General features: G+C 42.5%; 2 pseudogenes; both read left to right on the top strand.

Annotated features, from left to right (window-relative positions):
• Obox4-ps5 (oocyte specific homeobox 4, pseudogene 5) lies at positions 53,910-54,306 on the top strand (annotated as a pseudogene).
• Positions 56,724-67,780, top strand: Obox3-ps2 (oocyte specific homeobox 3, pseudogene 2; annotated as a pseudogene).

Below are 72,089 nucleotides of genomic sequence, written 5' to 3'. Positions count from 1 at the left end.
CAGAGGAATACCTGATTGCCCCTAACGGGACCACAGGTTGAAGCCTTTAGATGGGAAGTGTTTTTATAGCCATAGAAACTGCATGAGGCAGAAACAGAGAAATCTGAGGCTCTAAATCCCAAAGAGATCGCAGTAAGGTAGGATGTATATGATTTGGCACCAAAATCTGGGGAAGATTCAGGTAGTGTGTCCTGTGTCTTAGTAGAAGCCGTGGTGTATGGGTCTCTAAGACCCTGCAGGAAAATAATCTTGACCCAAAATGATCAAGGCAAAGCGCTTCTGTCCTTTCTTTCATTTTTTTGAGAACGTGTTTCTCTGTGCATGCTTAGCTCACATAGAAATCACTCTGAAGAACATGCTTGTCTCAGGCTCACAGAGATAGAACTGCCTCTTCCTCTCAGGTGCTAGGAATAAAGTACTCATCCTCCCCTAGCCAGTCCAGATTCTTTGGTTTCTACAAAGACACTGGTCCTACAACTGATCTTGTTATAAGCCAGAGCATTTATATTGTAAAAGACTTGATCAGTGTACTTTCTATTGAGAAAAAAAAATTCTTACCAATACTTTTAATTTATGTCATGCCTTTTATATCTTAAATGGGCCCCAAAATTGCTGGATAGTTGATGATAACCCTGAGAAACTGGGATGATAGCATGTCCCACCACGCAGTATATAGGCTAGTAAAGATTGTGCTATTTTACACATAGAGTTCCAACACAATACTTTTTTTTGATTTGTTGAGGGACCAAGGTGGAGAGATAAGGACATTAACCAACCGATGGATTTTTTTTACGCAAAATTCATGATGTCCTTGTTTTTTTCATAGCTGAATAGTACTCCATTTTGTAAATGAACCTGTATTCATTCTTAAATTAAGGGACATTTGGGTCGATACTAGCTCCTGGCTATTACAAATAAGACTGCTATAAAAATAGTGGAATACCTGTCTTTTTGGTATAGTAGAGCATCTTTTAGGTATATGACTAGGAGTGACATGACTAGGTCTTCAGGTTTCTCTTTCATCACATCCTAGACAGCATGGGCTGGGACTTGAGTCTTTGATCTTAGACATGCTGGTTGCTGTAATGTGGAATCTTTTTTTTTTCTTTCCATTTTTATTAGGTATTTAGCTCATTTACCTTTCCAATGCTATACCAAAGTCCCCCATACCCACCCACCCCTACTCCCCTACCCACCCACTCCCCCTTTTTGGCCCTGGCGTTCCCCTGTTCTGGGGCATATAAAGTTTGTGTGTCCAATGGGCCTCTCTTTCCAGTGATGGCCGACTAGGCCATCCTTTGATACATATGCAGCTAGAGTCAAGAGCTCCGGGGTACTGGTTAGTTCATAAGACATAGTACTACCGGAGGATCCAGCAATACCTCTCCTGGGCATATATCCAGAAGATGCCCCAACTGGTAAGAAGGACACATGCTCCACTATGTTCATAGCAACTTTATTTATAATAGCCAGAAGCTGGAAAGAACCCAGATGCCCCTCAACAGAGGAATGGATACAGAAAATGTGGTACATCTACACAATGGAGTACTACTCAGCTATTAAAAAGAATGAATTTATGAAATTCCTAGCCAAATGGATGGACCTGGAGGGCATCATCCTGAGTGAGGTAACACATTCACAAAGGAACTCACACAATATGTACTCACTGATAAGTGGATATTAGCCCAAAACCTAGGATACCCAAGATATAAGATACAATTTCCTAAACTCATGAAACTCAAGAAAAATGAAGACTGAAGTGTGGACACTATACCCCTCCTTATAAGTGGGATCAAAACACCCTTGGAAGGAGTTACAGAGACAAAGTTTGGAGCTGAGATGAAAGGATGGACCATGTAGATGTAGAAAGGATGGACCTGCCTTATCCAGGGATCCACCCCATAATCAGCATCCAAGATGGCGACCGCTGCTCCTGAGGCTGAGGCCGCCTCCCAAGCCAGGCGGACACCTGTCCTCTGGTCCGGATGGTGGCCGGCTGTCTGCGGCCCGCCAAGGGTGCTGCCTCAGCGGCTCTGTGCTTCCGCCCGTCCCAGAAGCTGTCCGGTTCTCTGGCGCACCCTCTAACCTGTTCAGACTCTGTAATGTGGAATCTTAAGGTTATTTTAATTTTCATTTCCCTGATGACTAAGGATGTTAAACATTTCTTAAAGTGCTCTCTGCCATTTGATATTACTCTGTTGAGAATTCTGTTTTCCTTTGTTTCCAATTTTTACAACAATTTTATTTATTCATATCCCAGCTATTGGGAGAAGACAGGAAGGCCAGAAGAATCAATGGAAGTATGCAGCCTCTGGATTTAGAATGTACAGGGACCCTCTGGAAAATACCATAGAGGAGGTGAGAGACTCTCGGGACCCATTGGCAGTGACCTTAGCCAAAATGCCCAACACTGGGAAGAGGGAACTCCAAGAGTCCACCTCCAGTAGATAGTAAGGACCTCAAGTGGAAGGATAGTGTTACCAACTTCACAGTCAAAATTTCTTGACCCCAAATTGATCCTGTCTAAAAGAACTGTAGGGACAAAAATAGGAAAGTAACTGAAGAAAAGGAAGTCCAATCGTCGGTCCAAATTGGGATCCATCTCATGTGCTGCTACCAATGCCTGACACTCATACTGATGCTATGATGTGCTGACAAGAACCTAGCATGGCCATCCTCTGAAAGGCCCTACAAGCAGCTTGCTGAGGCAGATGCAAATACTTTTCCCAACCATTGGACATTAAGTCTGGAATCGGTAAGGTTGAATTAGGAGGATTGAAAAAGCTGAAGGGGATGGCAACCACATAGGAAAGAAAGCAGTCTCAAATAACCTGGATGCCTAAGAGTTCCCAGAGACTGAGCCACCAATCATGTAGCAGACATGGGATGGTTTGAGGCCCCCAGCACATAAGAAGTAGAGGACTGCCTGGACTGGCATCGCTGGATGAAAATTAGTCTGATCCTTGAGAGACTTGAGGCCTCAGTGAAGAAGCATGCATTATTTAGCTTTTTGAAATTTAACTTCTTGAATTCTTTATATATTTTGGATATTGGCCCTCTAACAGATGTAGGGTTAGTGAAGATGTCCTATTGGCAGTGTCCTTTACCTTACAGAAGCTTTTAAATTTCATAAGATTCCACCTGTCGTTTTTGATATTAGAGTCTGAGCCATTGGTGTTCTTTTCAGGAAATTTTCCCCTGTGTTTCTGAGTTCAAGGCTATTTTCCATTTTCTATTCTATTGGATTCAGTGTTTCTGGTTTTATGTTGAAGTCCCTGATCCATTTGGACTTGTGGTTTGTATAAGATGATAAATAAGGTAAGATGTACAAATATGGATCAGTTTGCATTCAGGTACAGGCAGAACTCCAATTAGGCAAGCACCACTTGTTGAAGATGCTTCCTATTTTCCCACTGTATGTCTTTGGGTTCTTTGTCAAAGATCAAGTATGTACAGCAGTGTAGGTATATTTCAAGACCTTCAATATGTGATTTATCAACAGGTCTGTGTCTATGCCAATACCATGAGGTTTTATCACTACTGATCTGTAGTACAGTGATGTCGGGGATGATGCTTTCCCCAGAACTTCTTTTATAGTTGAGATAACGTTTGGTTACCTTAAGTGTTTTGATTTGCCATATTGAGTTGAAAATTGTTCTTTTCATGTTTGTTAAGAATTTTGCTGGAATTTTGATATGGATTACTTTGAATCTGTAGATTGCTGTTGGTTGTGTTCACCACGTTAATCCTCCCTATCCATGAGCCCAGTAGATCTTTCCATCTTCTGAGAATGTCTTCAGTTTCTTTCTTCAGGGACATGTAGTTCTTGTCATATAGATCTTTCACTTGCATGGTTAGAGTTACATCAAGATATTTTATATTACTTGTGGCTATTCTGGAGGGATGTAGATTTCCTAAGTTCTTTCTAAGCACATTTATTATTTGTATAAAGGAACACTACTGATTTGTTTGAGTTAATTTTATAATGATCCACATTTCTGGAATTATTTTTCATCTGTAGGTGTTCTTTGTAGAACTTTAGGGGTTGATTTGCATCTTATTATGTCATATCATCTGCAAATAATGATATTTTGCCTTATCCCTTTCCAATATGTGTCCCCTTTACACCTTATTGTTCTCTAACTTCTCTAGCAAGAACTGTGGATGCTATATCGAATAGTTATACAGATTTTGGGTATCCTTGATTGTCGCTGATTTTAGTGGGATTGCTTCATTTGTCTATTTAATTTAATTAATTAATTTATTTATTTTTATTTTTTCTTTGATATTTTTATATTAAATATTTTTATAATGTTTACTTTTTACAGTCCAATCTTTAACCCCTTCCTGGTTTGCTCTCCCACAGTTCCTCATGCCAGTCCTCCTCCCCTTATCTGTAAGAGGATGTTCCCCAAAAACCTTGCAAGGCCTCCCATCTCCCTAGAGCCTCAAGTCTCTCAAGGTTTAGGCTCATCTTCTCCCACTGAGGCCATGTTAAGATGATGGCCATTTTTTTTAATTAGGTATTTTCCTCGTTTACATTTCCAGTGCTATCCCAAAAGTCCCCCATACCCACCCCCCCAATCCCATACCCACCCACTCCCCCTTTTTGACCCTGGCATTCCCCTGTACTGGGGCATATAAAGTTTGCAAATCCAAAGGGCCTTTCTTTCCACTGATGGCTGACTAGGCCATCTTTTAATACAGATGCAGCTAGAGACAAGAGCTCCAGGGTACTGGTTAGTTCACGTTGTTGTTTCACATATAGGGTTGCAGTTCCCTTTAGCTCCTTGGGTACATTCTCTAGCTCCTCCATTGGAGGCTGTGACACATCCAATAGCTGACTGTGAGCATCCACTTCTGTGTTTGCTAGGCCCCGGCATAGTCTCACAAGAGACAGCTATATCTGGGTCCTTTCAGCAAAATCTTGCTAGTGTATGCAATGTTGTCAGCGTTTGGAAGCTGATTATGGGATGGATCCCTGGATATGGCAATCACTAGATGGTCCATCCTTTAGTCATAGCTCCAAATTTTGTCTCTGTAACTCCCATGGGTGTTTTGTTCCCATTTCTAGGAAGGGGCAAAGTGTCCACCCTTTGGTCTTCATTCTTAATGAGATTCATGTGTTAAGCAAATTGTATCTTATATCTTGGGTATCCTATGTTTCTGGACTAATATCTACTTATCAGTGGGTACATATTGTGCGAGTTCCTTTGTGATTGGGTTACCTCACTCTGGATGATGCCCTACAGGTCCATCCATTTGCCTAGGAATTTCATAAATTCATTCTTTTTAATAGCTGAGTAGTACCCGATTGTGTAAATGTACCACATTTTTTGTATCCATTCCTCTCTTGAGGTGCGTCTGGGTTCTTTCCAGCTTCTGACTATTATAAGTAAGGCTGCTATGAACATAGTGGAGCATATGTCCTTCTTACTGGTTGAGACATCTTCTGGATATATGCCCAGGAGAGGTCTTGCTGGATCCTCCAGTAGTACTATGTCCAATTTTCTGAGGAACCGCCAGACTGATTTCCAGAGTGGTTGTACAAGCTTGTAATCCCACCAACAATTGAGGAGTGTTCCTCTTTCTCCACATCCTCGCCAGCATCTGCTGTCACCTGAATTTTTGATCTTAGCCATTCTGACTGGTGTGAGGTAGAATCTCAGGGTTGTTTTATTTTGCATTTCCCTGATGATTAAGGATTTTGAACATTTTCTCAGGTGCTTCTCTGACATTCGATATTTCTCAGGTGAGAATTCTTTGTTCAGCTCTGATCCCCACTTTTTAATGGGGATATTTAATTTTATGCTGGCTGTTGGTTTCCATATAATTGCAATGTGTGTGCAATGAATTCCTAATATCTGTATGACTTATAACAGGAAAAGGTGTTGCATATTTTCAAAGGGTTTTAAGGCATCTAAAAATATGAGCATATAATTTTTTGGAGTTAATTTATATAGTAGATTGTGTTGATGGATTTTTGTATACTGAACCACCCCTTCCTTCCTGGGATGAGGCCTACTTGATCACAGTGAATGACATTTTTTAATGCGTTCTTTAATTTGTTCTGAGAGAATTTTATTGAGTAGTTTTGTATTGCTATTCCTAAGCAAATTTGGTCTGAAGTTTTCTAGTTTGTTGGATCTTTGTATCATTTAAGTATCAGAGTAACTGTGGCTTCATGCAATGAATTAGGTAGTGGTCTTTCTGTTTCTGTTTTGTGGAAGAGTTTGATGAGCATTGGTATTAGTTCTTTTTTGAAGGTCTGGTAGAATTCTGCCATAAAACCATCTGGTCCTGGGATTTCTTTAGATGACAGGCTTTGAATTTCTTCTTCTGTTTCCTCAGGTGTTATGGAACTCTTTAGATATTTTATCTCATGTTGATTAACACTGGTAGGTTGTGTCAGTCTAGAAAATGATCCCATTTCATTTTGATTTTCCAGTAAGCTGCACATAGGCTTTAGAAGCAAGATCTCATGATTCATTGAATTTTCTCAGTTTCTGTAATGGCTCCTTTTTACATTTTTCTTAACTTTGATACTGTCTCTGTGCTCTTTAGTCAGTTTTGTCAAAAGGTGTACTTATCTGTGAATTTTCTCCCAGAACCATGTCCCAGTTTTGTTGATTCTTTGTATCATTCTCTTACTTTCTTTTTTTTTTATTACGAATTTTCCTCAATGACATTTCCAATGCTATCCCAAAAGTCCCCTATACCCTCCCGCCCACTTCCCTACCCACACATTCTCATTTTTTTTGGCCCTGGCGTTCCCTGTACTGGTTTTCTTACATTCTTATTGTTTGATTCCAGCCCTGAGGTTGGCCATTTTCTTCCCTTTACTGCTCTTAGTTGTGTTTGCTTTTTTCATAAATATAGGTAAATAGAGAATTAAATAAACCATACTCTGAAACATACAAAGACAAACATACACAGGAATTGAGAGCGAAGACGACAGACAAACAGATGACAGACAGAGACAGAGGCTGAGAATCTGAAATTGTGTCCATTAAGCCAACAGTTAATGACCTAACCATGGTGCTTACACAACAGGATGTTTCTTATATTCAGTGTTGAACAATCTTTAAATAACCCATTAGGTGGAACAACAATATGAACTAACCAGTACCCCCAGAGCTAGTGTCTCTAGCTGCATTTGTAGCAGAAGATGGCCTAGTCGGCCATCTTTGGGAAGACAGGCCCCTTGGTCTTGCATACTTTATATGCCCCAATACAGGGGATTGCTAGGACCAAGAAGTGGAAGTGGGTGGGTAGGGAAACAGGGCATGGGGACTGTATAGGGGACTTTCAGGATAGCATTTGAAATGTAAATAAAGAAAATATCTAATAAAAATTTTAAAAAAATAAAAAATTCTCAATAAAATCCTCACAAACCAAATCCAAGAACACATCAAAATGATGATGCATCGTGATCAAGTAGGCTTCATCCCAGGGATACAGGGATGGTTTTATATAAAGAAATCCATCAATAAAATCCACTATCTAAACAAACTCAAGGACAAAAACCACATGAACATCTTGATAGATGCTGAGAAAGCATTTGACAAAATCCAACACCCATCCATGATAAAAGTCTTGGAAAGTTCAGGAATTCAAGGCCCATAACTAAAAATAATTAAAGCAATATACAGCAAACCAGTAGTCAACATAAAACTAAATGGATTGAAACTTGAAGCAATCCCACTAAAATCAGGGAATAGACTAGGCTGCCCACTTCCTTCCTACCTATTCATTATAGTAGTGAAAGACCTAATCAGAGCAATTAGACAACAGAAGGGCATCAAAGTGATACATATTGAAAAGAAGAAGTCAAAATATCACTATGGCAGATGACATGATACTATATATTAGTGACCCTAAATATTCCACCAGAGAACCCCTTAACCTGATAAACAGCTTCAGTGCAGTAGCTGGATATAAAATTAATTCAAACAAATCAATGGCCTTTCTCTACACAAAGGATAACCAGGCTGAGAAAGAAATTTTGGAAACAACACCCTTCACAATAGTCACAAATAATATAAAATACCTTGGTGTGACTCTAAATAAGGAAGTGAAATATCTGTATGATAAGAACTTCAAGTCTTAATAGAAAGAGATCATAGAAGATCTCAGAACATCACAAGATCTCCCTTGCTCAGGGATTAGAGTAATTAATATAGTAAAAATGGCTAGCTTGCCAAAAGCAATCTACAGATTCAATGCAATCCCCATCAAAATCCCAACTCATTTCTTCACAGAGTTAGAAAGGGCAACTTTCAAATTCATCTGGAATAACAAAAAACCTAGGATAAAAAAATATTCTCAAAAATAAAATAACCTCTGGTGGAATCACCATGCCTGGCCCCAAGCTGTCCTCCGGAGCAACTATGGTAAAAACTTCATGGTACTGGTAGAGCAACAGACAGGTAGATCAGTGGAAATGAACTGAAAACCCAGAAATGGACCCACACACCTATGGTCACTTGATCTTTGTCAAAGAAGCTAAAACCATCCAATGGAAAAAGACAGTATTTTCAATGAATGTTGCTGGATTAACTGATTGTTATCATGTAGCAGAATGTGAATTGAGCCATTCTTACCTCCTTGCACAAAGCTCAAGTCTAAGTGGATCAAGGAACTCCCCCTAAAACCAGAGACAGAAAAACTTAAAGAGGACAAAATGGGAGGAAAACCTTGAAGATATGGGCGCAGGGGAAAAAAATTCCTGAACAGAAGAAAGCATATGCCTGGGCAGTAAGATGGAAAATTGACAAATGAGATCTCATGAAAGTGCAAAGCTTCTATAAGGGAAAAGGCACTGTTAATAAGACAAAAAGGCCACCATCAGATTGGGATAGGATTTTTACCAACCCTAAGCCCGATAGGATTATCCAATATCCAATATATACAAAGAACTGAAGAAGCTGAACTCCAGAAAAATCAAATAACCCCATTTAAATATGGGGCAGAGAGCTGAACAAAGAATTCTCTACTGAGGAATACTGATTGCCTGAGAAGCACCTGAAAAAATGTTCAACATCCTTAATCATCAGGGAAATGCAAAGCAAACCCTGAGATTCTACCTCACACCAATCAGAATGGCTAATATCAAAAATTCAGGTGACAGCAGATGTTGGCAAGAATGTGGAGAAAGAGGAACACTCCTCCATTGCTGGTGGGATTGTAAGTTTGTACAACCAATCTGGAAATCAGTCTGCTGGTTCCTCAGAAAATTGGATATAGTACTACCTGAAGATCCAGCAATACCTCTTCTGGGCATGTACCCAGATGATTTTCCAACTGGTCATAAGGACACATGCTCCACTTGTTCCTAGCAGCCTTATTTATAATAGCCAGGAGCTGGAACCAATCCAGATGTCCCTCAACAGAGGAATGGATACAGAAAATGTGGTACATTTACAAGTGGAGTACTACTCAGCTATTAAAAACAACGAATTTAGGAAATTCTTTAGCAAATGGATGGGTCCGGAGGATATCATCCTGTGTGAGGTAACCCAATCACAGAAGAACTCACATAATATGCACTCACTGTTAAGTGGATATTAGCCTAGAAACTTAGACCACCCAAGATACAATTCGCAAAACACATGAAACTCAAGAAGAAGGAAGAATAAATTGTGGATACTTCGTTCCTTCTTAGGATGGGGAACAAAATACAAATGGAAGGAGTTACATAGACAAAGTTCAGAGCTGAGATGAAAGGAAGGACCATGCAGAGGCTGCCCTGGCCCGGGGATCCATCTGATAAACAACCACAAAACCTAGTCACTATTGCATATTCCAGCAAGATTTTGCTGACAGGACCCTGATATAGAGGTCTCTTGTGATGCTATGCCAGTGCCTGGAAAATACAGAAGTGGATGCTCACAGTCATCTATTGGAACACAGGGCCCCCAATGAAGGAGCTAGAGAAATTACCCAAGGAGCTAAAGGGTCTGCAAAGCTATAGGCCGAACAACAATATGAACTCAGCAGTAGCCCCCAGAGCTTGTGTCTCTAGTTGGGTATGTAGCAGAAGATGGCCTAATCGACCATCAATCGGAGAATAGGCCCTTGGTATTGAGAAGATTATATGTCCCAGGACATGGGGGGGGGTTCCAGGACCAGGAAGTGGTAGTGGATAAGTTGGGGAGCAGGGTGGGGGTAGGGTATAGGGGACTTTAGGGATGGCATTTGAAACGTAAATTAAGAAAATTTCTAATAAAAGAGGCTCCTGGCTCTTCAGAGACAAGCAGGTCTCCAAAGAGTGGATTTGAAGGCTTAGTCACCAAAAAGGATGGAGAGTGGAAGTGTGCTGTTTATTTTGTACAAAATGAGTTCTCTTTCAATATATGTGTGGCTTTTGAAGCCTCCAAGCCAACTCATAAGCCACATGAAGTTCCTTCAGCTTTCACAGAGGGCTCAAAGTCACAGTCAAGTGAATCTCCAGGAAGTCAAGTGGGAACAGAATTCAAAACTAACTTTCCAGAAAAGAATTTTAAAGTTGTCCTTTCAGAGCAGAAAATTAATTTTGGGCTTGTGAGTCCAGAAAAAAACACCTTCCTTTGCCTTTCAGGGTGGCTCTAATACAGAATTTAAGTCAATCAAGGATTGATATATTGGAGAGATCAGGAAATCAAGGCCCATTCCTAAACATCCTTGAATCAAATTACTGCAAACAAACATCCAATATCAGATTAAATGTAGTGATACTTGAAGCAATCACTTAAATCAGGGACAAGACAATGATGCACACTCTCCCCATATATATTCAATATAATACTCAAAGTTCTAACTAGAGCATTAAGACAATAAAAAGGTATCAAGGGGATGGCAAGGAAGAATTAAAGTTATCACTGATTGCAGATGATATGAGTGTCCATGAGTGACCCCAAAAATACTACCAGAGAACTTCTACATCTGATAAACAGCAAAGTGACTGAATGTGAAATTAACTCAAATAAATCATTAGCTTTCTTTATACAAGTGATAAACAGGCTGAGAAAGACATTGGGAAACAACATCCTTCACACTAGTCACAAATAATATAAAATCTTACGGTAACTCTAACCAAACAAATTAAAGATCTATATGACAATGACATCAAGTCTCTCAAGAAAGAAATCAAGAAAGATATCAGATTATGGAGAGATTTCCCATGCTCATGCACTGGCAGAATTAATATAGTAAAACTGGCCATCCTACTAAAAGTAATCTGCAGATTCAATGCAATCCCCCAAAAAATCCTGACACAATTCTTCAAAAACATGTAAAGAGAAATTCTCAAATTCATCTGGAAAGACAAAAAACTAAGAATAGCAAAAATAATTCTTTTTGTTTTTTTGTTTGTTTGTTTGTTTGTTTTTTCAAGACAGGGTTTATCTGTGTAGCAGTGGCTGTCCTGGAACTCACTCTGTAGACCAGGCTGGCTGCAAACTTAGAAATCTGCCTGCCTCTGCCTCTGAAGTGCTGATATTAAAAGCGTTTGCCACCACGTCCGGCTACAAACACAATTCTTAGAAATTAAAGAAAGCCTGGCATGGTGGCACACGCCTTTAATCCCAGCAATCTGGAGGCAGACGCAGGCTAATTTCTGAATTCGAGGTCAGCCTGGTCTACAAAGTGAGTTCCAGGATAGCCAAACATAGAGAGATACCCAGTCTCAGAAAACAAACAAACAAACAAACAAACAAACAGAAATTAAAGAACTTCTGGGGGAATCTACACCCTTGACCTCAAGCTAGACTACACTGAAATAATGATAAAAACAACTGTATGGTGTTGGGACAGAGATAGGCATGTTGAAAATGAACTAGAATTGAAGATGTAGAAATAAAACCACACACTTATGGACACTTGATTTTTGCGAAAGGAACAAAAATATACAATGGAAAAAGAAAGCACCTTTTAAAAATCGTCCTGGTGTAACTGGCATTCTGTACACTTAAAAATGTATATGGAGACAATTTATACACAGTATACAACGCTCAAGTCCAAGTAGATGAAGGACCTAAACATAAACCCAGACACACGAAATCTAATAGAAAAGAAAGTGAGAAAGAGCCTTGAACTCATTGAAACAGGAGGATATTGACACAGGCATGCAGGGTCAGAGGATCCAAAGACAGGGAAGACCTTTGAGAGTCATTCGTGGACAATATATGTAAGCCCTGGTATCAAGGAATTTTAATCCAACAATATGGGGGCTCTCTCTGAGCAGATTCAAAGACCTTCTATGTCCGTGTGATTTGTCTGGAACATAGACTTGCCACACACATTAATCATTCTGGCTGGAACTCTTGAGTTTTGTTCAGGTTTTCACTTCTTTCTTTGGAGTATCCTGGTTCGGCAGCACACCAAGCAGGGAGGATGAAACACAGGTGATTTTAACACCATGCTTCTTTCCTTGGGATATGTGGAAGCTGATGCACAGCAGGTGGGAAAGTATGATACAAAGTTCAGAATGGGTGGGTCAGCATGACTATGTGGCATTCCTAAATTTAAAGATTGGCTGTTGGGCTCCTGAGATAAGATGGAGAAGATGAAGCATTGAAAAGAAGAAAGACTCCTCTGTTTCCTGCTAAGGTTAGTAAAGCTGTCTGGTCATAGTAGGCCACAACTTTCCTAAGGTGGGAAGTACAACACTTTAGCACAGACATTTAATTACAAACAATGACATTAAATTGAGGGGCAGAGAAAGTGATGAATTAGAGAAAATTCAAACAGAATGAGTCAGAGATAGGATGCATCAAACACTCAGGAGAACAACTACTTGAGAACATAGGAGAGAGAGGCAGTTGAGTGAGTTGAGTTAATTGAGAGTCAGTGCTCTGAGTGCAAGTCAGGTCAGTGGAGTTGAGTTTTTTCTGTGAGTTCATTCAGTGCATGTCAGCACAGGCACTTGAAGCCAGAGAATAAGAAAGAGGCAGAAGACTAACACTAATTTAAAGAGTTTTTTTGGGGCTAAGCAGAGAAATTCAATGAGAAGCTGACAGAAGGTAAATTAAATATGTCAGATTGCAAAGAAAATTGAACCAAACATTCGAATTGAACCAGCAAGACAGGGTTCAGAAAGTGCTTTTTTTTCTTCTTTTAAAATTACATATTTTCCTCAATTACATTTCCAATGCTATCCCAAAAGTCACCCCCCCCCACCCCCCTACCCACCTGTTCCCATTTTTTGGCCCTGGCGTTCCCCTGTACTGGGGCATATAAAGTTTGCAAGTCCAGTGGGCATCTCTTTCCAGTGGTGGACAACTAGGCCATCTTTTGATACATATGCAGCTAGAGTCAAGAGCTCCGTGGTACTGGTTAGTTCATATTTTTGCACGTACAGGGTTGCAGATCTCTTTAGCTCCTTGGATACTTTCTCTAGCTCCTCCATGGGGCCCTGTGATCCATCCAATAGTTGACTGTGAGCATCCACTTCTGTGTTTGCTAGGCCCCGGCCTAGTCTCAGAAGAGACAGCTACAAGTGATGGTCCTTGCAACAAATGCTTGCTAGTGTATGCAATGTTGTCATCGTGTGGAGGCTAATTATGGGATGGATCCCTGGATATGGCAGTCTCTAGATGGTCCATTTTTTTGTCTCAGCTCCAAACTTTGTCTCTGTAACTCCTTCCATGGGTGATTGTTTCCAATTTTAAGAAGGGGCAAAGTGTCCACACTTTGGTCTTCATTCTTCTTCAGTTTCATGTGTTTTGCAAATTGCACCTTATATCTCGCTATACTAAGTTTCCGGGCTAATATCCACTTATCAGAGAGTACATATAATTTGAGTTCTTTTGTGATTGTGTTACCTCATTCAGGATGAAGCCCCCCAGGTCCAACCATTTGCAAAGGAATTTTTACAAATTCATTCTTTTAAATAGCTGAGTAGTACTCCATTGTGTAAATGTACACATTTTGTGTATCAATTCCTCTGTTGAGGGACATCTGGGTTCTTTCCAGCTACTGGCTATTATAAATAAGGCTGCTATGAACATAGAGGAGCATGTGTCCTTCTTACCGTTTGGGACATTTTCTGGATATATGCCCAGGAGAGGTATTGCTGGATCCTCCAGTAGTACTATGTCCAATTTTCTGAGGAACCTCCAGACTGATTTCCAGAGTGGTTGTCCAAGCTTGAAATCCCACCAACAATGGAGGAGTGTTCCTCTTTCTCCACATCCTCGCCAGCATCTGCTGTCACCTGAATTTTTAATCATCGCCATTCTGACTGGTGTGAGGTGGAATCTCAGGGTTTTGCTTTGCATTTCCCTGATGATTAAGGATGTTGAACATTTTTTCAAGTGCTTTTCAGCCATTCAGCATTCCACGGGTGAGAATTCTTTGTTTAGCTCTGAGCCCCATCTTTTAAGGGGGTTATTTGATTTTGTGGAGTCCACCCTCTTGAGTTCTTTATATATATATTAGTCCCCTATCTGATTTAAGATAGGTAAAGATCCTTTCCCAATCTGTTTGTGGCCTTTTTGTCTTATTGAAGGTGTCTTTTGCCTTGCAGAAGCTTTGCAGTTTCATGAGGTCCCATTTGTCAATCCTCGTTCTTACAGCACAAGCCATTGCTGTTGTATTCAGGAATTTTTCCCCTGTGCCCATATCTTCGAGGCTTTTATGTGAGTTATTCAGCAGAAAGACTCCAAGATGACAGTTACATCAAAGGAAATAAGAGATACATTTATATCCTGGTCATTGTCGTAGTGGTCAAACACAGAGAGGGTTGATTCAAGCAAGGCATAATAACTTCCTGGTTATCTGGTGAGTTTGTCTTGTGAATAATGTTTGTGTATGATGTGTAGGATTGGAGGGGTTACATTCATGAAAGAGAGAAGGCCCTTGTGGAGGAGATCCTTTGGTAGCATTCAGGAGATGGTTTGTGTGTGTTTGGAGGTAGAGGTTTGTCAAAGGCCCAGCTTGATGGGTGTAGGGCCTTGAGAAAATACAGGAGAAGTTTGCAAGTTTTCAACATACAAAGATCCATAGGTGTTCAAGAATCATAGAGGACATGGGAAAAATGCTGCTCAGAGATCAGGGTGCTGGTTCAGTTACTACTATGCTTTGTGGACTTTTCATCAGTTCAACATGAGGCATTAGCCTCATATTATATAAGTAGTCTAGAGGAATTGATGTGGAGGCCTGAGTATAGAAACTAGGGACTGTGGGGTCTTCTCTTATCTATTTCTATTTCCATGTTCTCCTATGCATACTGGTCTCCCAATGGGAATTAATTTCCATGCAATGCTAAATCTGAAGTTCTCTCAGGCTTCCCTTTGCCACCTGATCCACAAATAATCAGATCACACTCTATAACTCCAAGTAACAAATCATTTAGGTCTCCAGGGAACCCAGACTGTGAAGCTTCTCAGGTTGCTTCAGGTCTACCAAGCCAACAACTTCTCCTGTCTTCCCAAGTGTCTCTGGTTTCACAAGTTTCTTCCGAAGATTCAAGGAGGCAGAGGAGAGACCTCACTGTATGCATTAGGAAAAATGGTAGTCCTGGAAGAATATTTTGATATGCTCAAGTATCCATGCAAGGAACAACCAACGTCACTGGCTCAAAGCTTGGATTGATTGACCACATGATCAAGTTATGGCCTGTCTTATCTCACCCTCCTTTAGTGAGGTAGACATTCCCCATCATTTCCTTTGCTGAGGTCTTGCAATGCAGAAATCTGGTACAATTGGGATGCATAGACACTGGTTCCACAAAGTGTCTGGGAGGCATAGACATCAGGGCACACCTCCAAATTTCTGACTATTACAAGACACATTCTTGCACTGTGGCTTTCATGTCCAGGTCGTTCTGCTTCCTTGTTTCTTGGGTTCAGGAGCCTTCGTGTTATGCAATGTGTTTTGTAAGGTTAAGTACAGTTTCCAAAGACTGAACTACCTGTTTCCTCTGCCAGTGAAGTTTCTGCACACCCAACGCATTTGGAAGTCATCTATTCTCTGATAATCTGTCCACTGATTACCTCTTCAAACTAGGAATCAAACGTTCCCCATTGATCAAATCTTGAGAAAGTACTGCTTCAGGAAGAGCCATTTAGGGGGCAATCACACAGGCAGAAGGGTAGGGAACTGTCTGCAATGCAAGACCAACTATCTAGTGGCAGTTCTGCATTTCCCAAATATTGTGTCCCCCTTTCTGTGTCAGCCAGTTCAGTTTTGATGTTTGAGAGACCACTGGGGTATCAGCACTCCTCCTCGGCTCAGTTATTCAACTCTTGCCCCAAACTCAGAATCCACCTTCTCCATGTGTCAGAAACCAGCAACTGTGAGCCCTCTTTCTGATCTCAGCACTTATAGTAATTCCTCAGACCAGGAATTCATCTTCTCCAACACTGGTCAAGACTGTATGGAGCTCTATCCAAAGAATATAAGATGTAGGGCACAGAGGCAGCAGAAAAATGAATTGGTTCAGTTTTATTTTACCTGCATATCTACTGAAGCATGGTCATATTCTTCATGAACTGCTCCTTAAATATAACAGGGTCGTGTCCCTCCATCATCCTGTCAGGAAATTGTCAAATGTGGAGAGATACACTTTAGTATCCCACCACATTTAAGAGTTGTTTACCTGTTGACTTCCTGCCTAGTTTGTTAGATTTTAGGGATGGATTGTGTTGACATGTAGTTATTGGTTGTCAGAGAATATTTCGCTGTCATTCTCTCTCAACTGTAAGGATGGAGATACCATTATCACAGCAATAATATCCTTGCTCCTCTTCATAGTCAGTGGGAACATATGTCATTGGCATCCACATGGTTCCTTGGGAAAACAAAGAACAGGAACATGGCCCCCAGCAGGAGGAGAATGATGGAACCAGACAAGGCTCATAGAGCCAGGCAGGACCATTGACATGGACTTAGGTGAAAGTACAGGCCACTCACATAAATATGGTCTTTCAGTAACAGCAGGCCTGCTGACCACAGCATGGCTTAAGAATACAGCATTGACTACTTATATTTATTAGTTATGGCACTTCTTCTTGGAGACCAGCATGGCCTTAACATTCTGTCTTTCTTCTTTCTTTTACTGGGTATGTTGATTCCTAGTGTGTACTAACACACTAGTTTTACTAACACCTATAGTCAATTAATAAGTTGAAGTAATCTTCTATTGTGTTCTTTATACTTTTTCCTTAAATCAATAATGCGATTTCTTTTGGGTTTTTTTGTTTGTTTATTTGTTTTTGTTTCTGTTTTTTTTTGTTTTTGTTTTTGTTTCTTTGGACACAGGGTTTCTCTGTGTAGCTCTGGCTGTTCTGGAACTCACTTTGTAGACCAGGCTGGCCTCGAACTCCTAAATCTGCCTGCCTATGCCTCCTGAGTGGTGGGATTAAAGGTGTGTGCAACCACACCTGGCATTTTTTTAACACAATAATACAGGTCTCTCATACTTTACACTGTGCCACAACATCAAGAAAATTAAAATCTTGGGTACCAGTTCAGAGAAACCAGTTCAGTTCCCAATATTTCTGTTCTTTGTCTCTCCACTTTCAGGGCGTCCAGTGCAGCCTCTTCCACACTCTTCTAGACTTATGTGTTCATACATTCACAAATACACATACTGCTTTCATACACTCAGTTGATAAGACAGAATGCTGAAGCAGACATTTGTTCAGTACAAAGAGTGGAGAAAGTTGGTTGTGTTTTACCACACCTTTAATCTCAGCATTCAGGAGACAAAGGCAGGATCTGGATGTGAGAGGATAAGTGGAGGGCAAAAGTGAATCATGATCTGCTGTAGGCAGTGGTTTGGGGGAGAGAGGAGAAAAGCCCTGAGGGCCAGCAGAATGAATGGAAATATGCAACCTCTGTGGGTGGGAGGTGGGGTACCTTGTAGAAAGTACAAAAGACCTTGGAGGTAAGAGACTCTCAGGACTCAAAGGGAGGGATCTTAGTAAAATCCTCACCAGTGGAGAGAGGAAAGTCATAGAGTCCACCTCCAGTAGAAATACAGGTCATCTAGTGGAGGGATGGTATTGTTATCCCACAGTCAAATACTCTAACCCAGAATTGTTTCTGTCTTAAACACAAACAAACAAACACAAAAACAAAAAAACAAAAAAACAAAAAAACAAAAAAACAAAAACTGCAGGGACAAAGGTGGAGAAGGGACTGCGTAAGTGGAGTTCCAGTGACTGGAGCATCTTTGGATCCATGTCAAGAGGAGGCTCCAAGGCCTGACACTATTATTGATGCTATGGAGTGCTTACAGACAGCAGCCTACCTTGGCTGTCTTCTGAGCGGCCCAACAAGCAGTTGACTGAGACTGATGTAGGTACTTACACCCAGGGATTGGACAGATGCCATGAACCTCTGTGGTTAAATTAGGGATATGTTAAATAATCAGAGGAAGAGGCCAACCCCATAGGATGAGAAGCAGTCTCACCTAACCCAGACCCTGATTTCTCTCAGACACTGAACCACTAATCAGGGAGCATACATGAGCAGGTCCTATGCCCCTGACACTTATACAGCAGAGGACCTCTTAGTGTAGCCTCAGTGGGAGAAGAGAAACCTAACCCAGGAAAGACCCAGGGTGTGGGGAGGCCTGGTATGGAGGGCATCCTCTTGGAGATGTAGGGTGAGGATTGAGGTGAAGAATTGCGGGAGGGGGGACTTGGAAGAAAGCAGTGTTTGGACTGTGAAATAATAAAAGTAATGAAATATAAAATATAAAGAAAGAAAGTATTACAAAGGAAAAAAAGGCATGAGCTTTACCACCAGAGGAGCATCAAAGGGTGTGTGAGAATCAAGGATTTGAATATTGCAAGTAGGTGGAGCCAACGTGAGGGAGGAGCATTGAATTCCAAGTTTGGAGAGATATATAAGGGCAGGTCTTCTGAGTAGAATTAAAACAGACAGAGGATTTAGCAAGTTACAGCAACCGTCCGTATTCCTGGTGAGTTGGTGCAGTGAATGAAATATTTCAGGTTGCTGTGTGAAGGGGATTTCATGGTGGAGCCTTGGTAACTTTTTGTAGTTTGTATGGGTTTTTCTTTGGTGGCATCTAAAATTTGCCCTGTGCATAGGCAGAAGATTTTTAAAATTAGTAGATTTTTCAAGTCTATCTCATACATATGAACACTAAGGACCAGCAAAATGCCCGGATTGGGCAATCTATGAATGAACTTTTAAGAGACCTCTAAGTGCTCTATTCTTCATTTTAGGCACAGGTCTAAGTCCTGGGTTGTATAGAAAGCCCGACATCAACCGATGGAGTGGCCTGCTTATAGGATGAAGGGACTGTAGGCATTCTCCAATTCATTTTCCTTTAAACATATATACAGGACTAGAAAAAACTCACAGTAGGATATTGAGAGACCTTGAGATCAAAGTAGGCTCCAGATTGGCTAGATCAGGCATAGTGGTGGTATGCACGCTCAAAAGTTTAACAGTCAGGATGGTTTTTGCCTGAGCAGGCCCTTCTTCATCTACAACGTGTAACCATATTGGTTTGTGGACCACACCTTTAATCCCAGGATTTAGGAACCAATGGCATGTGGGTTTTTGTGATCATGAGGCCTCACTTGTCTGTATAGTGAAATCCAGGAAGTCAGGAACATGTACATGGACCTTACTCCAGTCTAAAAATAGAAAGAGTGGAGAAATGAAGTGGTGACTGAAATGAGCAGAAATGTGCGTGTCCTCTGGGCAGCAGCATGAGAACAGACCCTTTTCTTGAGATGGTGATAGAGAGTAAGGACAAAGTTTTTCTGGATGGAGCCCAAGAGGGGAGTAAATCCCAAAGGATGGGACAGTTGTTTGTTACACACCTTTAATCATAGCCCTGTGTGGGAAGGAACAGGCAGGTGAGTCCCTATGAGTCCTAGCTCAGACTTGTCTTCATTTTGACTTACACAGAGCACAGTTCATACAGAGAAACTCTGTCTCAGAAGAAAAGAGGAGAAGAGAAAAAAAGAAAGAAAAACAAATTATTTATTCTGAGCTTTTGTCCCCACTGGCAAGAACACACTCAGGACAACTGGAATCTTCTGCGGCAAAGCTTTATTGGTTACTTCTCAGGAAGACCCCGAACTGGGAAAATGGCTCTGCTTATATAGCCTGCAGCATGACGTTTCAGCACCTGATGTGGTGTGACAGCTCCTGATTCATTGCTCGCCCATCACCCCATTACTATGCCGCGAGGCAGGCAGTGACTAGGCATGAGTTCACTCTTGCACTTGCGCATAAGGCTTATTTAAGAGTTAGGCGCAGTGGAAGCCAGCACCATCTTACAATGGCGATTGCTCATGGCACGCACACGATTGCTCACAGCACAGCTCTCCAATATTATTGTCTTTAACCTGGCCAGCTTTCCATTTGGTGTTAAGGTGTGGCTACAGATTCGGTGTGGCCACAAGGAGTAAATGTCTGCTGGCTGTGAGAAGATGCAAAGTGGAGCTTGTAGGAGGGTCCTGTATAGGGAGATTCATTAAAGGCTATTTTTCTTTATTGAAGTTCAATAATAGGGTGCATCTGGGTTAGGTGTAAGAGTCTTCTGATGTCCAGGGTAATTAAATCATCAATGAGCTTGGATGGATGAGGGTGGAATGGGGTCTATTGGATCTTGCCTGAATCTCTGCCATTTGGTATTCCTCATGTGAGAATTCTTTGTTCAGTTCTGAGCCCCATTTTTTAAGGGGTTTATTTGATTTTCTGGAGTCCATCCTCTTGAGTTCTTTATATATATTGGATATTAGTCCCCTATCTGATTTAGGATAGGTAAAGATACTTTCCCAATCTGTTGGTGGCCTTTTTGTCTTTTTGACGGTGTCTTTTGCCTTGCAGAAGCTATGCAGTTTCATGAGGTCCCATTTGTCAATTCTCGATCTTACAGCACAAGCCATTGCTGTTCTATTCAGGAATTGTCCCCCTGTCCCCATATCTTCAAGGCTTTTCCCCACTTTCTCCTCTATAAGTTTCAGTGTGTCTGGTTTTATGTGAAGTTCCTTGATCCACTTAGATTTGACCTTAGTACAAGGAGAGAGGAATGGGTCGATTCACATTCTTCTACATGATAACAACCAAGTGTGCCAGCACCATTTGTTGAAAATGCTGTCTTTCTTCCACTGGATGGTTTTAGCTCCCTTGTTGAAGATCAAGTGACCATAGGTGTGTGGGTTCATTTCTGGGTCTTCAATTCTATTCCATTGGTCTACTTGTCTGTCACTATACCAGTACCATGCAGTTTTTATCACAATTACTCTGTAGTAAAGCTTTAGGTCAGGCATGGTGATTCCACCAGAGGTTCTTTTGTCCTTGAGAAGAGTTTATGCTATCCTAGATTTTTTGTTATTCCAGATGAATTTGCAGATTGCTCTTTCTAATTCGTTGAAGAATTGAGTTGGAATTTTTATGGGGATTGCATTGAATCTGTAGATTGCTTTTGGCAAGATAGCCATTTTTACAAGGTTGATCCTGCCAATCCATGAGCATGGGAGATCTTTCCATCTTCTGAGATCTTCTGTAATTTCTTTCTTCAGAGACTTGAAGATTTTATCATACAGATTTTCACTTCCTTAGTTAGAGTCATGCCAAGATATTTTATATTATTTGTGACTATTGAGAAGGGTTTTGTTTCCCTAATTTCTTTCTCAGCCTGTATATTCTTTGTGTAGAGAAAGGCCATTGACTTGTTTGAGTAAATTTTATATCCATCTACTTTACCAAAGCTGTTTATCAGGTTTAGGAGTACTCTGATGAAATTTTTAGGGTCACTTTTATATACTATCATACCATCTGCAAAAAGTGATATTTTGACTTCATCTTTTCCAATTTGTATCCCCTTGATCTCCTTTTGTTGTCGAATTGCTCTGGCTAGGACTTCAAATACAATGTTGCGTATGTATGGAGAGAATAGACAGCCGTGTTTAGTCCCTGATTTTAGTGGGATTGCTTCCAGCTTCTCACCATTTACTTTGATGTTGGCTACTGGTTTGCTGTAGATTCCTTTTTAGCATGGTTAGGTATGGGGCTTGAATTCCTGATCTTTCTAAGACTTTTATGAATGAGTGTTGGATCTTGTTGAATGATTTTTCCACATCTAACGAGATGATCATGTGGTTTTTGTCACTGAGTTTGTTTATATACTGGATTACATTGATGGATTTGTGTATATTAAACGAACCCTGCATCTCTGGAATAAAACCTACTTGGTCAAGATGGATGATTGCTTTAATGTGTTCTTGGATTCAGTTAGCAAGAATTTTATTGAGGATTTTTGCATCTATATTCATAAGGGAAATTGGTCTGAACTTCTCTCTTTGTTGGATCTTTCTGTGGTTTAGGTATCAGAGTAATTGTGGCTTCATAGAATGAGTTGGGTAGAGTTCCTTCTACTTCTATTTTGTGGAACAGTTTGTGCAGAACTGGGATTAAATCTTCTTTGAAGGTCTGGTAAATCTCTGCACTAAACCCGTCTGGTCATGGGCTTTTTTTGGTTGGGAGACTATTAATGACTGCTTCTATTTCTTTAGGGGATATGGGACTGTTTAGATCATTAACTTGATCCTGATTTAACTTTGGTACCTGGTATCTTTCTAGAAATTTGTCCATTTCGTCCAGGTTTTTTAGTTTCATTGAGTATAGCCTTTTGTAGAAGGATCTGATGGTGTTTTGGATTTCTTCAGGATCTGTTGTTTTGTCTCCTTTTTCATTTCTGATTTGGTTAATTAGGATATTGTCCCTGTGCCCTCTAGTGTGTCTAGCTAAGGGTTTATCTCTCTTGTTGATTTTCTCAAAGAACCAACTCTGCATTTGGTTAATTCTTTGAATAATTCTTCTTGTTTCCACTTGGTTGATTCACCCCTTAGTTTGATTATTTCCTGCTGCTACTCCTCTTGGGTGAATTTTCTTCCTTATTTTCTAGAGCTTTTATATGTGTTGTCAAGTTGCTAGTGTGTGGTCTTTCCAGTTTCTTTTTGGAGGCACTCAGAGCTATGAGTTTCCCTCTTAGAAATGCTTTCATTGTGTCCCATATGTTTGGGGATGTTGTGTCTTCATTTTCATTAAACTCTAAAAAGTCTTTAATTTCTTTCTTTATTCCTTCCTTGACCAAGATATCATTGAGAAGAGTGTTGTTCAGTTTCCACGTGAATGTTGGCTTTCCATTATTTATGTTTTTACTGAAGATCAGCCTTAGTCCATGGTGGTCTGATAGGATACATGGGATAATTTCAATATTTTTGTATCTGTTGAGGCCTGTTTTGTGACCAATTATATAGTCAATTTTGGAGAAGTTCCCATAAGTTGCTGAGAAGAAGGTATATCCTTTTGTTTTAGGATAAAATGTTCTGTAGATATCTGTTAAGTTCATTTGTTGCATAACTTCTGTTAGTTTCACTGTGTCCCTGTTTAGTTTCTCTTTCCACGATCTGTCCATTGATGAAAGTGGTGTGTTGAAGTCCCCCACTATTATTGTGTGAGGTGCAGTGTGTGCTTTGAGCTTTACTAAAGTGTCTTTAATGAATGTGGCTGCCCTTGCATTTGGAGCATAGATATTCAGAATTGAGAGTTCCTCTTGGAGGATTTTACCTTTGATGAGTATGGTGTCCCTCTTTGTCTTTTTTGATATCTTTGGGTTGGAAGTTGATTTTATTCGATATTAGAATGGCTACTCCAGCTTGTTTCTTCAGACCATTTACTTGGAAAATTGTTTTCCAGCCTTTCACTCTGAGGTAGTGTCTGTCTTTTTCCCTGAGATGGGTTTCCTGTAAGCAGCAGAAGGTTGGGTCCTGTTTGTGTAGCCAGTCTGTTAGTCTATGTCTTTTTATTGGGGAATTGAGTCCATTGATATTAAGAGATATTAAGGAAAAGTAATGTTGCTTCCTTTTATTTTTGTTGTTAGAGTTGGCATTCTGTTCTTATGGCTGTCTTCTTTTTGGTTTGTTGAGGGATTACTTTCTTGCTTTTTCTAGGGCGTGATTCCCGTCCTTGTATTGGTTTTTTTTTCTGTTATTATCCTTTGAAGGGCTGGATTCATGGAAAGATAATGTGTGAATTTGGTTTTGTCGTGGAATACTTTGGTTTCTCCATCTATGGTTATTGAGAGTTTGGCCAGGTATAGTAGCCTGTGCTGGCATTTGTGTTCTGTTAGTTTCTGTATAATATCTCTTCAGGCTCTTCATAGTCTCTGGTGAAAAGTCTTGTGTAATTCTGATAAGCCTTCCTTTATATGTTACTTGACCTTTCTCCCTTACTGCTTTTAATATTCTCCCTTTATTTTGCGCATTTGTTGTTCTGATTATTATGTGTCGGGAGGAATTTCTTTTCTGGTCCAGTCTATTTGGAGTTCTGTAGGCTTCTTGTATGTTCATGGGCATGTCATTCTTCAGGTTTGGGAAGTTTTCTTCTATAATTTTGTTGAAGATATTTGCTGGCCATTTAAGTTGAAAATCTTCATTCTCATCAACTCCTATTATCCATAGGTTTGGTCTTCTCATTGTGTCCTGTATTTCCTGGATATTTTGAGTTAGGATCTTTTTGCGTTTTGTATTTTCTTTGATTGTTTTTGCCAATGTTCTCTATGGAATCTTCTGCACCTGAGATTCTCTCTTCCATCTCTTGTATTCTGTTGCTGATGCTCGCATCTATGGTTACAGATTTCTTTCCTAGGTTTTCTACCTCCAGCGTTGCCACCCTTTGGGCTTTCTTTATTGTGTCTATTTCCCTTTTTAGGTCTAGTATGGTTTTGTTCATTTCCATCACCTGTTTGGATGTGTTTCCCTGTTTTTCTTTAAGGACTTCTACCTGTTTGGTTGTGTTTTACTGTTTTTTTAAGGACTTTTAACTCTTTAGCAGTGTTCTCCTGTATTTTTTAAGTGAGTTATTAAAGTCCTTCTTGATGTCCTCTACCATCATCATGAGATATGCTTTTATATCCGGGTTTAGCTTTTTGGTTGGGTTGGGGTGCCCAGGACTAGGTGGGGTGGGAGTGCTGCGTTCTGATGATGGTGAGTGGTCTTGATTTCTGTTAGTAGGATTCTTACGTTTGCCTTTTGCCATCTGGTAATCTCTGGAGCTAGTTGTTATAGTTGTCTCTGGTTAGAGCTTGTTCCTCAGGTGATTCTGTTAGCCTCTATCAGCAGACCTGGGAGACTAGCTCTCTCCTCTGAGATTCAGTGGTCAGAGCACTCTCTGTAGGCATGCTCTCCTCTTACAGGAAATGTGCACAGATATCTGGCCTCAGGACCTCCCTCCTGTCTGAAGACGAAGGCCCAAAACAGGACCTGTCTGGAAGCTGAGTTGCTTTGGCCTTTCCTGAAGCTTTTAGCTTCTGTATTCCTTACTCTCACCTGTGCAGAATACACTAGGCGGGGTCCCAGAACCAAGATGTCTGCTGCTGATGCTCAGGCAAAGCGCTCCCACATCTGGCAGATCCCTTTCCTCTGGCTGGGAAAGTGGCCGGATGTCTGGGGCCTATGTAGAATACTCTTGGCTGGGTCCCGGAACCAAGATGTCTGCTGCTGATGCTCAGGCAAATAGCTCCCACGCCAGGGAGGGGGGTCCCTAACCTCTGCCCGGGTAAGTGGTCAGCTGTCTGGAGTTTGAAAAGGGGGCTTCCTTAGAAGCTCTGTGGCTCCCGCCTGTCCCAGAAGCTTTTAGCTTCTGTATTCCATACTCTCACCTGTACAGAATACTCTTGGCTGGGTCCTGGAACCAAGATGTCTGCTGCTGATGCTCAGGCAAAGCGCTCCCGCGCCGGGAGGACCCCTTTCCTCTGGTCAAGAAAGTGGCCGGATCTATCTTTTAGTTTTTATAGATACCTTTTTCAGGATGGGTGGAGGCCTATCCAACAAAAAAAGAAACTGCCAATGTTGAGGTTAAGGAAATCCTAGAAGAAACTTTTCCACTGTTTGGAATACCTAAGGTAATAGGATCTGACAATGGACTCGCCTTTGTTGCCCAGGTAAATCAGGGACTGGCCATCCAACTGGGGATTGATTGGAAATTACATTGTGCTTATAGACCCCAGAGTTCAGGACAGGTAGAAAGGATGAATAGAACTCTAAAAGAAACCTTGTCTAATTTGACCTGAGAGACCGGCTAAAATTACTGGACAGCCCTCCTTCCTTTTGTCTTGTTCTGCATTAAGAAAACACTGGGAAAATTTAAGCTCACTCCATATGAAATTCTGTATGGGGAGGGGCTCCCCCGCTCACTGAAGTAGAGAGAGTGTTAGATCCTTTAAAATTTAACTCTGGTCCTTCATTGTTTACATGCATGAATGCCCCAGAAATGGTCAAAAATACCGCCTGTGAGCAGCTCAAAGAGGCCTATGAACCAGGAGACTTGATGATACCAGACCAGTTCCATGTGGGAGATGCAGTTCTCATCTGACGACATTGAGCTGAGAATCTAAAACCTTGTTTGAAAGGGCCTTGCATTGTGCTGCTGACCACCACCACTGCTGTCAAAGTAGAAGGCATCTCTGCTTAGATTCATGCCTCTCACATAAAGCGAGCTCCTGAAGAATAAATCCCCTTGGTTGACCACCCTCATTTCTACTCTGATAGACCCTCTAATAATTTTGCTCTTACTGCTGACATGTGGTCCAATAATTCTTAAAAATTGGTGACCTTTATTAGAGAGAAGATTGGTGTCGTCCAGCTGTTAGTACTAAGACAACAAACCAGTCTCTGCAGAACCTTAAAGAAGAGATTGAAGTTTAGTTCTAAGATTAGAACTAGTAACTAGAAGAAGTGGGGAATGAAAGATCCTGACAGAATGTAAAAGGTCACAGAAGCCCTGAAATTGGCAAGATAGATGTCACTGTTAGCAGAACTAGCTTCACTGATTTAGAAAAATAGGGGTGCACAATGCTCTGGCCACTCCTTTAATCTGTGTGTCTGCCAATGTTTTGACCGTTCCTTGAACCCATGTGTGTATCTACTGATGAAGCCCATTGCCAGGTATTTGTGATACTGGTGGCTGAGAAAGTGTCAGAAAATCTCCCCAGCAACCACAGCCTGGCCAATCCTGAGTTGCTACACCTGCACCAGTATTTCTTTGTACCCCTGCCATACCCATTTCTTGAGAATAGACATTGTTTAGATCTGGAAATTCCCTACTAACCCTTCTCCTTTCTCTCCTGAGGGTCTATAAAAACTGGCACCTCTTAACCCTCAAGGTTGACTCCTCTACTCCTGTGTGGGATATGAGTCATCCCTAGCGATGGCTTTCCCCGAATAAAGCCTCATGTGGTTTGCATCAAGCTTGGTCTATTGTGAGTTCTTGGGTGTCCGCTATTGTCCTGAGGACTGAGTGAGGGGCTCCTCTCAGAGACTTTTAGATCCTCTGGTGGTAAAGCCTATGCCTTTTTTCCTAGATAGAGCTGTCTTATGTGAGACTATGCCGGGGCCTAGCAAACACAGAAGTGGATGCTCACAGTCAGCTAGTGGATGGATCAGAGGGCCCCCAGTGGAGGAGCTAGAGAAAGTACCAAGGAGCTAAAGGGATCTGCAACCCTATTGGTGGAACAACATTATGAACTAACTAGTACCCTGGAGCTCTTGACTCTAGCTGCATATGTATCAAAAGATGGCCTAGTTGGCAATCACTTTAAAGAGAGGCCCATTGGACTTGCAAACTTTATATGCCCCAGTACAGGGGAACGCTGGGGCCAAAAAGTGGGAGTGGGTTGGTAGGTGATTGGGGGGGGGGGGAAGGTATGGGGGAATTTTGGGATACCATTGGAAATGTAAATGAGGAAAATACTTAATAAAAATATTAAATAAAAGAAAATAACTAATTAAAAAATAAGAAATTCAGATATAATAGAATAAATATGGACTCCAAGGCCAACTGAAAAGCATTTATGCACAAATGAAATCTATGTGTCCCTTGTCTGGTCCTAAGGTTAGGAGAAATGGGAATACTTTTTTATTTTTTACATCTACTGAAATATCTCCATCCTGGCCTACCACAGGCAGTACATGTCCTTGTATGCTGTCCCCAGCAGACACGTAGGCTATTTCTAATTACTGGCTATTACGAATAGAGAAGCAATGTACACTGTTGATCAAGTAACCTTGTAGTAGGGATAAGCACCCCTTTGATATATGTCCAGGAGTGGTACAGCTAAAACAACAGAAATATCCAACCCCATATTCTGACGAACCTCTCCACTGAATTCCAGTGATGGAGGAGTTTCCCCTTGCTCAATAACAGCATAAGACATTAATGGTGTTATTGACCTTCGCTATCATAATAGGTCTATTATGGAATCTCAAAGTAGTTTTGATTTGTATTTCGCTGACAGTTAATGAAGTTGAATATTTCTTTGTTTCTCAGACATTTGATGTTACACTATTAAGAATTCTCTGCTTGGATCTATACCCATTTTAACTGGATTATTGGGGTTTTAATGTCTAGTTTCCTGTGTTCATTCTACAATATTTATATTAGGCTTCTATCAGATGTGTAGTTAGCAAAGATCTTTTCCCATTTTGTAGGCTTCTGCTTTGTCTGAATGACAGTGTCCTTTGTCTTACAATAGATTTCCAGTTTCATGAGATCCTGCTTATTGATTGTTGATCTTACTGGCTGCACTATCAGGGTTCTCTTCAGAAAGTCTTTCCTTCTACCAATGACTTCAAGTCTGTTGGAGTCCAGGAGTCTCCTAGAAACCACAATAACACTGATCTCAGTCAAACAGGGATGGTCTATTGAACATACATCCTAAGACTGATCAATCAGAGCTGTAGCTCAGAATTCAAGGGCTGAGGCTACAACTGTGAACAATTTTCTGTGCCCTTTTATAAAGGCTAAAACCAAACCAACTACAATGAGCTCACATGCAAGTTCTGGAAGCACTGCTTTGTGGTTCAAGCCATGTTAGACATAGTAGTTCATATAGACTTTTAAAAATTAATTTTATTTGTAATTCATTTTTTACACTCCATATTCCATTCCCCATTCTGCCCCATCCATCCTCTGAGGACGTTCAGGTCTGTGTTCATTTATATAGACATTGAATACAATGGTGCTAAATGAAGTCTATATTTGTGGAATTTCTTAAGTTTAACAAACCTCTTAACATAAGAAGATAGCAGGGTATGTGGTCAGCATGACCCTGATCTGAGTCTTTTTTTTTTTTGTCTTTTAAAATGACTGTCAGTCATTTTATAGCAACAATATGAAGTAGCTGGAAGCATGGGACAAAATGTGTACAGCTATTCTTAGGGGGCAGGACTGAACAAATGTTATTCCCCATTTTCTCTTATATCTGGCTTAGTGTATCTTGTAGAGATAATGTTCAGATCTATAATTAACTTGGATTGGAGTTTTGTACAGGGTGATAAATGTGGGTCTATTTTTATTCTTCTACATGTAGGTATCTAGTTTGACCAGCAGTAGATGATGACTTATTTTTAATGTGAATTTTTGGCTTCTTTATCAAAAAATAAGGTGTCCATATATGTGTGAATTTATGCCTCGGTTTTAAGTTTAATCTAATTGATAAATGTGTCTCTTTTTTTTCTTTCTTTCTTTTTTTTTTTTTTTTTTACAATGCCCACTATGCAGTCCAGGCAAGAAGATCTCAATGTCAATAGGAAAAGAAAACGGAAAGAATCTGTTCCACCCTCTTCCATAGCCCAGAGTCAGAGTTGCTCTAAAACTCCACGTGATGTTTCTGGTCTTTGGGATGTCAAGTTGGTGAAGAAAGCCAAGACTATGATGAAGAAAGCTCAGAAGAAGATGAATCACTTGGGGAAAAAAGGGGAAGCAGATAGGCATGTGTTTGATATGAAGGCCAAGCACTTGTTTGGGAAGAGGAAAGCTGGTAAACAGGACATTGGATAATGCCCTCTTCCGTTGTTACAGTTTAACTAGACTCTTGATTATTTTGGGGTGTGGTATGGTGTGTTTATAGAATTTGGAATCACCATTTGTTAAACAAAAGAAACAAGAGTAATGACATTTATTTATTTATTTATTTATTTATTTATTTATTTATTTAGGAATGGCTTTTAAATGCTTGTTGCTTTGCTGAAAACTGGTAAAGCTGACTAAGCGTGCAGCACTGTGGTCACTGTGCAGTTCGGATGTTTCCGTACAGAGTGTTCTGTACTTGATGAGTTTCTTTCAACATTTTACAGAAAGACATATTGGTGTAAGGAGGCTGCTTGGGTGGGGGAAAAACTGTAGTGGGATTCTTGTCACCCAAAGTACCTATTTTTGTTAAGAAAGTATCCCTGCTGGGAAGTCTAAGCAGAAGGCTCTCCTCCTTACATTTAGGGTGTAGCAGAGCTTAAACTACTCTCTTAAATTATTTTCTAAACCTGTAGTACAATGTATTATTGTAACTCCAACCATTTTATCCAAAGTAAACATCCAGCAAAAACATAGTTTGATTACTTAACATTTTGTTTGATTGAATTGCAAGACACTTGAGGGCCAAAAGAAGGTGGGGCAGGGGATAGGACTTTGTTTTTTTGTTCTTAGAGCAGAAATACTTTTTTTTTAAAAAAGGAAATAAGTGGCTAGGGTATGGGTACAAAACAACAACAAAAAAAGACTTCTTTCATAAACAATGCAGAATTAAGATTGATGTCCCAGAAAGTACAGAACGATCTATGAGAGGGACCCTGGTCTACTTGGAGCTACAGCCTGTCCACAGATTAGAAGATTCTCTTCAAACTGTCAGTGCTTCCTCTTAGAGTTACAGCTTCTGACTTTTATCAAAATCCAACAACTTACCAATGTATTACATACTCTATCCTAAAATTATATGGACTCAATTGAGAATTCCTTTTTTTTAGCTTAAAATTTAATTTATTATGAAAGGTGATTACAAAGTTTAGCTTTTTAAAATCTCAAATTCATGAGGCTTAATACTTTTTAAAGTATGAGTATAGAACAATAGTAGTATAACCTTTGGTATTCAGTTCTTGATCACAAATATTGAAATATTAATCTGTAATATATATATATATATATACATATATATATATATGGTAATTATTTCATTTACATTTCCAATGCAATCCCAAAAGTCCCCCACCCACTCCCCCACCCACCCACTCCCACTTCTTGGCCCTTCTTTTTTTAAATTGGTTTTTAATGTGTTTTAGTTCTGTAATGAAATTTATGTCTTGATCTATTTTTTAAATGTCTAGATGAATAAAATCTATAATCATTAAAAATGAGTCTCTTTTATGATAACACTGTGTTGTTATTGTCATTACTCAGTGAGTAGTACAACTTGCTAGAGGTGAGATCTTCCACAGTTCTTTTATTGTTCAGGAGAGTTTTACATATTCTGGGGGTTTTATCTTTCCATAACTAAGTGGAAATTGTCCTCTCAAGATCTTTGTCTTGGCATTATATTGGGATCGCATTGAATCAGTAGAATCAATATGGAGGTGGATGCTCACAGTCAACCAACCATTGGACTGAGCACAGGGTCCCCAGTGGAGGAGTTAGAGAAAGGACTGAAGGAGCTGAAGGGTCTTGAAACACAAGGGAAGAAAAACAGTATCAACCAAACAGACTCCCCCAGTGTTCCCAGGGACTAAACTACCAACCAAAGAGTATACATGGAGAAACCCATAGCTCCATCCCCAATGTAGCAGAGGATGGCTTGTTGAGCATTAATGGAAAGAGAGGTCCTTGGACCTGTGAAGGCTCGATGCCTCAGTGTAGGGGAACGTGAGGACAGGGAGGCAAGAGTTGGTGGATGGGTAGGGGCACATTCTCATAGAAGCAGGGAGAGGGGTGATGGGATAGGGGATTTCCAGCGGGGAGGGGGACCAGGAAAGGGGATAACATTTGAAATCTTACTTAGTTAGAGTTACTGTAAGATATTTCATATTATTTGGGGGCAATGTTAAAAGATGTTTTTCCCTAGTTTCTTTCTTAGTCAAATTCTTGTTTGTATATAGTTAGGAAGGGTACTGATTTTTCTGAGTTAACTTTGCAATACACCTAGTCAGTTGAAAGTGTTTATCAATCATAGGCATTCACCAGTGCAATTTCAGTTCAACTACTGAACACTATTATATCAGATGCAAAGAAAGATACTTTGACTTATTCCTTTCCCATACGTATCCCCTATAGATCAAGTAATGTATTGAATAGAAATGGAGAGAGTGGCAGTATTGACTTTTTCCTTATTTTAGCAGAATGGTGTAAAAGGTAAAACTTGTTCTTCCTCCAAGCCCCATTCTTCCAGAAATAAGACTCAGACTCAAAATAACTTAAAAGATACCTTGACTATATTGCTAGGCTCTTCTTTGATTAGATAATAAATTACATAACTCAATTATTTTAACCTATATTCTTCCATTTGGGTGGTAACCTGTGCTCAGCTACTATGCATCTGTCCCATCATCTTCCTTGGCAAATGTTCCCATTTTGTTCACTCCCAGAATGTTCTCTAACTACAAGATGTTTCCCCTTCCATTTCGTGCCTATGTCATAGACCACAGACTTTTTAAGTCATGAGTGAAGCATCCAAACATTACACAAGGCACTCACTACAGAATTACTTTGATTTCTGCTCCATTTAAGTTGATGTTGTCAATGGGCTTTTTGTAATCTGACCTTATTATGTTTAGGTATGTCCCTATAATCCCTTAGATCTCCAGAACATTTCTCATGAACAGGAATTGAATTATGTCAAACACCTTTCTTCCATCTATTGAGAAGAGTATTACACAGCTATTAAAAACAATGAATTATGAAATTCTTAGAAAAATGGATGGATCTGAAGGATATCATCCTAAGTGAGGTAGCCGAATCCTAAAAGTACACACCTGGGCTGGAAAGATGGCTCAGTGGTTAAGAGCGCCAACTGCTCTTCTGAAGGTCATGAGCTCAAATCCTAGCAACCATATGATGGCTCACAACCATCCTTAATGAGATCTGATACCCTCTTCTGGGCTGTCTGAAGACAGCTACAGTGTACTTACATATAATAAATAAATAAATAAATAAATAAATAAATAAATAAATAAATAAATAAATAAATAATTTTTTTTAAAAAAAGAATCCACATGATATGCACACACTGATAAGTGGATATTAGCCCAGAATTTCAGAATACCCAAGATACAATTTGCAAAGTACATGAATCCCAAGAAGAAGGAAAACTAAACTGTGGATATTTCGATCCTTCTTAGAAGAGGGAACAAAGGTGCTGGCACAACTGGTTGTTATCGTGTAGAAGAATGTGAATCGATCCATACTTATCTCCTTGTACTAAGGTCAAATCTAAGTGGATCAAGGAACTTCACATAAAACCAGAGACACTGAAAATTATAGAGGAGAAAGTGGGGAAAGCCTTGAAGATATGGGCACAGGGGAAAAATTCCTGAACAGAACAGCAATGGCTTGTGCTGTAAGATCGAGAATTGACAAATGGGACCTAATGAAACTCCAAAGTTTCTGCAAGGAAAAAGACACCGTCAATAAGACAAAAAGACAACCAACAGATTGGGAAAGGATCTTTACCTATCCTAAATCAGATAGGGGACTAATATCCAACATATAAAAAGAACTCAAGAAGGTGGACTTCAGAAAATCAAATAACCCCATTAAAAAATGGGGCTCAGAACTGAACAAAGAATTCTCACCTGAGGAATACCGAATGGCAGAAAAGCACCTGAAAAAATGTTCAACATCCTTAATCATCAGGGAAATGCAAATCAAAACAACCCTGAGATTCCACCTCACATCAGTCAGAATGGCTAAGATCAAAAATTCAGGTGACAGCAGATGCTGGCGTGGATGTGGAGAAAGAGGAACACTCCTCCATTGTTGGTGGGATTGCAGGCTTGTACAACCAATCTGGAAATCAGTCTGGCGGTTCCTCAGAAAATTGGACATAGTACTACCGGAGGATCCCGCAATACCTCTCCTGGGCATATATCCAGAAGATGCCCCAACTGGTAAGAAGGACACATGCTCCACTATGTTCATAGCAGCCTTATTTATAATAGCCAGAAGCTGGAAAGAACCCAGATGCCCCTCAACAGAGGAATGGATACAGAAAATGTGGTACATCTACACAATGGAGTACTACTCAGCTATTAAAAAGAATGAATTTATGAAATTCCTAGCCAAATGGATGGACCTGGAGGGCATCATCCTGAGTGAGGTAACACATTCACAAAGAAACTCACACAATATGTACTCACTGATAAGTGGATATTAGCCCCAAACCTAGGATACCCAAGATATAAGATATAATTTGCTAAACACATGAAACTCAAAAAGAGGAAGACTGAAGTGTGGACACTATGCCCCTCCTTAGATTCGGCAACAAAACACCCATGTAAGGAGTTACAGAGACAAAGTTTGGAGCTGAGATGAAAGGATGGACCATGTAGAGACTGCCATATCCAGGGATCCACCCCATAATCAGCATCCAAACGCTGACACCATTGCATACACTAGCAAGATTTTATTGAAAGGACCCAGATGTAGCTGTCTCTTGTGAGACTATGCCGGGGCCTAGCAAACACAGAAGTGGATGCTCACAGTCAGCTAATGGATGGATCATAGGGCTCCCAATGGAGGAGCTAGAGAAAGTAGCCAAGGAGCTAAAGGGATCTGCAACCCTATAGGTGGAACAACATTATGAACTAACCAGTACCCCGGAGCTCTTGACTCTAGCTGCATATATATCAAAAGATGGCCTAGTCGGCCATCACTGGAAAGAGAGGCCCATTGGACTTGCAAATTTTATATGCCCCAGTACAGGGGAACACCAGAGCCAAAAAGGGGGAGTGGGTGGGCAGGGGAGTGGGGGTGGGTGGATATGGGGGACTTTTGCTATAGCATTGGATGTAAATGAGCTAAATACCTAATAAAAAATGGAAAAAAAAATAAAAAAAAGAAGAGGGAACAAAATAGACACGGAAGAAGTTACAGAGACAAAGTTTGGAGCAGAGATTGAAGGAATGAAAATCCAGAGACACTATTGCATATGCCAACAAGATTTTGCTGACAGGAGCCTGATATAGCTGTCTCCTGAGAGGCTCTGCCAGTGCCTGACAAATACAGAAGTGCATGCTCACAGCCATCTATTAAATGAAGCTCAAAGTCCCCAATGAAGGAGCTAGAGAAAGTACCCAAAGAGCTGAATGGGTTTGCAGCCCCTTAGGAGGAACAACACTATGAACTAACCGGAACCCGCAGAGCTTCCTGGGACTAAACCACTAATCAAAGAAAATACATGTGGAACTTGTGGCTCTAACTGTTTATGTAGAAGAGGATGGCCTAGTTGGTCATCAATAGGAGGAGAGGCCCTTGGTCCTGTGAAGGATCTATGCCCCAGTATAGGGGAATGCCAGAGCCAGGTAGTAGGAGTGGGTGGGTTGGGGAGCAGGGGGAGTGGGGAGGGGATAGGAGATTTTCAGAGGAGAAACTAGGAAAGGTGATAATATTTGAAATGTAAATAAAGAAATATCTAATTAAAAAAAGAGGAGATCATGCACTTCCTTTCTTTCTGGTTGTTTGTTGATGATGAATCACATTTATGAATATTTTTTTCAAGACAGGGTTTCTATGTTTAGCCCTGGCTGTCCCGAAACTCACTCTGTAGACCAGGCTGGGCTGGAACTCAAAAATCCTCCTGCCTCTGCCTCCCAAGTGCTGGGATTAAAGGTGTGCCTAGTCTTTTTTTTTTTTTTTAATTTATTTATTTATTAAGTACACATTATTCTGCTTGCATTTATGCCTGCAAGCCAGGAGAGGGCACTAGTCCTCATTCCATATGTTTGTGAGCCACCATGTGGTTGATGGGAGTTGAACTTATGACCTCTGGAAGAGCAGACAGTGCTCTTAACCTCTGAGCCATCTCTCCAACCATGAATTTTCTCATATTGAAACATCCATGAATCTCTAAAGTGAAAAGCCTACTTGATCATGGTCCATGATCTTTTGGATGTGTTCTCCTAAAAGGTCTGTTTATTTCTTTGACTAGGTTTGCACCCCCCCCCCCCATGTTTGAGTTCTTGGCCCATAAGGAGTGTCACTATTAGGAGGTGTGTCCTTATTGAAGGAAGTTGTGACGCAAGGGGAACATGTCTCCACTTCTGGTAAAAGTACAAACATGTACATACACTCTGGAAATCAAGGGTTCCATTGATGGGCATTGGGCTATACAAAGACAGTCTGGTTTCCAGTTGACCTCAGGTGTGGAACCCCGGGACCCAGTGGTGATAATTCACCTACATGGGATGGAAGGAGTTCCCTCATTGCTCATAGAAACCTGGCTCCTGTTGAAGTTACAGCCCCAGTAGCCCCCACAGGAGAAGTGTGGCTAATAGTCATGTAGACAATGTCCCAAGCTTCTGACCTTCAGGCTAAACTCCTCTCCAGTTACCTAGCATCTGTAAAGATAACAACATACCATAAGAAGGGCTGCTTGTCTCCTCCTCACACTCTTGCTCTCTTGCTCATACTCTCCTTATTCTCCTCTAACTTTCTCACTCTTTCACTCTCTCTCTCTCTCAATCTCAATCTCTCTCTCTCTCTCAATCTCTTTCTCTCTCTCAATCTCTCTCTCTCTCTCTCTCTCTCTCTCTCTCTCTCTCTCTCTCTCTCTCTCCCTCTCTCTCCTTGTCCTCTCCTCTCCTCTCCTCTCCACTCCTCTCCTCTCCTCTCACTTTCTCCCTCTTACTGTCTAGCCTTTTTTTCTCTATCCTTTTACCCCTTCTCTCCTCTTGATCATGCCTGCTCTCTCTCTCCTCCTCCTCCCTCCCTCTCTCAGTCTCTCCTTCTCCCTTCTCTCCTTTCTCCCTGCTTTTCTACAATAAAGGTCTAAAACCACAGACTGTCTCTGTTCATCAAGGCCTGCTGTGCTTACTCTCCCCTGCAGGGGAACCTCTCTTCCATAACCCTGGGGCTACAGGGTGTTGCCCCGGGGCCCTGGTCAGGAGCTGCCTCTTGTCCACCCCCACCCCCACTACCCCACCACCGTCGAGTGTACTCAGTGGCTTAGATGCCTACCCAGGGCTGAGAAGAAAACATCTAGCATCCCCCCTGCCTCGCATCTGCCTGCTCAGAGCATAGGAGGAACTCTGGCTGGGTGTGGGCTATCCTCCCTAAGATAGCCTAAGAAGCAATTACTTAGACAATGGAATACTATTAAGCCATTAAAAACAAGTATATCATTTCCAGTTTCCACTTCTGCCGGAGCTGACCCTGTGCAACAGCTCTCCATACCCAAATACTGCCGGGAGAGAGTGCTGACATACCTGTGAGCACTCATTAAAAACAATGAATTCATGAAATTCTTACACAAATGGATGAATCTGGAGGATATCATCCTAAGTAAGGTAACTCAGTCACAAAAGAACACACATGATATGCACTCACTGATAAGTGGATATTAGCCCAGAAGCTCAGAATACCCAGTATAAAATTTGCAAAACATGAAACTCAAGAAGAAAGAATATCAAAGTGTAGTACTTCGATCCTTCTTAGAAGGGGTAACAAAACACACATGGAAGGAGTTACAGAGACAAAGTTCAGAGCATAGATGGAAGGAATGACCATACAGAGACTGCCCCACCTGGGGATCCATCCCATAACCAACCATCAAAGCCAGATACTATTACATATGTCAGCAAGATTTTGCTGACAAGAGCCTGATATAGCTATCTCCTGAGATGCTCTGTTAGTGCCTGACAAATACAAAAGTGGATGCTCACAGCCATCATTGGATAAGCTCAAGGCTCGAAATGAAGGAGCTAGAGAAAGTACCCAAGGAGCTGAATGGGTTTGCAACACCTTTAGGAGGAAAAACAATATGAACTAACCAATACCCCCAGAGCTCCTTGGGACTAAACCAGCAATCAAAGAAAACATATGGTGTGACTTGTGACTCTAGCTTCATATGTAGCAGAGAATAGTCTAGTCGGTCATCAGTTGGAGGAGAGGCCCTCAGTTCTGTGAAGGTTCTATGCCCCAGTACAGGGGAATGCCTGGGCCAGCAGGCTGGAATTGGTGGGTTGGGGAGCAGGGGGACGGGGTAGGGAATAGGCGATTTTCGGAGGGGAAACTAGAAAAGGGGATAACATTTGTAATGGAAATAAAGAAAATATCTGATTAAAAAAAAGCAGAAATGTAAATGCCACATATGTTGAAACTAAAGTATATGCTGTATTTAAGGGATTGTCAAAGATATGAAAAAAAGAAAAAGAGAAGAGAGCAGCATCATTGAGGTGAAATCTTCTGGGAAGTGTTTTCTGAGAGCACAGAGGCTGAGTTACAGAGGTAGCCATAGTTGTAACTTTTGCAGTGGCTGGACTTTGTAAGGCTTAAGAGTCACCCAGGTGGTACTCGTTTTGAAAGCATGAAGTGGTCATGAAGAGCAGCTGAGGCTCAGTACTGTGAGAGTCCATGGAATGCCATTGATGAAGGTTCAGCCTCAATTACAATTGATGGCCCAGGACTTGAAGGGGTTATGCAAAGGAGTTAAGGCTTGGCACCAAGAAGAGAGCCTATGAAAGGCTACTGGAGAAGCCTAGTTGCAGTGAAAGACAGCTGTGTATCAGATATGCCTGTACCATGAGATGACTACGAAGAACAGCAGCAGAGGTGGAGTACAGGCATCTGGAGCATAGAAGACAAGGTATGTACTACAAAGTGCAGGGCTGGAGAAGTGACCCAAGCCCTTGGAGGAGCCTAGAAGAAAGAGAGTGAATCCCAGACCTTGAATAGTTTTGGAGTTTGATTTTGCATTTGATTGTGACTGTGCCCTAATACTTTATTTTTCCTCTGGAAGAAATTGTTTTAATGGAGCCCACGGATAAGAGACTTTTAACTGTAAAAAGACTTTGAAATTTAAAAGAGATTGATTATTTTAAAGAAATTGAAATTTTAAGAATTTGCAAAGACTGTGGACCTTTTAAAGTTATTTAGATCTTTGGGATGAATAAGAAAGTAAGGGTTGAGGCTTAATAAATAATGTTGTGTTTGTGTGTCAAGTTGACAAGAGTTCAATTGTACTGATTGGGTTTATGTCAACTTGACAGAAGCTGGAGTTATCACAGAGAAAGGAGCTTTAGTTGAGGAAGTGCCTCCATGAGATCCAGTTGTAAGGATCCTTGTGTGTGGTACCATCTCTGGGCTGGTAGTCTTGGGTCCTATAAGAAAGCAAGCTGATCAAGCTAGGGGAAGCAATTCAGTAAAAAACATCTCTTCATTGCCTCTGCATCAGCTCATGCTTCCTGTCCTGCTGACTTCTTTTAGTCATGAACAGCAATGTAGAAATGTAAGCCGAGTAAACCCTTTCCTTCACAATTTGCTTCTTTGTGAAAATTGTGTTTGTGCAGGAATAGAAAATATGACCAAGACAGCCATCAACCTTGGTTCTATGTAAAGCCTCAGTTTCTTTAGGATTCAGCCCCAGGAGAGCAAGAATGATGTTCTTTTACTCACCATCTTCCTCATAATCCTGCTCAGTAGGTGTTGTGTAAAAGAATGACTAAACTTTGGGTGATTCTAGTTACCCACACCTTTAATGCTAGCACTGTAGTAAGGTAAGGTAAATTAATGTGAGTGAGTGTAAGGCCTGGCTGCTCCACACAGTACATTTTAGTATACCTTGGTTTACAGTAAGAGACCTTGAGTCAAAATCAAACAAGAGAAAAGAAAGCAATTATGATTCAATCAATAAAATTAGGACTCTCTTGGGTGGGGCAGAAATGTGAGTGGCTTCTGTTTGTACATCTAAAAGATTTGTGGGCAAGCTGGGCATGGTGGCTCACGCCTTTAATCCCAGCACTGGAGAGGCAGAGGCAGGTGGATTTCTGAGTTCGAGGCCAGCCTGGTCTACAAAGTGAGTTCCAGCAGGACAGCCGGGGCTATACAGAGAAACCCTGTCTCGAAAAAGCCAAAAAAGGAAAAAAAAAAAAGATTTGTGGGCCTGCAAGGTCAGAGGATCTAAAGACTGGGCAGACCTTTGGGATTCTTTCGTGGACAATATATGTAAGCCCGGGTGTCAAGGAATTTTAATCCAAAAATATGGCGGCTCTGAGCAGATTCAAACACAATCTATGTCCCTGTGATTTGTCTGGAACACAGATTGCCACACACGTTAATCATTCTGGCTGGAACTCTTGAGTTTTGTTCAGTTGTTCACTCCTTTCTTTGGAGTATCCTGGTTCTGCAGCACATCAGGCAGGGAAGATGAAACACAGGTGATTTTTCACACCGTGCTTCTTTCCTTGGGATATGTGGAAGCTGATGCACAGCAGGTGGGAAAGTATGATACAAAGTTCAGAGTGGGTGGGTCAGCATGACTACGTGGCATTCCTAAAGTTAAAGATTGGTGTTGGGCTCCTGAGATCAGATGGAGAAGATGAAGCATTGAAAAGAAGAAAGACTCCTCTGTTTCGTGCTGAGGTTAGTAAGGCTGTATGGACGTAGTAGACCACAACTTTCCTAAGGTAGGAAGTACAACACTTTAGCACCTACATTTAATTGCAAACAATGACATTAAATTAAGGGGCAGAGAAAGTGATGAATTAGAGAAAAATTTGACAGAATGAGTCAGAGATAGGATGCATCAAACACTCAGGAGTACAGCCTCTTGAGAATATAGCAGAGAGAGGCAGTTGAGTGAGTTGAGTTAATTGAGAGTCAGTGCCCTGAGTGCAGGTCAGGTCAGTGGAGTTGAGTTTTTCTGTCTGTGAGTTCATTCAGTGCATATCAGCACAGGCACTTGAAGCCAGAGAATAAGAAAGAGGCAGAAGACTAGCACTAATTGACAGTTAGTTTGGGGACAAGCAGAGAAATTCAATGAGAACCTGACAGAAGGTAGATTAAATAAGTCAGATTGCAAAGAAGGTTGAACCAAAACTGTTGAATCAAACCAGCAAGACAGGGTTCAGAAAGATCTTTAAAATGTGAGTTATTCAGCAAAAAGACTCCAAGATGGCAGTTACATCCATGGAAACAAAAGTTACATTTATATCCTGGCCATTGTCGTCAGGGTCAAACAAAGAGAGGCATAATAACTTCCTGGTTATCTGGTGAGTTTGTCTTGTGAATAAAGTTTGTGTATGATGTGTAGGATTGGAGGGGTTACATTCATGAAAGAGAGAAGGCCCTTGTGGAGGAGATCCTTTGGTAGCATTCAGGAGATGGTTTGTGTGTGTTTGGAGATAGTGGTTTGTCAAAGGCCCAGCTTGATGGGTGTAGGGCCTTGAGAAAATACAGGAGAAGTTTGCAAGTTTTCAACATACAGAGATCCATAGGTGTTCAATAATCATTGAGGACGTGGGAAAAATGCTGCTCAGACATCAGGGTGCTCGTTCAGTTACTACTATGCTTTGTGGACTGTTCATCAGTTCAACATGAGGCATTAGCCTCATATTATATAAGAAGTCTCGAAGAATTGATGTGGAGGCCTGAGTATAGAAGCTAGGGACTGTGGGGTCTTCTCTTATCTATTTTTATTTCTATGTTGTCCTGAGCATACTGTTCTTCCAATAGGAATTAATTTCCATGCAATGCTAAATCTGAAGTTCTCTCAGGCTTCCCTTTGCCACCTGATCCACAAATAATCAGAGGACACTCTATAACTCCAAGTAACAAATCCTTTAGGTCTCCAGTAAATCCAGACTGTGAAGCTTCTCAGGTTGCTTCAGTTCTACCAAAGTCAACAACTTCTCCTGACATCCCAAGTGTCTCTGGTGTCACAAGTTTCTTCCAAAGATTCAAGGAGGCAGAAGATAGACCTCACTGTATTCATTTTTAAAAAAGGTAGTCCTGGAAGAATATTTTAATATGCTCCAGTATTCATGCAAGGCACAACCAATGTCACTGGCTCAGATGTTGGATTGATTGACCACAAGATCAAGTTATGGTCTTTGAAGAATAAAGATAAAAAATTACTGAACTCTTCCTCACCCCAGAGCCCAACCCCTCCCATCTAGAGATTGTTCCCAGGACACTCCTGAACTCTTCACCCCAGAATGCATTCCTGAACTCCTCACCCTAGAGTTCGAACCTTCCCAACTAAAGACTGTTCCAAGAACATTTTTGAGATAAGGGCCTCCTGGAACAACCTCAGAATGAACCGGGTACATTGCCAAATAATAGGACATGACCCCTTAGTTACGTAGAATTCCCTTGGCAGAACCCCTTGTCCCTTGGCAGAACCCCTTAGTTATGCAAACTTGTACTTTCCCTGCCCCGCTCTCCCCCCTTGTCTTACCCGCGTTCTCGCGACCGGCCAGGAAGAACGCAGCAAACCGGAATCTTCTGCGGCAAAACTTTATTGCTTACATCTTCAGGAGCAAGAGTGCAAGAGCTCTATTGCTTACATCTTTAGGAGCCAGAGCGCAAGAGCGCAAGAGTGCAAGAGCAAAAGCAAGAGAGAGAATGGCGAAACCCCGTCCCTTTTTAAGGAGAATTATTCTCCGCCTAGGACGTATTACTCCCTGATTGGCTGCAGCCCATCGGCCGAGTTGTCGTCACGGGTAAGGCAGATCACATGGGGTGGAAAACTACCCTTGGCACATGCGCAGATTATTTGTTTACCACTTAGAACACAGGATGTCAGCGCCATCTTGCAACGGCGAATGTGAGGGCGGCTCCCCACAGATCCCCCTTTTCTTTTAATAAGAGCAATAGGCCACCCATATTAATGAGAGTGGAGATAGAGGTCAAATCCCCAGTGTGCAGGTAAAGGAGCCGTACACAAAACCTCCTCCCAGGCTTATCACCCAGAGGGGTCCTGGTCTGGTCCCGTGTCGTTTTACCTGGGGAGAAGGACACTTGGACACTCAACCTTCTTGAAAGATGACATGTCTCCCTAGAATAGGCTCATATGTGCCGCAGAGCCCTTCTACTGCAGTGCTTAGCCGTGCAACTCTCTCGGGCTGCTGAAGCACACTCACTCTATCCCGTGCAATGAGACTAGCCTTGTGGGGTGCAAGAGCTGAATGGCCAGCGACCTATTGCTTAAGCATAGATAACCATATATCAGGGGAAGCACCATGTTCTAGAGCTGCAAGTGCCTGGGCAATAACCACCTTGTCTCTCCTAGTTTTGGACTTAAGCTTACAGACCAAACAAAGAAGCAACACTAATCCACAGCAAAGTGTATCTCCAAATAATCTCGATCCCACCCATACCCATTCTTTAAAGAAGGAAAATGCTGAGGAGATCCAATTGGGTAATCCTTTGGTCAGGGACAGGTCCAAGCGCATGGAGTTGACCTGAATAATGGCAATTCTCAATTCCCGAAGGGTCTGTTCAAATTCAGCCATCCAATTCTGTAACATATACTGAGAAAGACTTTTTGACAAATTAGCTGCCCTAGTAAATTTCTCATACTGAATGGAAGTAACGGACAATCCCGGAAACTTTTGTTCACATCCCAGCTGAGCTATTTGCCATAATACATCTAGTTGTTCCTGGACAAGATCTATGCGTTGATTAGTTTCTGCCCATGGAGCATTTTTGGGATTGGAGGATGGCGGCCGCTAAGCCTGCATTGATGAGAGGTCCCCCAAGCTCCCAACAAACCCTGAGCCAGTCTTGTAAGCCTTTGTTCTTTCTTGGGGCTATGGCCGCTCGGCACTCCTGTGTGGCTTGCTCATATATGAGCTGTTCTACCAGAGGTGCGGCTTGCTCCGAATCTCCAAAAATACGCTCTGCTGCCTCTGTCATTCTGGCCACAAAATCTGAGAAGGACTCCTGAGGTCCCTGGACAATCTTTGTTAGTTGTCCAGTGGCTTCACCTGCTCGGGAGAGCGCCTTCCAGGCCCTAATAGCCTTTTCATCTGATTCAGAACTACTAAGAACTGGCTCCTTGAGCTCATCTAGTGATGAGTATAGGCTCCTTCTCCTAGAGACCTCCGCTAATTGATCTTTTTTCTTTTCTTTTTTCTTTTCCTTCCTTCTAATCTCTCCCCAGGTATTCTTACCTGACCTAAACTTTTTCTTGGGTTCAAGACCCGTGGAAAGGCCTGTATACTTATTTTGTGTACCATATTTCCTCTTTGCTCCTACTCTCTCTCCCCGCTTTACTTCTGATAGATTGCCCTGAATTTCATCCAGAATTTTCAGCCCTGCCTTAACCGTTTGATAACATGTGAAAAGGAACAAAAAGGCTCCTAACACTAGAGAAAGTTCAAGGCCAAACATACCTTGTAAAGCTATTTCCCACTTTACTTCTGACAGACTGTCTTGAATTTCGTTAGAAAGTTCAAGGCCAGGCGTACCTTGTAAAGCTATTTCCCACTTTACTTCTGATAGACTGTCTTGAATTTCGTTAGAAAGTTCAAGACCAGACTTACCTTGTAAAGCTATACTTACGGGTACCCTGTTCCCCAGCTGAAGAGTTCTGAATTCACGCAGTTGAATCCTTCTCAACAGTCTGTTTTACGGGAACACTTCATTACCACCGTTCCCCAGCTGAGGAGTTCTGAATCCAGGCTGGATCCTTCTCAACAGTCTGTTTTACGGGAACACTTCATTACCATGACCCACAGTTCTGGTTCCGGAATGAGGGATCTTCCTTGTGCCGGTGATGGTAACCGTCCCGGGTTTTCTCATCCCAGGATTTCTCGTCCCGGGTTTTCTCGTCTCGGGTTTTCTCGTCTCGGGTTTCAGCACCAACTCTTACCCGCGTTCTCGCGACCGGCCAGGAAGAACGCAGCAAACCGGAATCTTCTGCGGCAAAACTTTATTGCTTACATCTTCAGGAGCAAGAGTGCAAGAGTGCAAGAGCTCTATTGCTTACATCTTTAGGAGCCAGAGCGCAAGAGCGCAAGAGTGCAAGAGCAAAAGCAAGAGAGAGAATGGCGGAACCCCGTCCCTTTTTAAGGAGAATTATTCTCCGCCTAGGACGTATTACTCCCTGATTGGCTGCAGCCCATCGGCCGAGTTGTCGTCACGGGGAAGGCAGAGCACATGGGGTGGAAAACTACCCTTGGCACATGCGCAGATTATTTGTTTACCACTTAGAACACAGGATGTCAGCGCCATCTTGCAACGGCGAATGTGAGGGCGGCTCCCCACACCCTTGAGTTTTTCCTATATAAGCCTGTGAAAAATTTGGCTTGAGGTCGATTCTCCTCTACACCATACTTGGTGCATGAGTTTCGACCCCAGAGCTCTGGTCTATGTGCTTTCTTGCTGTTGCTTTATTAAATCTTGCCTTCAACATTTTGAGTTCGGTCTCAGTGTCTTCTTGGGTCCGCGGCTGTCCCGAGGCTTGAGTGAGGGTCTCCCTTCGGGGGTCTTTCATTTGGGGGCTCGTCCGGGATCAGCGCGACCACCCAGAGGTCCTAGACCCACTTAAAGGTAAGATTCTTTGTTCTGTCTTGGTCTGGTGTCTGTGTTCTGTTTCTAAGTTTGGTGCGATCGCAGTTTCGGTTTTGCGGACGCTCAGTGAGACCGCGCTCCGAGAGGGAACGCGGGGTGGATAAGGATAGACGTGTCCAGGTGTCCACCGTCCGTTCGCCCTGGGAGACGTCCCAGGAGGAACAGGGGAGGACCAGGGATGCCTGGTGGACCCCTTTGGAGGCCAAGAGACCATCTGGGGTTGCGAGATCGTGGGTTCGAGTCCCACCTCGTGCCTTGATGCGAGATCGTGGGTTTGAGTCCCACCTCGTGTTTTGCTATGGGATCGTGGGTTCGAGTCCCACCTCGTGCAGAGGGTCTCAATCGGCTGGCCTTAGAAAGGCCATCTGATTCTTTGAGTTGCTTGTGGTCGACGCGAAGTCGCCACTGCTTTTGGTTTCTTTTTTGTCTTAGTCTCGTGTTCGCTCTTGTTGTGTCTACTATTATACTGGAAATGGGACAATCTGTGTCCACTCCCCTTTCTCTAACTCTGGAGCATTGGAAAGAGGTGCAGGTCAGAGCCCACAACCAGTCGGTGGAGGTCAGAAAGGGTCCGTGGCAGACCTTTTGCGCCTCCGAGTGGCTGACGCTTGGAGTGGGCTGGCCACCAGAAGGTGCTTTTGACTTGTCACTAATCGCCGCCGTCAGGTGAATTGTTTTTCAGGAGGAAGGGGGTCACCCTGATCAGATCCCCTACATTGTGACCTGGCAGAATCTTGTCCAATTCCCACCTCCGTGGGTCAAGCCTTGGACCCCAAATTCTTCGAAACTGACGGTCGCGGTTGCCCAGTCTGATGCAGCCGGAAAGTCCGGCCCGTCAGCACCCCCCAAGATTTATCCAGAGATTGACGACCTCCTCTGGATGGACTCCCAACCTCCCCCTTACCCCCTGCCCCAGCAGCCACCTGCAGCCGCCCCACTACAGGGACCAATGGCGAGAGGGGCTCAGGGACCGGCGGGGGGGGGGACTCGGAGCCGCCGAGGCCCAAGCCCCGGGGAGGAAGGGGGGCCGGATTCAACAGTTGCCTTGCCACTTAGAGCACATGTGGGAGGGCCAGCGCCAGGACCTAATGATCTCATTCCTTTACAATACTGGCCTTTTTCCTCTTCTGATTTATATAATTGGAAAACTAACCACCCTCCCTTCTCAGAGAACCCCTCTGGGCTTACTGGGCTCCTTGAGTCACTTATGTTCTCCCATCAACCCACTTGGGATGATTGTCAGCAGCTTTTGCAGGTTCTTTTCACCACAGAAGAAAGAGAAAGAATCCTGATGGAGGCGAGAAAAAATGTTCTAGGAGAGGACGGCACACCCACTGCCCTCCCTAACCTCGTGGATGAGGCTTTCCCCTTGAACCGCCCCAACTGGGACTACAACACCGCAGAAGGTAGGGGATGCCTCCTTGTCTATCGCCGGACTCTAGTGGCAGGTCTCAGAGGAGCCGCTAGACAGCCCACCAATTTGGCTAAGGTAAGAGAGGTCTTGCAGGGGCAGACTGAACCACCCTCAGGCTTCCTTGAGCGTCTCATGGAGGCATATAGGAGGTACACCCCTTTGATCCCTCGTCAGAGGGGCAGAAAGCCGCTGTAGCCATGGCCTTCATTGGTCAGTCCACTCCCGACATTAAGAAAAAGCTGCAAAGGCTGGAGGGGCTCCAAGATCATACGCTCCAAGATTTAGTAAAAGAAGCAGAGAAAGTCTATCATAAGAGGGAAACAGAAGAAGAGAGGCAGGAGAGAGAGAAGAAAGAAATGGAGGAGAGGGAAAATAGACGGGATCGCCGTCAGGAGAGAAATTTGAGTAAAATTTTGGCCGCGGTTGTAAATGATAGACAGTCAGGAAAAGGTAAAACAGGGCTCCTGGGCAACAGGGCAGTGAAACTGCCAGGTGGCAGAAAGATACCACTGGAAAAAGACCAATGCGCCTATTGCAAAGAGAAAGGACACTGGGCTAGAGATTGCCCTAAAAACCGGGAGCGATCCAAGGTCCTGACCCTAGAAGATGATTAGGGAAGTCGGGGCTCAGACCCCCTCCCTGAGCCTAGGGTAACTTTGTCCGTGGAGGGGACCCCCGTCAACTTCCTGATAGACACCGGAGCAGAGCATTCAGTACTCACTAGCCCCCTAGGCAAGCTAGGCTCTAAAAAGACCATGGTGGTTGGAGCCACTGATAGTAAATTTTACCCTTGGACGACCGAACGAGCCCTACAGATAAACAAGAACAAAGTGACCCACTCCTTCCTGGTGATACCTGAGTGTCCTGCTCCCCTCTTGGGGCGCGATCTGCTAACCAAGCTAAAGGCTCAAGTCCAATTTACTTCAGAAGGCCCACAAGTAAGCTGGGGAAAAGCCCCCGTTGCCTGCCTTGTCCTCAACACAGAGGAAGAGTACCGGTTGCATGAAGAGCAACCCAAAAATGCAGTCTCTTCAGGCTGGCTAACTGTGTTCTCCAATGTCTGGGCAGAACAAGCAGGAATGGGGTTGGCTAAACAAGTGCCTCCGGTTGTGGTAGAACTTAAAGCTGATGCCACCCCCATCTCGGTAAGACAATACCCCATGAGCAAGGAAGCTAGGGAGGGCATCCGGCCTCGTATCCAGAGGTTGCTAGAGCAAGGAGTTTTAGTGGCCTGTCAGTCCCCCTGGAATACAGCACTTCTGCCAGTTCGAAAACCAAGGACCAATGACTATCGCCCGGTGCAAGACCTCCGGGAAGTTAACAAAAGGGTCCTGGACATTCACCCCACAGTCCCGAACCCGTACAATTTATTAAGCTCTCTCCCACCCGAGAGAACATGGTATACAGTCATGGACTTAAAAGATGCCTTCTTTTGCCTGCGTTTGCACCCTAAGAGTCAGCTCATGTTTGCCTTTGAATGGAGGGACCCAGAGGGCGGACAGACTGGTCAACTAACCTGGACTAGGCTACCACAGGGGTTCAAAAATTCCCCCACCCTGTTTGACGAGGCCCTCCATCGGGATCTCGCGCCTTTTCGCGCTCGAAACCCTCAGCTTACCCTACTACAGTATGTAGATGATCTCTTGGTCACTGCGGCCTCGAAGGAGCTGTATCACTAGGGAACTGAGAGGCTCCTCACAGAACTGAGTGACTTGGGATATCGAGTTTCGGCTAAAAAGGCACAAATTTGTCAAACTGAGGTAACCTACCTGGGGTATACCCTCCGAGGGGGTAAAAGATGGCTCACAGAAGCCCGGAAGAAGACTGTTATGATGATCCCATCGCCAACCACCCCACGGCAGGTACGTGAGTTTCTGGGGACTGCTGGCTTTTGTAGACTCTGGATTCCAGGCTTTGCAACCCTAGCGGCACCTCTATATCCTTTGACTAAGGAAGGGGTTCCTTTTGAGTGGAAAGAAGAGCACCAAAGAGCTTTTGAGGCTATCAAGTCGTCTCTAATGACTGCCCCCGCGCTAGCATTACCAGACTTGACTAAGCCTTTCGTCCTATATGTGGACGAGAGAGCGGGTGTAGCCAGGGGAGTGTTGACACAAGCACTGGGACCCTGGAAGAGACCTGTAGCCTATCTGTCAAAAAAATTAGATCCCGTTGCTAGTGGATGGCCCACATGTCTGAAAGCTATTGCGGCAGTAGCCCTGCTGATCAAAGATGCTGACAAATTGACAATGGGACAGCAGGTGACTGTTGTAGCCCCTCATGCCTTGGAAAGTATCGTGCGGCAGCCACCTGACAGATGGATGACAAATGCCCGAATGACACACTATCAGAGCCTGCTGCTAAATGAGCGTGTAACCTTTGCGCCCCCTGCCATCCTCAACCCAGCTACCCTTCTCCCTCTAACAAATGATTCTGTCCCAGTACATCAATGTACAGACATCCTCGCTGAAGAAACTGGGACCAGAAGGGACCTGACTGACCAACCCTGGCCTGGAGCTCCCAGTTGGTATACGGACGGCAGCAGTTTCCTGATAGAGGGGAAGCGAAAGGCTGGAGCTGCGGTGGTGGACGGGAAAAAGGTAATTTGGGCAAGTGCTTTGCCTGAAGGAACATTGGCACAAAAGGCTGAAATTATAGCGCTTATACAAGCCCTCCGAGAGGCTAAAGGTAAGATCGTTAACATCTACACTGACAGCCGCTATGCTTTTGCTACCGCACACATCCATGGGGCCATCTACAGGCAGCGAGGGCTATTGACTTCGGCTGGTAAAGACATTAAAAAGAAAGAAGAAATTCTGGCCCTGTTGGAAGCCATACATGCACCTAAGAAGGTAGCCATCATCCACTGCCCCGGCCACCAAAGAGGAGAAGACTTGGTGGCCAAGGGCAACCGAATGGCAGACTCAGTGGCAAAACAAGTTGCTCAAGGGGCCATGATCTTAACTGAAAAAGGTGATCCGCCCAAAAGCCCTGAGGATGAAAGGTATAACATAAAAGAGCTATTGTGGACCAGTGATCCCCTCCCATACTTTTTTGAAGGGAAAATAGAATTGACTCCCGAAGAAGGAATAAAATTTGTAAAAGGAGTACACCAATTCACCCACCTGGGAGTTGAAAAAATGATGAGACTAATTAAAAATTCCTGATACCAAGTCCCCAACCTGAAGTCAGTGGCTCAAAAGACTATAGACTCCTGCAAACCATGTGCATTCACTAATGCGACTAGAGCCTACAAAGAACCTGGAAAGAGACAACGGGGAGACCGTCCTGGAGTGTATTGGGAGGTAGATTTTACTGAAGTTAAACCTGGAATGTATGGTAACAAGTATCTGTTAGTATTTGTAGACACCTTTTCAGGATGGGTTGAGGCGTTTCCCACTAAAACTGAGACTGCCCAGATTGTGGCCAAGAAGATCCTTGAAGAAATCCTGCCAAGATTTGGAATCCCTAAGGTAATCGGGTCCGACAATGGACCAGCCTTTGTTGCCCAGGTAAGTCAGGGCTTGGCCACTCAGTTGGGCATCGATTGGAAATTACACTGTGCTTACCGCCCTCAAAGCTCAGGACAGGTAGAGAGGATGAATAGGACCTTAAAAGAGACCTTGACTAAATTAGCCATTGAGACCGGCGGGAAAGACTGGGTGGCTCTCCTCCCTCTTGCGCTCTTCCGAGCCCGAAACACCCCTGGACGTTTCGGGCTCACTCCTTTTGAAGTTCTGTATGGAGGACCTCCCCCCTTAATGGAAGCTGGTGGAACATTGGTTTCCGACTCTGACCCTGTCTTACCCTCCTCTTTGCTTATTCATTTAAAGGCCCTAGAAGTGATTAGGACCCAAATTTGGGACCAACTGAAGGCAGCCTATACCCCAGGGACCACCACAGTACCCCACGGGTTCCGAGTTGGAGACAAAGTCTTGGTCAGACGGCATCGAACCGGCAGCCTCGAGCCACGGTGGAAGGGACCCTATTTGGTGTTACTGACAACCCCTACTGCGGTAAAAGTTGACGGGATTGCCTCCTGGATCCACGCCTCCCACGTCAAGAGGGCCGCCAGTCAAGATGAAGAAAACCACAAAGACAATTGGACAGTGGCAGCCACTGACAATCCTCTTAAGCTTCGTTTGCGCCGCAGGCGCCACCCTGAGCCTAGGGAACCACAACCCTCATGCTCCAATTCAACAGTCTTGGGAAGTGCTTAATGAGTAGGGAAACATTGTATGGGCAACCACTGCAGTCCATCCCCTCTGGACTTGGTGGCCTGATCTCACACCTGACATCTGTAAGTTAGCGGCAGGATCCCCCAATTGGGACCTCCCCGACCATACTGATCTTAGCAACCCACCCTCTGAACAGCGGTGTGTCCCGGGCGGGATAGGGAACTCGTATGGATGTTCGGGGCAGTTCTACCGAGCTAATCTTAGAGCTGCACAATTTTATGTTTGCCCTGGTCAGGGTCGGAGCAAAAGGCTTCAACAAGAATGTGGAGGGGCATCAGATTACTTTTGTGGTAAATGGACATGTGAAACGACAGGGGAAGCTTACTGGAAGCCCTCCTCTGACTGGGACCTAATCACGGTAAAACGAGGTAGTGGCTATGATAAGTCAAATCAAGGAGAAAGAAACCCCTATAAATATCCAGAGAATGGGTGCGCTTTTAAAAACAGCCCCCCAGGATCATGCAAAGGTAAATACTGCAACCCCCTACTTATAAAGTTCACTGAGAAAGGGAAACAACACCGTCTGAGTTGGCTTAAAGGAAATAGGTGGGGTTGGCGAGTATACATTCCACTAAGAGACCCTGGGTTCATTTTCACGATCAGGCTGACAGTGAGAGACCCGGCGGTGACACTCGTTGGGCCCAACAAGGTCCTTATAGAACAGGGCCCCCCTGTCGTACCGGCTCCCCCAAAGGTCCCGGCCGTACCAGCTCCACCAACTCCACAGCCCAACACGGTGGTACCCTCCCTAGGGACTAATACTCCCCTCATAAAGCCTACCTTGGCTTCCCCACCGCCCCTAGATACAGAGAGCCGTCTGGTCAGTCTAGTCCAGGGAGCTTTTTTAGCTTTAAATAGGACTAACCCTAATATGACTCAATCATGCTGGTTATGCTATGCCTCTAGCCCCCCTTATTATGAAGGAATAGCTCAGATCAGGACTTATAATATTACTTCAGATCATTCTCAATGCCTTTGGGGAGAAAACAGAAAGTTGACTCTAGCAGCAGTTTCAGGAAGAGGGCTTTGTCTGGGCCGGGTACCTCAGGATAAAGGGCACCTCTGTAATCAGACCCAGAACATCCAGTCTAGCAAAAGTGGTCAGTATCTAGTGCCCCCCCTAGACACAGTGTGGGCTTGCAATACCGGTCTCTCTCCTTGTGTGTCTATGTCTGTTTTTAATAGTTCCAAAGATTTCTGCATTTTGGTTCAGCTTATTCCTAGACTCCTGTATCATGATGATAGCTCCTTTTTAGACAAATTTGAGCATCGGGTCCGCTGGAGAAGAGAACCCGTTACCTTAACTTTGGCAGTTCTATTAGGATTGGGAGTAGCGGCTGGAGTAGGTACAGGAACCGCTGCCTTAATTAAGACCCCCCAATACTATGAAGAACTACGTGCAGCTATGGATGTTGATCTTAGAACTATAGAACAGTCTATAACCAAATTAGAAGAATCTTTAACTTCCCTGTCCGAAGTGGTGCTACAGAATAGAAGGGGATTAGACTTATTATTCCTTAAAGTAGGAGGACTCTGTGCTGCCCTAAAAGAAGAATGTTGTTTTTATGTTGACCATTCAGGAGTAATCAAAGATTCTATGGCCAAACTTAGAGAACGCCTAGATATACGTAAAAGAGAAAGAGAAAGCCAACAAGGATGGTTCGAAAGCTGGTTTAATAAGTCCCCTTGGCTCACCACTTTCCTCTCCACCATAGCAGGACCTTTAATTACACTTATGCTTTTGCTTACTTTTGGCCCCTGCATCCTTAATAAGTTGGTAGCTTTTATTAGAGAAAGAATAAATGCAGTACAGGTTATGGTACTAAGGCAACAATATCGGGTCCTCCAAGAGGTTGAAAACTCGCTCTAAGATTAGAGCTATTTTCTAAAAGGAGTGGGGAATGAAGAATAAAGATAAAAAATTACTGAACTCTTCCTCACCCCAGAGCCCAACCCCTCCCATCTAGAGATTGTTCCCAGAACACTCCTGAACTCTTCACCCCAGAATGCATTCCTGAACTCCTCACCCTAGAGTTCGAACCCTCCCAACTAAAGACTGTTCCAAGAACATTTTTGAGATAAGGGCCTCCTGGAACAACCTCAGAATGAACCGGGTACATTGCCAAATAATAGGACATGACCCCTTAGTTACATAGAATTCCCTTGGCAGAACCCCTTGTCCCTTGGCAGAACCCCTTAGTTATGCAAACTTGTACTTTCCCTGCCCCGCTCTCCCCCCTTGAGTTTTTCCTATATAAGCCTGTGAAAAATTTGGCTCGAGGTCGATTCTCCTCTACACCATACTTGGTGCATGAGTTTCGACCCCAGAGCTCTGGTCTATGTGCTTTCTTGCTGTTGCTTTATTAAATGTTGCCTTCAACATTTTGAGTTCGGTCTCAGTGTCTTCTTGGGTCCGCGGCTGTCCCGAGGCTTGAGTGAGGGTCTCCCTTCAGGGGTCTTTCAGTCTTATTTCTCCCCCCTCTAGTGAGGTAGACATTCCCCATCACCTAAGCACACACTTCCCTGACTGTCCATGACCTTGGCCCAGTTCCAAGTTGTAGAAGGGTTGTTAAGATGAATTCCGGGCTGGATTTCCATTGCCTTTAGTCTTGCAATGCAAAAATCTGGTACAGTTGTGAGGCATAGACAGTGGCTCCACAAAGTGTCTGGGAGGCATAAGCCTCAGGGCACTCCTCCAAATTTCTGAGTCTTAAAAGACACATCCTTACACTGTGGCTTTCATGTCCAGGTCGTTCTGCTTCCTTGTTTCTTGGGTCCAGGAAACTTCGTGTTTTGCGATGAATTTTGTAAGGTTAAGGACAGATTCCAAAGACTGAACTACCTGTTTCCTCTGCCAGTGCAGTTTCTGCACACCCGATGCATTTGGACATCATCTGCTCTCTTATAATCTGTTCACTGATTACCTCTTTAGACTAGGAATTAAACTTCTCCCCATTGATCAAATCTTGAAAAAGAACTGCTTCAGGAAGAGCCATATTAGGGGGCAGCCACATAGCCAGAAGGGTAGAGAACTGTCTACAATGCAAGACCAACTATTTAGTGGCAGTTCTGGATTTCCCAAATTTTGTGTCCCCCTTCCTGTGTCAGCCAGTTCAGTTTTTATGTTTGAGAAACCACTGGGGTATCAGCACTCCTCCTCGACTCAGTTATTCAACTCTTGCCCCAAACTCAGAATCCACCTTCCCCATGTGTCAGAAACCAGCAGCTGTGAGCCCTCGTTCTGAAGTCAGCACTTATAGTAATTCCTCAGACCAGGAATGCATCTTCTCCAACACTGGTAAAGCCTGTATGGAGCTCTATCCAAAGAATTAAAGATGTAGGGTGCAGAGGCAGCAGAAAAATGAATTGGGGCAGTTATTTTCACCTACATATCTACTGAAGCATAGTCATATTCGTCATGAACTGCCCCTTAAATATAACAGGGTGGTGTCCCTACATCACCCTGGCAAGAAACTGTCAACTGTGGAGAGATACACTTCAGTATCCCATCACATTTAAGAGATTTTTTCCTGTTAACTTCCTGCCTAGTTTGTTAGTTTTTAGGGATGGATTGGGTTGGCATGTAGTTATTGATTGTCAGAGAATATTTCCCTGTCATTCTCTCTCAACTGTAAGGATGGAGATACCAATATCACAGCAATAATATCCTTGCTGCTCTTCATAGTCAGTGGGAGCATATATCATTGGCATCCACATGGTTCCTTGAGAAAACACAGAACAGGAACATGGCCCCCAGCAGGAGGAGAATGATGGAACCAGACAAGGCTCACAGAGCCAGGCAGGACCATTGACATGGACTTAGGTGAAATTACAGGCCACTCACACCAATATGGTGTTTCAGTAACACCAGGCCTGCTGACCACAGCATTGCTTAAAAATACAGCATAGACGACTGATATTTATTAGTTATGGCACTTCTTCTTGGAGAACAGCATGGCCTTAACATTCTCTCTTTCTTCTTTCTTTTTCTGAGTATGGCGATTCCTAGTGTGTGCTAACACACTAGTTTTACTATCACCTATAGTCAATTAATAAGTTGAAGTAATCTTCTATTGTGTTCTTTATACTTTATCCTTAAATCAATAATGCGATTTCTTTTGTGTTTTTGTTGTTGTTGTTGTTTCTTTGGAGACAGGGTTTCTCTGTGTAGCTCTGGCTGTTCTGGAACTCACTTTGTAGACCAGGCTTGCCTCGAACTCAGAAATCTGCCTGCCTCTGCCTCCCGAGGGCAGGGATTGAAGGTGTGTGCCACCACACCTGGATTTTTTTAACACAATAATATACGTCTCTCATACTTTACACTGTGCCACAACATCAAGAAAATTAAAATCTTGGGTACCAGTTCAGAGAAACCAATTCAGTTCCCAATATTTCTGTTCTTTGTCTCTCCACTTTCAGGGCGTCCAGTGCAGCCTCTTCCACACTCTTCTAGACTTATGTGTTCATACATTCACAAATTCACATACTGCTTTCATACACTCAGTTGAGAAGACAGAATGCAGAAGCAGACATTTGTACAGTACAAAGAGTGGAGAAAGTTGGTTGTGTTTTACTACACCTTTAATCTCAGCATTCAGGAGACAAAGGCAGGATCTGGGTGTGAGAGGATAAGGGGAGGGCAAAAGTGAATCATGATCTGCTGTAGGCAGTGGTTTTTGGGGGAGAGAGGAGAAAAGCCCTGAGGGCCAGCAGAATGAATGGAAATATGCAAACTCTGAGGGTGGGAGGTGGGGGACCTTGTAGAAAGTACAAAAGGCCTTGGATGTGAGAGACTCTCAGAACTCAAACGGAGGGATCTTAGATAAAGTCTTCACCAGTAGAGACAGGGAAGTCATAGAGTCCACCTCCAGTAGAAAGACAGGTCATGCAGTGGAGGTATGCTATTGCTATCCCACAGTCAAATACTCTAACCCAGAATTGTTTCTGTCTAACAAACAAACAAAAAAACAAACAAAAATAAAAATAAAAAAACAAAAAAACTGCAGGGACAAAAATGGAGAATGGACTGAGTAAGTGGAGTTCCAGTGACTGGTCCATCTTGGGATCCATGTTAAGAGGAGGCTCCAAGGCCTGACACTATTATTGATGCTATGGAGTGCTTATAGACAGCAGCCTAGCCTGGATGTCATCTGAGTGACCCATCAGCAGTTGACTTAGACTGATATAGGTACTTACACCCACAGATTGGACAGATGCCATGAAACCCTGTGGTTAAATTAGGGATATGTTCAATAATCAGAGGAGGAGGCTAACCCCATAGGATGAGAAGCAGTCTCACCTAACCCAGACCCCTGAGTTCTCTCAGACACTGAACCACCAATCAGGGAGCATACATGGGCAGGCCCTATGCCCCTGACACTTAAACAGCAGAGGACCTCGTAGTCTAGCCTCAGTGGGAGAAGAGAAACCTAACCCAGGAAAGATCCAGGGTGTGGGGAGGCCTGGTTTGGAGGGCATCCTCTTGGATTTGGGGGATGAGGAATGAGGTGAAGAATTGCGGGAGGGGGGACTGGGAAGAAAGCAGTGTTTTGACTGTGAAATAATACAAGTAATGAAATATAAAATAAAAAGAAAGAAAGGATTACAAAGGAAAAAAAAAAGGCATGGGCTTTACCACCAGAGGAGTATCAAATGGCGTGTGAGAATTAAGGATTTGGATATTGCAAGTAGGTGGAGCCAACGTGTGGGAGGAGCATTGGATTCCAAGTTTGGAGAGATATATAAGGGCAGGTCTTCTGAGTAGAATTAAAACAGAAAGAGGATTTAGCAAGTTACAGCAACCGTCTGGATTCCTGGTGAGTTGGTGGGCTGATTGAAATATTTAAGGTTGCTGTGTGAAGGGGATATCATGGTGGAGCCTTTGTAACTTTTTGTAGTTTGTATGGGTTTTTGTTTGGTGACGTCTAAAATTTGCCCTGTGCATAGGCAGAAGATATTTAAAATTCGTAGATTTTTCAAGTCTATCCCGTACATATGAACAGAAAGGACCAGCAAAATGCCTGGATTGGGCAATCTATGAATGAACTTTTAAGAGACCTCTAGGTGCTCTATTCTTCATTTTAGGCAGAGTTCTAAGTCCTGGATTGTATAGAGAGCCCGGCATCAACCGATGGAGAGGCCTGCTTCTAGGACGAAGGTACTGTAGGCATTCTCCAATTCATTTTTTAAACATATATGCAGGACTAGAAAGAACTCACAATAGGACATTGAGAGACCTTGAGATCAATGGAAGCTCCAGATTGGCTAGATCAGGTATAGAGGTGGTATGCTGGCTCAAAAGTTTAACACTCAGGATGGTTTTTGGCTGAGCAGGCCCTTCTTCATCTAGAACGTGTAACCATATTGGTTTGTGGACCACACCTTTAATCCCAGGATTTAGGAACCAATGGCATGTGGGTTTTTGTGATCAAGAGGCCTCACTTGTCTGTATAGTGAGATCCAGGAAGTCAGGGACATGTACATGGACCTTGCTCCAGTCTTAAAAAGAGAAAGATTGGAGAAATTAAGAGGTGACTGCAGTGAGCAGGAATGTGCATGTCCTCTGAGCAGCAGCATGAGAAGAGACCCATTTCTTGAAATGGTGACTAGAGATTAAGGACAAAGTTTTTCTGGATGAAGCCCAAGAGGGGAGTAAATCCTAAAGGATGGGGCAGATGTTTGTTACACACCTTTAATCCTAGCCCTCTGTGGGAAGGAACAAGCAGGTGAGTCCCTATGAGTCCTAGCTCAGACTTGTCTTCATTTTGACTTACACACAGCACAGTTCATACAGAGAAACTCTGTCACAGAAGAAAAGAAGAGAAGTGAAAAAAAAAAAGAAGAGCAAACAAAAAATTGTCTTTCACCTGTTCAGGTTTCCATTAGGTGTTAAGGTGTGGCTACAGACTGGGTGTGGCCACGAGGAGTGAATGTCTGCTGGATGTGAGAGGATGCAAGGTGGAGCTTGTGGGAGGGTCCTATATAGGGAGATTCATTTAAGGCTATTTGACTTTATTGAAGTTCAATAACAGGGGGCATCTGGGTTTGGTGTAAGAGTCTTCTGATGTCCAGGGTAATTAAATCATCAATGCTCTTGGATGGATGAGTGTGGAATGGGATCTATTGGATCTTGCCTGTTCCATGGCCCTTTATTATTTGTTTTGAGACAGATTGTCCTGTAGAAAGGAGGAGAATCTAGGACTCTCCTTTTTTTTTACATTTATGATAATATTCCTTTTTTAAAAAATAAATTTTATTTAATCTTTTTTTAACCTAGATTTTAGGCTAGATTTTATCCCCCTTCTGGTCCACCCACTGACTGTTCTGTATCCCATACCTCTTTTTCCTTCTCCAAAAGGATGTCCCCTATCCCCACCCCCTACCCTACAAGACCTTCCCACTCCCTGGGTCCTCCTGTCTCTTGAGGGTTAGGTGTATCTTCGTTGACTGTGTCCAGAGCCGCAGTCTCCTGCTGAATATGTGTTGGTGGCCTCATATCGTCTGGTTATGCTGCCTTGTTGGTGGCCCTGTTTTTGAGAGATCTTTGGGGTTCAGGTTAGTTGAGACTGCTGGTCTTCCTATAGGGTTGTCCTCCCCCTCAGCTTCTTCCAGCTTTCCCCTAATTCAACCTCAGGGGTCAGCAGCTTTTGTCAATTTGTGGGGTATAAATATCTTCATCTGACTCTTTCATCTGCTTGCTGGGTCTTTTTTGGAGGCAGACATGATAGGCCTCCTTTTTTAACACACCATATTCTCAGTGATAGTGTCAGTTCTTGGTGCCTCCCCTTGAGCTGGATCCCAATTTGGGCCTTGTAACTGGATCCCCTTTTCCTCAGGCTCTTCTCCATTTTTGCTTCTCCAGTGTTCTCAGACAAGAACAAGTCTGTGTCATCTGTGGAATGGCAACACCTTCCCTCACTTGATGCCCTATCTTTCTGCTGGAGGTGGGCTCGACAAGTTCCCCACTGTGGGGCATTTCATCTAAAGTCCCTCCGTTTGAGTCCTAAGATTTTCTCAACTCCCAGGTCTCTGCTATTCTGGAGTGTCCCCCTATGTCCTACCTACCAAGCTTGCCTCTTTCCATTCTTTTGCTGGTCCTCAGGTTTTCAGTCCTGTTCCCCCAACCCAATACTTGATCATGTTCCCCTCTTCCCCTCTCTTTCCCCTTTCCCACCCAGGTCCACCCTTCCACCCCTCCTGTGAATGTTTCTTCTCCCTCCCAAGTGGAATTGAGTCATCCTCACTTTGGCCCTTTGGCTTGTTAAAATTTTTGAGTTTTGTGGATTGTATTCTGGGCATTCTCTCCTTTTTTTTTGGCTAATATCCACATATTAGTGATTACATACCATGCATATCCTGTTGGATCTGAATTATGGCATTCTGGATGATATTTTTTAGTTCCTTCCTTTTTGTTTTGCCTGCAAAACACAGGATGTCCTTATTCTTAATAGCTGAGTAGTATTTTATTGTGTAAATGGACCACATTTTCTGTATCCTTTCTTCTATTGTTGGGCATCTGGGTTGTTTCTAACATCTGACTATCACAAATAAGGTTTTCATGAAAATAGTGGAGCATGTATCCGTGTGTCGTGGTGGGGCATCTTTTAAGTATATGTACAAGATTGGAATAGCTGGATCTTCAAGTAGATCTATTTCCAATTTTCTGAGGAATCTCCAGATTGATTTTCAGAATGGTTGTACCAATTTGCAATCCCAGCAGCAATTGAAGAGTGTTCCTCTCCACATGCTCTGCAACATGTGCTGTAACCTGAGTTTTTGACCTTACCTACTCTGATTGTATAAGGTGGATTCTCAGGGTCGTTTTGATTTGCAATTCCATGATCACTAAGAATTTGAACATTTCTTTAAGTGTTTCTCAGTCATTTCAGATTCCTCTGTTGTGAAATCTCGGTTTAGTTCTATACCTCATTTTTGATTGGGTTGTTCACTTTTTCTGGTGGTTAGCTTCTTGAGTTCGTTTATATTTTGGATATTAGCCGTCTATTGGATATGGTGTTAGTGAAGTTTTTTCCCCCCAATTTGTAGGTTGCCGATTTGTCCTATTGACTATGTCCTTCGACTTACAGAAGATTTCCAGTTTCAAGAGGTCCTATTTGCCAATTCTTGATCTTAGAGCCTGAGCCATTGGAGTTCTGTGTAGGAATTTTTCTTCTGTGCCAATGAGTTCAAGGCTTTCTCACTTTCTTTTCAATTAGATACAGTGTGTTTGGTTTTATGTGGAGGTGCTTGACCTACTTGGACTTGAGGTTTGTGCATGGTGACAAATATGTATCTATTTTCCTTTTCCACATACAGACTGCCAGTTACTCCAGGATCATTTATTGAAGTTGCTTTCATTTTTCTCCATGTTTATTTTTGGGTTCTTTGTTAACGATCAAGTGTCCATAAGTGTGTGGTTTCATTTCTGGGGCTTCAGTTCTATTCCATTGATCAACATGTATGGCTCTGTACCAATACCATGCAGTTTTTATCACTATTGCTCTGTAGTATAGCTTGAGGTCAGGGATGATGATTCCCCCAGAAGTTCTTTCATTTTTAAGAATTGTTTGAGAATTTCCCTGTCTATTTGTTTGAAGAATTGTGTTGGGATTTTGATGGGTAGTGAATTGAATCTATAGAATGCCTTTGGTAGGATAGCCCTTTTTACTCTGTTAATTCTTCCAATCCATAAGCATGGGAGATTTCTCCATTTTCTGAGATCTTCTTTGATTTTTTTCTTGAGAGACTTGAAATTATTGCCATACAAATCTTTCAGATGTTTGGTTACTTACTCCAAGATATTTTATATTACTTGTGTCTGATGTGAAGGGTGTTGATTCTCTAATTTCTTTCTCAGCCTGTTTATCATCAGCATAAAGGAAGGCTTATGATTTATTTCAATTAATTTCTTATCCAGTCACTTTAACTAAGTTTATCAGCTGTAGAAGTTCTCTGGTATTATTTTTGGGGTCATTCATGTATACTGTCACACCTTCTGCAAAGAGTGATAACTTTAATTCCTCTTTGCCAATTTTGTATCCTCTTTATCCATTTTGGTTGTCTTATTGTTCTAGCTAGAACTTTGAGTACCATATTGAATACATATTCAGAAGGTGTGCATCATTCTCTTGTTCCTGATTTTAGTGGAAGCACTTTCAAGTATCTCTCCATTTAATTTGATATTGGTTGTTGATTTGCAGTAAATTGCTTCTATTATATTTAGGAATGGGTCTTGAATTCCTGATCTGTCCAATAATTTAAACATGAAGGTGTGTTGTATTTTTTCAAATTCTTTTGGGTATCTAAAGAGCTTATCATCTGATTTTTTTTCTTTGAGTTTGTTTAAATAGTAGTATACATTAATGGATTTTCACATATTGAACCAACCTTACATCCCAGGGCTGAAGCCTACTTGTTCATGGTAGGTGAAGGTTTTGATGTGTTCGTGGATTGAGTTTACTAGAATTTTATTGAATAATTTTGCACAGTTATTCAGAAGCAAAATTGGTCTGAATGAAGTTCTTTTTTTTAATGTATGTCTTTGTGTGGTTTATGTATCAGAGTAATCAGCTTCCTAGAATGAGTTCTGTAGTATTCCTTCTATTTTATTTTATGGAATACTTTGAGGAATATTGTTATTAGTTCTTCTTTGAATGTCTGGTAGACTTCTGGGCTAAAGCCATCTGACCCTTGGCTTTTATTGGTTGGGAGATTTTAATGACTTCTTCTTTCTCCTTAGGGTATGTGGGCCTGTCTAGTGGTTTACTTGCTCTTGATTTAACTTTGAAATGTGGTATCTGTCTAGAAAACTATCCATTTCATCTAGATTTTCCAGTTTTGTTGAGTATGGTCATTTGTAGTAGGATCTGATGACTTTTTGAATTTCCTCAGTTTCTGTTATGTATCCCTTTTCATTTCTGATTTTGTTAATTTGAAAACTGTCTCTGTGCCCTTTGTTCGTCTTGCTAGGGGTTTACCTATCTTGTCTAATCTCTCAAACAACCAGCTTTTTTTTTTTTAAGATTCTTTGAATCATTCTCTTTGTTTCTCTTTATTTGATTTCCACCCTGTTTGTGACCATTTCCTAGAGCTCTGAGCTGTGCTTTTAGGTTGCTGGTGTAGGATCTCTCCAGTTTCTTTTCCAGGGCACTTAACGTTATGAATTTTCCTCTTAGTACTATTTCATTGTGTTCCATAATTTGGGTATTTTGTCTCATCATTTTCTTTTTCTTTTTCTTTTTCTTTTTCGTTTTCTTTTTCTTTTTCTTTTTCTTTTCTCTTTCTTTCTTCCTTCCTTCCTTCCTTCCTTCCTTTCTTTCTTTCTTTTTTTTTTTTTTTTTTTTGGAGTCAGGGTTTCTCTGTGTCGCTCTGGCTGTCCTGGAACTCACTTTGTAGACCAGGCTGGCCTTCAACTCAGAAATCTGCCTGCCTCTGCCTCCCATGTGCTGGGATTAATGGCATGGTCCACCACCACTGGCTCCATCATTTTCATTGAATTTTTGAAATCTGTAAATTCTTCCTTCCTTCCTTCCTTCCTTCCTTCCTTCCTTCCTTCCTTCCTTCCTCCCTCCCTCCCTCCCTCCCTCCCTGCCTGCCTTCCTTCCTGCCTTCCTGCCTTCCTGCCTTCCTGCCTTCCTGCCTTCCTGCCTGCCTTCCTGCCTTCCTGCCTGCCTGCCTGCCTTCCTGCCTTCCTGCCTTCCTGCCTTCCTGCCTGCCTGCCTGCCTGCCTGCCTTCCTGCCTTCCTGCCTTCCTCTCTCTCCCTCTCTCTTCCTTTCTTTTTTCTTTCTCCCCTGACTTTATTATCACTGAGTAGAAACTTGTTCAGTTTCCATGTATATGTGGGATTTCTGCTGGTTTTGTTGTTATTGAAGAACAGTTTTTGGTTAATGATCTGATAGGATACATAGAATTATTTCAATCTTTTTGTATTGGTTGAAACTTGTTTTGTGACCAAGTATGTGGTCAGTTTTGGAGAAGGTACCATCAGGTGCTGAGAAGAATGTGTATTCTTTTGTTTTAGGATGAAATGTGCTATAGAAATCTGTCAAATTCATTTGGTTCATAACCTCTCTTAGTTTCACTGTGTCTGTTTAGTTTCTGTTTCAATGACTTATCCATTGGTGAGAGCGGGTGTTGAAGTGTCCCACTATTATTGTGTGCGGTTCAAAGTGTGTTTTGAGCTTTTGTAAAGTTTCTTTCTATCAATGAGGATGTGATTTCCTATGGGGCATAGATGTTCATATTGAGACTTTCACTTCGTGGATTTTTCCTTTGATGAATAGAAGTGTCCTTTCTCATCTTTCTTGATAATTTTGGTTGAAAGTCTATTTCATTGGCTATTAGAATGGCAATGCCAACTTGTTTCTTGGGACCATTTGCTTGGAAGAACTTTTTCCAACCTTTTCGTTTGAGGTAGTGACTGTATTTGTTATTGAGGTAGGTTTCTTGAATGCAAGGAAATGTTGGATCTTGTTCTCATATCCAGTCTGTTAGCTTTATGTTCTTTTATAGATGAGTTTAGTTCATTAATATTGAAAAATATTAAAGACAAATGATTGGTAGTCCCTGTTATGTTTGGTTTTTGTAGCTGGCATTATGTGCATGTGGTTCTCTCCTTTTGGCTTTTTATAAAGATGATTATTATCTTGTTTTTTTCTCTTTGGTGTATGTACCCTCCTTGTGCTGGAGTTTTCCTTCTAGAATCCTCTGTAGGGCTCGATTGGTAAATAGATATTGTCAGAATTTTGTTTTGTCTTGGAGTATTTTGGTTTCATCATGTATGCTGATTGAGAGTTTTGCTGGATATGGTAGCATGGGCTGGCATTTCTGTTTTCTTAGAGTGTACATGACCTCTGTCCAGGCTCTTCTGGCTTTTAGTGTTTCTGTTGAGAATTCTGGTGTAATTCTTATAGGTCTGCCTTTATATGCTACTTGGCTCTTTTATTGTGAGTAGAGGAATTACATTTGTGGTCTCATCTGTTTGTTTTTTTCCTCATTTCCTGTATGCTTATGGGCATCTCTTTATTTAGTTTAGGGAAGTTTTCTTCTATAAGTTTGTTGAGGATGTTTGCTGGCCATTGGAGGTGGGATTCTTCAGTCTCGTCTCTACCTATTATTCCTAGGTTTTGTCTTTTCATTGTGTCCTGGGTTTCCTGGATGTTTTGGGTTAGGATATTTTCATGTTTTGAATTTTCATTGACAGTTGTGTCAATCTCTTCTATGGTATCTTTTACACCTGAATTTCTCTCTTCTATCTCTTGTATTCTGTTGCTTATGCTTACATCTCTAATTCTTGACCTCTTTCCTAGGTTTTTCATTTCAAGGGTTGCCTCAATTTGTGTTTTCATTATTGTCTGTACTTCCACTTTTAGGTCTTGGACTGCTTTAAACAAATCTTTCACCTGTTGGCTTGTGTTTTCCTATATATCTCATGGGATTTATTGTTTCTTCATTAAGTGCTTCTACCTGTTTACCTGTGCTTTCCTGTATTTCTTTCAGTGAGTAATTTATATCCTCCTTAATATAATCTATTATCTTCATGAGATAGGATTTTAGGACAGAGTCCTGATTTTCGTATATATTGGCATATCCAGGGCTTGCTCATATGGGAGAACTGGGTTCTTTCTGATGATGCCAATGTAGACTGGATTCTGTTTCATATGACCTTGCACTTGGCTATTGACATATGGTTATTCCTAGTGTTTGATGGCCTGGTTGCCTCTGTCTGGATGGAGCCTACCTCTTTTGTCCCTGGCCTGCTTCAGGTCACCTGGTAGGCCAGTGGCCTTGACTGCAGCAAATGTCCTGTGGTGCCTTCTGACTGTGGGGTCTTCAGAGGGACATGCACACTGGTGACTTTTTGCCCTGGCTGCAGTTGTCTTTTTGGATGCCTTTGAACTGTGGGATTTTCAGAGGGACAGAGAAGCTTCTGATATGTTGCCCTGGCTGCAGGAGATCTACTAGGAGGCATTCAGACTGTTGGTTCTTCAGAGGATTTGTCAAGGTGTTGCCCTACCTGTAGCTGTTCTTTCTCCAGGGAGGCCTAAGTATTGTGAGTTCTGGTTCCCTGTGTGAAGCAGAACTTTAGGGAGGCTTTCAGAAGTTTGGTACAGTTCCTGATGATCTTCTGGGAAGTCTTCAGACTTTGGTGTCAGTTGTCCAGTTGCCTTGTTTGTAGAAGAACTCCTGGCATATGATTAGTCCGTTGGTGTCAGTGGCAGGGTGTGAGCACAATGCCTGGGATTACTTCAGGCTGTGTTTGTTCAGGGGTGGGTTGCAGACGAGCTGGTTATCAGTTGTTTTGTGTGCAGTTGAACTTCTGAGATGTCTTTAGGCTGTGGTGTCTTCAGTAGAGCAGACAAGATGGTGAGCAGTTACCCAGCATGCACAGGAACTCTTGGGATGCCTTCAGGCTCTGTTTTTTCACGGAAGGGGCAGACTAGCTGGTAGTCTGCCGTAGCAGAAGTTGCCAGCCAGAATGGCAGGATCTAGGACATTTAAACATAGGGGGAGAACATCCAATTGCCAGCCCATCTCAACTGAACATCTCTTATTAATACTGGTGCTAAATGCATATTTATTGTAATACTGAAAATACTTTTAAGATTGGGAAACAGAGGCAGTTGTTCAGAAAGAATGAGGGTCCTGATGGATTCCTGCTCTAAAATGCCCACAACAAATGCTGGGTAGGTGTGATGGGTAAATGGGTGCTCTCTTGAGCTTTTCTATTGTGTTTCCTTTTACCAGGTTCTCCAGTACAGGAACATACTCCAATAAGTTCTGAACACACACATGGCCGAAGGCCCCTCCTTGCATCCAAAACTCCAAGTGGCTTCGAATATACCCATAGAACTCAGTTTCCAAATACCTCAAGACCCTGCAAGGAACTTAGCTTTTCAAATGTGTCAGAATCCCCTAGTGACCCCAGGAAGTACAATGCAATCAAGTCTTTCAGTCCCTGAAAGGAACCTACTTCAGCAAGAGTCTCAAGGACCATCAAGACAATCAGGTATCCAAATGAAACCAGGTGCTTTAATGGGCCCTGGTTTACCAACTCTGAGAAGACTCTCGGGGCATCCATGTCATTAGATACCTTCAAGACCCTCAGTGAAATCTTGTTTCCATCTTCCCATAGGTCGTATGCCACAGTCAGATAAAAATGTTAACAAACAAACTGGCCCTATGGCTTCAAGAAAGTTTCGAAAAGAACGCACTGTGTACTCCAAAGAACAGCAGTGCCTGCTGCAAAAACATTTTGATGAGTGCCAGTACCCAAACGAGAAGAAAATTGTGGAGCTGGCACTATCAGTTGGTGTTACAAAGAGGGAGATCAAGGTTAGTTTCTCTCTCTTTCCTCAGTCCAACAGCAACAATGTCCGCTTTCTCATTAGGAACTTGTATTGTGTTCTTCTGAAAGGCATAGGGGAGAGTGGACAAATATAGGTGGTGGATATTGATGCATCCATTGCTGGGCCTCACATTCTCCTGTAACCAGGTACCAGTATCAAAGAACATTATTCCCATGTAGGTCTCAGTGACCTAGATATCAGATATCCTACTAAAACACAGGGCATACTAGCTCAATATCCCCGTTTTTTGTTTGTTTGTTTGTTTTTGTTTTTTTGTTTTTGTTTTTGATGTCCGTTCATACACAGTCTACCTTACTACAATCTCCTAGGGATCTTGAGTCTATGCTTTCTGTTGCTGACTTGTGAAGTATTGTTATAGAAACTCTGATTCAAAAGTTTCACCTTGTGGTTTATTTGGGGGCAAAGAGGTATTCTTTTGATGTTTGCTTTGTTTTTCAGATCTGGTTCAAGAACAACCGAGCTAAGTACAGGCGGATGAAGCTCCAGAATATTAAACAAGCACTGCCAGAGACAAATGAAAGCTCTAAAGCGGTTTCTGAGTCAACCCATTTTCCTGGTTCCATACCTGTTGTTGCCTCGGACAATGGAGAGTCCATGTGTTCAGGCACACTTGGTGAGGATTCCATTCCCAAACTCAACTGCAGCCAGGAATCTTCCCTGCATTGTTTTCAGGCCTGTGATGGGGACATGTGTTGTCCACAAGAATACCAAGAATACCAAGAATACCTGCTTGATGGCCATGCCCCTGTTACAGCTTGGAACTCTGGTCAATCAGCAGCATTTGAATCTCAAACTGACTTAGCAGTAGCTGAAGTTCCAGTAGGCCTGGCATATGCCGCCCAAGCCCCAGAGGATGCTCACAATTCAGGTCCATGTGAAGATGAGCTCTGGCAAAGGATCCTTGAAGACTTGGATACATCAGATGACTGGCTTACTCTGAGAAACCTCTCTACTCCAGTTTACACCACTGAGGTCCTTGACCAGTCCAAGCCTTACAGCCATGAAGAAGTGTGTTATACACACCTTTAGTGTCAGTATTTGGAGAAATTTTTATTTTATTTTTTTATTGGGTATTTATTTCATTTACATTTCCAATGCTATCCCAAAAGACCCCCCTACCCTCCCCCCTTCCCCTCCCACTTCTTGGCCCTGGTGTTCCCCTGTACTGAGGCAGATAAGTTTGCACGACCGATGAGTGTAATCACTTTGAGAGCACATAATCGGAGTCCATTGGTAGAAAATGATACTTTGTTTAGTATATATTTGGGGTGGCTATGAATTCATGCAATATAGGGACTCGCTATCAAGTGTAACTCCAATTATATGATTACCTATGCTCTCTTCTTGCTTCAGAGGTCACTACATGCAACAGAAACCCTCATATACATGCAGAACTTGCAATCATATGATAGAAAAGCAATACATCTGATAAATAAATACTGTGAGTCAACTCCCCACAGAACTATATCTCATTTCTTATGTACAAAATAGTTTTGTTTATTTTCAGCACTAATAGCTATTATATGTGAATAGAGGTAAGAGGAAAATTGGCAGGGATTATTATTCTCTTTCATCCTTGTTAGTTTCAAGGCTGGAACACAAGGTCAGGCATTGTAGGAACATGATTGTCCACAAGAGCCGAGCCACCTACAGGGCCCTTCTTCACTGCTGCTTTTTACTTTGATAATGGGTCTCACTGACCTGCCAAGCCTGCCTGGATTTGCCTTCTGGCTTCCTCAGCCTGGAGTGGCTGGCCTTCCAGATCTGAACACCAACCTGCTATTTGAGGAATAACCCCATTATTTCTTTTTTAAAAATTTTCTTCCTTTTCCCTTTATTTATATATTTATTTACACTCCAGCTTTATTCCCCCCAGCCACCATCCACCCTCTGACTGTTTCACATCCCATAGCTCCTCCCCACCCCACAGTCTCCACAATGATGTCCCCACCACTCACCCTGGATCCATCCAGACCTCTAAACTCCCTGGGACCTCCAGTCTCTTGAGGATTATGTTCACCTTCTCTGAACCTAGACTCAGCAGTAACCTCTGCTGCATATGTGTTGGGAGCTTCATATAAGCTGGTGTAACCTGCCTGATTGGTGGTCCAGTGCTTGAGAGATCTTGGAGGTCCAGGTTAATTGAGATTGCTGGTCCTCCTACAGGTTCTCACTTCTCAGTTTCTTCCAGCTTTTCCCTAATTCAACCACAGGGGTCAGCAGCTTCTGTCCATTGGTTGGGTGCAAATATCTGTATCTGACTCTTTCAGTTGCTTGTTGGGTCTTTTGGAGGGCAGTCATGATAGGTCCTTTTGTGTGAGTGCTCCATAGCCTCATTAATCCTGTCAGGCTTTGGGGCCTCCCCTTGAGCTGTAGCTTACTTTGGGCCTGTTGCTGAACCTTCTTTTCCTCAGTCTCCTCTTCATTTCCATCTGTGAAATTCTGCTTAGGGGGAGATCAGCCTGTCTCCCACTCTCTCTTACTGCGGCATAGTTTGCAGTGCTCCCAGGAGATCTGCTACACCCCAGGCAAACAGGAGGTAGGGTCCAAACAGAGACATCTAGAAATTCCAAACTTATCGGGCACAATGAAAGCAGTGCCAAGGGAAAAAGCCATAGCTCCTAGTTCCCATGTAAGGAAACTGGAGAGATCCTACCAACTCCACTATTTCTTTAGTACCTGTGCTAGGTTTCTCCCCACCAGCAGTGCATAAATGTTCCTCCTTGCTGACAACTTCTCCATCATTTATTTTCATTGGTTTTATTGATCTTTGCCATTCTGACAAGGTAAGATAAACTGTCATTTAGTTATAATTTGCTTTGTTCTGATTGCTAAATATGGTGTAGTTTGCTTGTTTGTTATTTTGGTACGATGCCTTTCTATTAAAAGTCCCGGAGGTACTGGACCTCTTTTGGTAAGTCAGGTTGGAATGAATTTCACAATGGTCCTCCTGTCCATATCTCCTAAGACCTAGGATAAATGCTATGTTTTTAACAATCCCGGCGTGTTTAACATTTATTAAAGGGTTTCTCTGGGATTTTGTTTATCTTTTAATAATTTCCCTTTAGTTCTATACATTTTAAAAATCTGATTACTGATTTTCTTGGTTTTACTTTATTTATTGTTGTTTTGTTGTTTGTTTTGGGACAGGGTTTTTCCTGTACGAGCCATAGCTCTCCTGGCCTTTCCCTTTTTAGATCAGCCTGAGCTTGCCTTCTGAATGCTGGGATTAAAGGCACGCACCATCAGGCATGGGTTGCTTAGGTTTGAAACTTAGTTTGTCTTTGTACCCCTGGCTTTTCTAGGCATTTTAATTAGATCAGGATGGCTTGGAACTCATAGAGATCTACTTGCCTCTGCCTCCACACATACTATGATGGCTACTTGTTCTTAGTCCCCATTTTAAAAGATGTTTTGTATATTCTAATCATTACCCCTCTGCTATTGTTGTATCAGCTAGTAAAAACCCTGAAGAGACCACCAGGAATCAAAACATGCTGTAATTGCATGAGGGTCTTTATTCCAGCTCAAGCTTGGGCCACCAACCTTCCTGAGTGAACCCCCAGGTCTAAGTGAAAGCATTTTATAAAGGAAAGAAAAACCACAAGCTGGGTTTGCAAGCCTTGGCATTATATGAGAGGGTAAAGGAAGGACATCCTTCAAATATGATAATGTTGGTCAGATATTGAGACAGAACCGTGCAGCTGGAAAGAAACCTTTCTGACCTGGAAAAAGGAACTTGTGCTATCAGAAGCTGGTGTATTTTTACAACTGACCACAGATGTATGGGAGCACTTCCTTGCCATTCTCTCATGGTTAATTAGTGGAGCATTTATTTATTTTTTTGACAGTTCCTGTGGTGTTTTTTCAAATAATAAATTCTTTTTTATTAGGTATTTTCTTCATTTACATTTCTAATACTACCTCAGAAGTCCCCCAAACCCGCCCTTCCTAATCCCCTCCCGCCCCCACTCCCACTTCTTGGCCCAGGCGTTCCCCTGTACTTAGGCATATAAAGTTTGCAAGACATTTCATAAAAACAGACACATTTATCAGTTAGATTAAACTTAATACATGCACATAAACACATGCATATATCAATTCCTTATTTTTTGATGAAGAAGATAACAATTCACACCTAGTGAGTAGACATCACCATGTGCTTGTCAGACTAGATATCTCCATGTAGAATAAAAAAAGTAGATCCATAGTTATCACCCTGCATGAAACTCAAGTCCAAGAGGATTATAAACCTCAACATAATACCAGATACAGTGAGCTTGATATAAAGTTGGGAAGAGATGTTGTTGAAAACTGCCCCCTTCCTAGCATAGCTGTAGCCACTTTGTTCCATTCCTGCCAGCTTTTTCATATTGTTTCTGTAACATTCCTGTCAGGAATATTTCTCTTAGCTTGTTAGGTCAAAGTTTCATATGGTAGCTCTTGTTTCATCTTCTATACTTTACTGTTTTTCAATGTTACCTCTTAGAAGCCTAGTAAAAGAGAGAAATGGTGTGGATCCTGTTGGAAGAGGAGGGAAAAAGAAGTGGGAGCAGTAGAGGGAAGGAAATTTCTTTTCAGAGTATAATGTATGAGAAGAGAAGCTATGTTTAATAAAAGGTAAAAAAGACAACTTTAAATGCAATTTTCCAATTAGAATGTCTGCAGCTCTGGCCTCTGCATCACAGAAGCTTGTCTACTAGGGTCTGGCTTGGATCAATATCACTGCTGCTCCTGTTCTGGGCAACCATCCCATGGTTACTGCTATCTCCAAAATGCTGGGGTTTTCTGCTGCAAGTTGCCCGCATTTTCACTAGTAGCCTCACCTGGACTACCTTCAGGGACTCCACCTCTGCTACAGAGTGCCAAGGCTCAGCTCCTCTTTATTCTACTGTTAGATCTTCAAAACCAGCACCACCTGGGGGACTCTTGTAAAGTGGCTATTTTCACTGAACAATTCTCTTAACTCCCTGTCCACTCCAAGTTTCCCTCCCAGTTCTTTTAAACATTTATACCAACAGTTCCTCCCTTAGTTTTTTAAAGATGGCTTAAACAGTCCCTTCTCCAAGTTTCACAATGCCATACTCTAAAGTATAACAACTGATCTAGCCTACTGTCATTCTCAGCTTTGCTTCTCCTGGGACAAACTCTGTGCTAAGAAAATCTTCTGCAAAACTGCCTTCTCTTCTCATGCTGCCAGCGCCACCCTTCACCTTTCAATTCCTCTGCTGGCATTTATTTATGCATGTATTCATGTATTTATGTATTAATTATTTAATCAATTAATTCTAGTAACTATTTTCTTCCTTTATATTTCAAATGCTATCCTGAAAGTTCCCTATACCCTCCTTTGCCCTGCTCCCCAATCGACCAACTCCTGCTTCCTGGCCTTGGCATTCCCCTGTACTGAGGCATATTGTCTTCGAAATACCAAGAGCCTCTCTTCCCAATGATGGCTTACTAGGCCATCCTCTGCTACATATGCAACTAGAGACACAGGTCTGGGGTTGGGGGTGTACTGGTTAGTTCATATTGTTGTTCATATAGTGTTTAGACCACTTAAGCTTCTTTGGTACTTTCTCTAGCTCCTTAATTAGGGGCCCGGTGTTCCATCAAATAGATGACTGTGAGTATTCACTTCTGTATTTGCCAGTCACTGGCATAGCCTCACAAAAGAGAGCTATATCAGGGTACTGTTAGCAAAATCTTTCTGGCATATAAAATAGTATCTGGGTTTCGTGGTTGTATATGGGATAGATCCCCAG

The sequence above is a fragment of the Mus musculus genome, chromosome 7 (genome assembly GCF_000001635.26).
Source record: "Mus musculus strain C57BL/6J chromosome 7, GRCm38.p6 C57BL/6J".
NCBI classification, from domain to species: Eukaryota; Metazoa; Chordata; class Mammalia; order Rodentia; family Muridae; genus Mus; species Mus musculus.
The sequence above is the reverse complement of the archived record's forward strand: the minus strand, read 5'-3'. Positions and strand labels throughout refer to the sequence as shown.